At 28.2% G+C, this 66,598-nt stretch overlaps 2 protein-coding genes across 2 annotated transcripts; both read left to right on the top strand.

The window, feature by feature from the left end:
* The first annotated feature begins 11,082 nt into the window (after positions 1-11,082).
* Positions 11,083-13,944, top strand: LOC119613577 (protein peste-like). The gene is made up of 6 exons (XM_037969602.1): positions 11,083-11,277; positions 11,766-12,071; positions 12,142-12,357; positions 12,424-12,727; positions 12,798-13,074; positions 13,133-13,944. The coding sequence occupies exons 1-6, from the start codon at positions 11,134-11,136 to the stop codon at positions 13,554-13,556; spliced, it is 1,671 nt and encodes a 556-aa protein (XP_037825530.1). The 5' UTR covers positions 11,083-11,133; the 3' UTR covers positions 13,557-13,944.
* A 9,280-nt stretch (positions 13,945-23,224) lies between these two features.
* LOC119613578 (sialin-like) lies at positions 23,225-48,118 on the top strand. Its single transcript, XM_037969603.1, has 8 exons — positions 23,225-24,013; positions 28,933-28,988; positions 44,840-45,403; positions 45,483-45,569; positions 46,666-46,949; positions 47,019-47,151; positions 47,470-47,711; positions 47,774-48,118. Exons 2-8 carry the CDS (start codon positions 28,949-28,951, stop codon positions 47,960-47,962), a joined length of 1,539 nt encoding a protein of 512 aa, XP_037825531.1. The 5' UTR covers positions 23,225-24,013; positions 28,933-28,948; the 3' UTR covers positions 47,963-48,118.
* The last annotated feature ends 18,480 nt before the right edge of the window (positions 48,119-66,598 follow it).

Raw genomic sequence — 66,598 nt, 5'->3', positions numbered from 1 at the left:
CACCAACAAATAAATATTAATTTTTTTTTATTTCTCACATTAACTTTTTAAACTTGGAAATATTGAAATAAGAAACGCAATATTTTATATGATTGAAAAATAGAATTAATACTTACTATGTAATTTGAGTTTAAAACAAAGACAAATTTCTAATTGACTTCAATCTGTGGGGAATTAAAAAAAAAATCATAAAATGTAAAGGGACTGATAAATTCGATTATTTTTTTAGATCTGTTCACGACAAAGAGTTATTCTAGCTAATCTAAAATTAACTTTATTTCGAAATAATGTCTACCGTAGCATTTTGTGACGAGTGTAATTAAATAACGTTCGTCTTTCGGGACATATGTATGATCATATAGAAGATTTTTAAAATTTTAATTTTGAAATGGTACTAAATTTTTCAAAAAAATAGTACTTTTTTGAAATTAAAAGTACTGAATTACATTTCAAAATGTTTTGAGTATTTTTGAACTAGCCTACGAGTCTATTGAATAGTCTATTGACTAGTCTATTATCTAGACTATTGACAAGTCTATTTAATCTTTTGTATAGTCTTTAAACTAGCCTACTAGTTTATTGACTAGTCTATTGACTGGTCTACTTACTAGTCTATTGACTGCTTTATTTACTTTACTTCATTGACTAGTTTATTGACTAGATCATTGACTAGTTTATTGACTAGTTCATTCAATCTACTTTATTGGCTAGTCTATTGACTAGTTCATTGACTAGTCTATTGAAGAGTCTATTGACTAATCTATTGACTGGTCTATTGCAGGTCTATTAACTGGTCTATTTACTAGTTAATTGACTAGTCTATTGACAGACTATTAACTAGTCTGTTGGCTAGTCTATTGACTAGTTTATTGACCAAACTTTTAACTACTCCATTGATTAGTTTATTGGTAAATCTATTGACTTGTTTTGGAATTGACCATAAATCCTTCAAATTCAATATCAATTATCGTCAGAATTCATTGTATTAACCTGGTATTACACTATATCATTTTACATTAAATTTATGGCTAAAATTATTTCCTTTCAATAGTTTATTCAACTGTAATTTAATTTTTAAAATGTGTATTTTTTAAAATTCTTTGAGGTTAATATATCGATTGTATTATTTCCTTTCTTTTATTACAACCACAAAAGCGTTTAAAAAGAATTTTTAGATTTACAAAGGAAAGGAACGAAAACAAAACTAGTATCTTGATCTTTTAATGTTAGAATCGGATTTCTATTTAATAAAAAACGAATTCAAATTTTGATATGATTTATTGATTTTGAAAATTGATATCTCAAAAATGTACATAATAGAAATCTGCTCCTCAAAACTTCCATAACAAACCACGTAAAGCAATATTTTCCGACTAGTCATAAACGGTCAAGTGTACAAATGTATTGTATTTGTGAAAAATGATTTGTTCAGCAAAATATTTGTTTATTGCAAACTAATTGATAGCAATATTACTTTTTTCTAAATATGTATGTATATATGTATGTTTTTTCTTATCAGTAATTTGTAAAAAATATTTCTACATATGTACTTATAAACAAGTGTACCCACATTTGTTTATAATTATAATGAAGTTTACAGTAATTATTAAAAAAATATATATCAAATTTGCAATATAAAAATAAATTATTTTAGTCAAACTTTGTCTATAATTAAATAAATATAGGAACAATATAAAAACAGATAAACAAATTAAATAGAAAATGTGACATGAGTGGTGCTTGAATTTAATTTTTAGAAGTATTTGATGACAGTTATTTGCACAAAAAAAAAAAATACAATTGACATAAGCATACTTTTAAAAATTTATGTTGATGCATAAATTGCATAGTTATTTGTTAAATAAAATTAATGATTTTGTTCTTAAGGTGGCACCAAATAGTCCGTGGAACTTAAGTACATTAATAAGTATTTCATACAAACACAACTAACTGTATAACTGTTGTATTGTCATACATTTTACAAATAGTTGTCTTGATTACATTACAGAAATTCTAAAATACAATAATTAAGAAATATAATCGGATATTTGAAAGTATTTGGTTGACACCAACTAAAACAATTTGTGAAGAATATGCTCAATTAAAAAATTTAAATGTTAAATAACTGTATACGTTTTAATAAAATTTATTAGAATTTATTATATTTTAAGTAATCCAGTAGTTTTAATGACGTCTTTACATCTATACTAAATTTATTAAAAAATATAAAATTTTGCAGTTAAAAACTTTAATTGATGCCAACGAATCATTTAATTGCTATAGCAACAATATAAGAATTATCTTTGTTTTTTTAAATATTGTAAATAGTTAATTTTAATTAAGTGTAGCATACTGCATCTAAAAGTGATAAATAACTTATTACTTATATCTTTTAAGTATTTAAAAATACAACATTCCTAGCTTGAGAAAGTTTTGTATTGAATAAGATGTTTTAATATAATTAATAACCAGTTATATGAATATTTTAGGGTAAACCAAAATCTATTCAATAGCAGTAGTAACAACTAATAATTAACGGAACTTTGAACACTTGAACTTTGTTATACATAGTTTTCTGAAGGGAAGGGCTAATACAGGATTTGTGTCTGTATTATAGCTTTAGAGGTAAGGGGGGGGAAGTGTATATTTTCAAAATTAATGCAGTAATATATAATTTAAAATAGTTTTTTTCTTTGAACACCCTAAGTAATGTAGACAATGTTTAGTGTTTCATTTAATTGATGTATAATCCAAAATGTTTTTATATATAAATGCTTAATAATTACGTACTATTCTCATTATTACACCTAAATACTAAAAGCTTGATTACAATTGTGACCACAGCCACTCCAACTGGCTACTAGTTTTAATAGTGTAGTAGTCTAAAGCAACGGTTCCCAAATGGGGGTCCGCGAAGGCGATCGAAAAAATACAAAGAATAAACAATATTCAGCTTTTACTTTTATGAAGTAAAGTATTATGTGATTTGTAATTTTTATTTCCTTGATATGAACTAAAAGTTTATATTTCAGACACTTAATTAAGGGATACTTGTATCCCGACCACATTTGCAATCCCAGATTAAAGTTTTGTCTAACTCCGCAAAAACATCAATAAAGTCCAATGTTCTTATATTATTTTCCCGAAAACTTTGGAGACACATTAGCTTACATACTCAAACCCACACCTCTGCAATCGCAGCGTATTGTAGAAACGATCTTTTCGCTACCTTGACCGGAAATGAACGAAGAAAATTAAAGTTCTCACGATCATCAAATTATTATTATTTAGAACAATACGATATCAAAAAATTCCTCAAGGGGTCCGAGAAGTTAAAAACGTTGGGAACCCTTGGGTCTAAAGGAAAGTTAAAAAAGATTTACTCATTTAAATGTCAAAATATGTGCCCGGCCACTGTCGTTTGTCGACTGTGGTTTTAATTGTAATCAAACTACTAATGTATGTATTTTTGTAGTGGGAAAATATGAGTAACAACGTTGTCACCAACTTTAAATTGAATATAATTTGATGTTTCTATAATTATAAATCACCATTACTTAGCAAAATTATCAACATAGTATTAAACATTAGAATAGCGCATAAAAATGCAGGTAAATTGTAATTACCTTTATTTATAAAAAAAAAGTTTTGCAATTGTCTTAGAATTTTTACTTCTTTGATATAACTTAACCTAAAGTTTAAATCACTATTCTTATGTTCCGGGATATTCGATTTTCTGCTACATTAATGAAAAAAAAAAAATCAGAATTCGCGATCGTATTATATGGAGAGAAAACTTTCAAACTTTGTTTTAAGATATTTCACAAATTATTTCCATTACATCAGGAATGGAAAGTTCAGAGATCAGATTAGAATTCAACTCAAACTCAAACCATTAATAAGAAGATTCAGCAACAAGCTTCTGATATTTTTTTAAATTTTTGTCGGCCAGTGTTATTTGCTTAATTAATTTAAAATATTTGGGCGCATTAATTGTTTTAAAATCTCGCGTTGTTTTTTAACCGGTAGATATTCTGTAATTTAAATTAAGCTACTCAAAACCTTTTAATTATTATGCAAATTTTAATATTAAATAATGTTACACTTACATATTATATGTATATCTAAATGCAATCGTTTCGAAGTGGTATATTCTATATTAAATACATTTTAGAAGTTTAAACCAGATTGCGTGTTATCTTCAATTACTCTCTAATTTAGATGATTTTATAAATTATATTTGAAAGTGTGAACTAGAACAAATGATTAAATAGAATAGTTAATAAAGTGTTTTTTAAATAACTATTTTTACATAGAGAAAATTATTGAATATCACTGAATTTTTTTAAAAATTTTGCAACATACAACTGAACACGTTTAAAATTTTCTATTTTTATATTATAATATAAAAATACATTTTAGAAATTCTTTTGAAAACAAATAATGCTTTCAAAACAAATTTAAAAACAATTTCATATTGCATTTTATAAAACCCAAGCAGTTAATAAAATTTTTATGTTTAAGAATAAAACAAATTCGCGCATGCCAAAATTTACATATGAAGTGTGGCAATTGCGGCCACCTCAAACGAATTTTACAATAAAATAAACCATATCTTTAATTAATTAAAAATTGTGTACATAATTTTAGATAAAATTAAATTTTAGAGAAATTTTAATTTTTAGTGAAAATTTTAAATTTTTAGCAAAAACTTGAAACTTTAGTGAAAAGTCAAAATTTTTAGAAAAATTTTAATTATTAGGGAAAATTAAATTTTAATTAAATTATAAATTTGGTAAAAAATCGAGAAAATGTGAAAAAGTGATTGAATACCAACTGAATTTCACAATAATTGTAGCCGACAAAAAATAAAACAAGTTTAAAATTTAATGCTTTTATAAAAGTAAATACGCTTTAAAAATTGTTATAAAAAAACAAAATTTATTTAATGTTTTCAAAACAAATTTAAAAACAATTTTTTAATACATTTTATTAAAACCCCAGAGTTAATAAAATCATGGTGTATAAAAAATAATAAACATTTAAAAACAAAAATTTGCGCATGACAAATTTCACCTATCAAGTGTGACAATTGCGATTTTCAAAACCTATTAGGCAATAAATTAATATTCTTAATGATCGGTTGTAAACACAAAAAATGTGTGAAAATTTTGATATTAAAGCTTTTAGTGAATATTGGAATTGAAAAAATTAAAATTTTAGGACAAAATTTTATTTGAAGTGAAATTTGGAATTGTTAGTGAAAATTTTCTTTAGGCGGTTTTCGGTGTTGGGTTCTAAAAGGTCCATTAAAGATACTCGGATGATAATTTAGAGTGTAAATGTAGTATTCCGTCATTTATAGACTTATTTATAATAACTTTGAAAATTAAATTTACTATTTTGAAAACTTGATCATTTTTTTCTAATCATATTTATGTGAACCGAAATTATTATATAATTATTATGAGCCTTTAAAAGTTGATTTCAACATTAAAGAAAAACTTGTAAAAGCTTTTTTCTTTCCATATGTTGTGATAAATTAATTTCAATTAAAACAACATCTCTAAAATAAAGTTAAATTAATTATTGCTTCAATTTAGAAACATCCACCGTAAATCATAAAAAATAATTTAATAACAAAATTAAGCGTGTAAAATCCAATATTTCTACTTCTGCATTAAATATAACAAATTTCAAGTAAAGAATATTGCGTGTGTCCATTTGTTAAACATTTCTCACACTATACTTACTCACGTTAAATTGTATTTAAATATGATAATTATTACTCTCAGTTAGACAGACTATTACATATATGAATGTTCACTTGATTCGATTAAAAAAAATAAAACTAAAAATGTCTATTAAAAATCAGCATTTTTTTGTTTGTACTTTAAACGATCTGTAAAGAAGAAAGAAATATATAAAACTATATTATAATTGAATAAATCAATTGACCCTATGAGCCTGTGCGGGTCTTTGACTTTTTCTCACTCGCTCTCTCGATCTTTCCGTTTGTTTCAACGTATCAGGGATGGCAAATGATATAGATATATAGAATTATACTTTTCCCTTATTGAAGATTCATAAACATTTGACTGAAATCAGAATGTCTAGGGTTTATCCCAAGCCACCCGACTAAGCAGACGATAGCTAGTTTAACATGTATTTGTCCTAGGAGGAAGTCAATCCAAAGACACAGTTATAAAACTAGTGCAAAGTTGTCAATATATGGCAATGAACATTTTTGCTTAAGTTTTTTTTAAGATTACTTTGGGACTGTCTCCGTGTAACAAAGGAACATTCGTGACAAAAGAAAAATTAAATTCAACCAGGTAGTTAGACGTTAGTGGAAATAACTGTTTCCGAATGCATTAACTCTTTGTTGGACTGCTGGATATACTTTAATAGATCGAATTGTATCAATAAAAGTACAATTATATCAACTTTGCCAACCCTGGAATTTACATACATCGTTGTTTATTGTACAAAGTACCAAATGTGAGTAAGTAGAAGAATCATTATTATGACAAAGTGATGTTGGTTGGTGATGATTGGGTGGGTAAAATTTTTTTTTAAGATCTTTGAGTTGTTTGTGTTTATGCATAAAATATGATCAAAGAACAAACATTTAATTGTATGTATTTATAAATAAATAAAATTTGCTTAAGAATTGTATTGAATTTGTTTAAATTGCTACAGATTTCTAAGACAATTTATAAAGAGGAAATTGATGGCTGTTGAAATGTGTTAGAAATAGACACATTAGTTGTGAAATAAAAATATTTGTTGCATATTTTAATTATTTCATGTTTTTCATATTTTCTAATAATAGCTTTTCATGTAATGAATAATGGAAATTTCTTACAATTTCCTATTACTTAACAAACATTCCACGTTTTCATATCTATTTAATTTCGCTTTAAGAAGTATTCTTTATATTTAAGATATGACAGGCCGGCCGCCTTTATTAAAATATAATTGATTAATTGGGTCAATTTTATAAAAATTTCTTCATACGTGAGTATTTATATTGTCGGGCATGAGTTTTTAAAGGTTTTGAGTACACTCGGCAACAGGGCTTGAAGAATTAACTTTTGATTATTTAAATAAAAATGTAATAATATACTGTGTGGGTTGGATTTTATGCAGAATTCACATGCTTAGAATGTGTTTTTTGTATAGTATAGTCTATAGTCTAGTCTATAGTCTAGTCTATAGTCTAGTCTATAGTCTAGTCTATAGTCTAGTCTATAGTCTAGTCTATAGTCTAGTCTATAGTCTAGTCTATAGTCTAGTCTATAGTCTAGTCTATAGTCTAGTCTATAGTCTAGTCTATAGTCTAGTCTATAGTCTAGTCTATAGTCTAGTCTAAAGTCTAGACTAGTCTAAGTCTATAGTCTAGTCTATAGTCTAGTCTATAGGCTAGTCTATAGTCTAGTCTATAGTCTAGTCTATAGTCTAGTCTATAGTCTAGTCTATAGTCTAGTCTATAGTCTAGTCTATAGTCTAGTCTATAGTCTAGTCTATAGTCTAGTTCTATAGTCTAGTCTATAGTCTAGTCTATAGTCTAGTCTATAGTCTAGTCTATAGTCTAGTCTATAGTCTAGTCTATAGTCTAGTCTATAGTCTAGTCTATAGTCTAGTCTATAGTCTAGTCTATAGTCTAGTCTATAGTCTAGTCTATAGTCTAGTCTATAGTCTAGTCTATAGTCTAGTCATAGCTAGTCTATAGTCTAGTCTTAGTCTAGTCTATAGTCTAGTCTATAGTTCTAGTCTATAGTCTAGTCTATAGTCTAGTCTATAGTCTAGTCTATAGTCTAGTCTATAGTCTAGTCTATAGTCTAGTCTATAGTCTAGTCATAGTCTAGTCTATAGTCTAGTCTATAGTCTAGTCTATAGTCTAGTCTATAGTCTAGTCTATAGTCTAGTCTATAGTCTAGTCTATAGTCTAGTCTATAGTCTAGTCTATAGTCTAGTCTAGTCTATAGTCTAGTCTATAGTCTAGTCTATAGTCTAGTCTATAGTCTAGTCTATAGTCTAGTCTATAGTCTAGTCTATAGTCTAGTCTATAGTCTAGTCTAAGTCTAGTCTATAGTCTAGTCTATAGTCTAGTCTATAGTCTAGTCTATAGTCTAGTCTATAGTCTAGTCTATAGTCTAGTCTAAAGTCTAGACTATAGTCTAGTCTATAGTCTAGTCTATAGTCTAGTCTATAGTCTAGTCTATAGTCTAGTCTATAGTCTAGTCTATAGTCTAGTCTATAGTCTAGTCTATAGTCTAGTCTATAGTCTAGTCTATAGTCTAGTCTATAGTCTAGTCTATAGTCTAGTCTATAGTCTAGTCTATAGTCTAGTCTATAGTCTAGTCTATAGTCTAGTCTATAGTCTAGTCTATAGTCTAGTCTATTAGTCTATAGTCTACAGTCTAGTCTATAGTCTAGTCTAGTCTATAGTTTAGTCTATAGTCTAGTCTTTAGTCTAGTCTGTAGTCTAGTCTATAGTCTAGTCTATAGTCTAGTCTATAGTCTAGTCTATAGTCTAGTCTACGGTCTAGTCTATAGTCTAGTCTATAGTCTAGTCTATGGTCTAGTCTATAGTCTAGTCTATAGTCTAGTCTATAGTCTAGTATATAGTCTTAAAACCTAAAAAGTCTAAAATGAATTTAATATTTTTAAAAGTTTTTTTGTTAAAATTTAAAATCCCAAAATAAATTTTCTGTTGAAATTTATCTTAAAAATAATTTTAAAATTTTACAATTAGTTTTGAGAATTGATGTAAAGATAAATAAAATAACATTTGCGGTGTTTTGTTAAAAACCCTCTTTTTGTCGAAATAAAGAAATTCTGGGAATATATTAAATTAAATAAAAGGGATTTGAAATAAACATTAATATTGTTGTAAATGCAAACAAATTATAGAATTGCAAATAATTTAATAATTAGATTGTTGTCATTAAAAAATGATTAAAATTTATTGTAAAACAAACAACAATGAAGCAAGTTACGTGACAGTCAAATTTAATATTGTCTGCTCTTGTTCCATGATATTTGAAATTATTGTAATTATTAGATGATGTAGCATTTAAATGCGTCAGAACTAGGGATGCCAATCCCGAAATCCCGATCCCGAAAATCCCGGGATTTTTCGGGATTGGCAAATCCCGAATCCCGGGATTTGGAAAATAAATCCCGGGATTTTTTCGGGATTAGGATTTGTTTCAAAAAACTGTTTTTATTTTCTTTTTTGAGCCATAATTTTCATTAATTTGAAAATTACGATCTTATTTTATTTTTGACTCATGCAAAACAAAATTCCGCAGAGCTAATTTTATACATATTTGAACCTTTTATTTTTTAAAGTGGTATGAGTCCATACCACATAGCACATATAAATTTATTTATTCACTTCGTTTTATACCTTACACCACTTTAGTGGGGAGGGTATATTGGGTTTGTGCTGATGTTTGTTACACACAATAATATTGGTCCTATACCTTAAAGTATACCAATCGGCTCAGAATCATTTTCTGAGTCGATTTAGCTATGTCCGTCCGTCTGTCCGTCCGTCCGTGTAAACCTTGTAATCAAACTACAGCAATTTTGAAGATAATTCAATGAAATTTTGCATGATCTTCTATTGTACTAGAGACGGATCCTATTGAAAATGGATAACATCGGTCCAATATTTGACCTAGCCCCCATACAACTGAACCCCCCAAATAGGGTTTTTAAGTTCATAATTATGTTCAATATACTCGTAACTCGACAAAAAGCTGCAAAACCAAGTTCTATACTAGCCTTCATGACCCTGATGTATTTTTTGATGATGCGGCCTCATTTGACCCTAGCCCCTATGCAAAGCCCCCTTCGAAATATGACTTAAATGTACACAATTTTATTCAACAAAAAATAGCTAAATTATATCTGAGGCAACTATAACTTTTTACTTGTTAGCACATTGCAATGTTGGTCGTAGACCGACCCAAAAAGTATACACATTCTGTGTCTGTAAGCTGAAAACACGAGTTAGAAGACTCATTCTATTTGGGCTGCAAATTTGGACCAAAATTGACACAAGAAAACCTAATTGGACCTCCTCTGAAAATCACATTGATGCTGATATTAATATCAATACATTACAATATTTTGATGGTGGGTATTTAATTTCGGCACAGTCGAATACAAACTTTATTTTTCAATACTAGAGGATTTTACATTTCTAACTTTCTACAAATCTGAATGATACCGGTAAAGGTAAATTACCTTGTTCTGAATGCACCTAAAATTTTACATTAATACTACGAATATAATAATATGTTCCAAAACTAATATGTATTTTGAGTAAAATTCCAAATATTTTTCAAAGAATAGGTTCTAAATTGATGTTCGAATAATTGAATTGGTATCTGTTATAATTATTAGTTCACATGGAACAGTATGAGGTTTTAAAAAGTGCTTATGTCTAATTTCGGAACTTGATATTTATTTTTATTTAGGAAGTAAGTATGTATTTAAAAAGTTTCAGAAATTATGCAATTCTGAAAGTTTTTATTTAAAAATTGGAATTAATTGGATTGTTTTAATTTAAATATATCTTCTGTCTGTTAAATTTCCACAAAATTAAACAATTTTCTTTACAAATATGATGATTTAAAGATTTTCATATATAAAATAATTAAATTCATGTAATCCCGAAATCCCGTAAAATCCCGAAATACCGAAAAATCCCGGGATCCCGAAAAATCCCGGGATCCCGAAATATCCCGGGATCCCGGGATTGCAATTTTCAAAATCCCGAATCCCGGGATTTGTAAAAGCCAGTCCCGTTTGGCATCCCTAGTCAGAACACTTCATCAATATGACACTTAATATGTTCATTATTTTATTTCATTTTATTTAAATATTATTTGTTTTTTTTTTTTGTAAATATGAGTTCAAATTAAAAAAGAACGCAGTACAAACATGTCGGAAAGCACATTTATTTAAATATAAATTGTCATTAGTTACAATGAATATTAAATTTTAAAAATATGTATTTAAATATGTCTGAGGATAATTAATAATGATGATTGTTTTTTTTTTTTTAATTTTACAGACACTTTTGTATCAGCGGTTTACAAATCATTTATTACAATGCCACAGAAATCAAAAGGTATAAAACTCTGGACTCCCAATAGTCGTAGAATTTTAATAAGTATTTTGGGTTTTATATTGGGCATTGGCGGCATATTATGTGGCATGTTTTGGGAGCAAATATTCAATAGTATTTTAGCTAAGGTAAGTTCTTATTTACATATTTTATTTATTTTTAATAATATTTTTGTTTTGAAAAAAGTTTAATATATTTTGTTTTGCATTTAATATATTTGTTTATTTATTATAACAATTTGAACATTTGCTAAATTATTTCTAATGATAATAATTTATTTATACAAAAAGTTTTATATTTATGACTAATAACCATTCATGCATTCATTCATTTCAATTATTCTTTGATTAACTCCTTGTTTCTATAAAACTTTAAAACATTTTCGTTCGTAAATGGATATGGAAAACAACAAATGAGGTTTTGTTTTTTTTCTATAGCATAGTTTTAGGAGGAATGATTATATGGTTTTAAAAGTTGCCAAGTTATTGTTATATCATTTCAAAGTAGGGGTAAAGTGTACCCTAATATATTTTATCACTTGAAATCCGGAAATAAAATTTTAAAATTTAAATAATTTGAAATCAAATTATAAACTAAATTTTTTATTCAATTACAGCAAATGGTTTTAAGACCCGATTCAGAAGTATATGACAAATGGAAGACTCCACCAATACCTTTAAGTTTAGATATTTATCTTTATAATTGGACAAATCCAGAGGATTTTAAAAATTTCTCCACAAAACCCATATTAGAACAATGTGGACCGTACCGTTTTACAGAGAAACCCGACAAAGTTGACATCAACTGGCATCCAGAGAATGCCTCTGTGACGTATCGCAAGAAAAGTTTATTTTATTTTGATGCTGCTGGCAGCAAAGGAAGTTTAGATGATGAAATTACCACCTTAAATGCAGTGGCTTTGGTAAGTCTACTACTTGAACAATTTAAAATTAATAAATATTTAATAAAACAATTTTTATTTATTTATTTAGTCTGCTGCTAGTAAAGCCAAACAATGGAATACTGTACGCCGGCGTATGGTGGATATGGGTTTAAAATTGTATGGCCAAGAAATGTCAGTGACGAAGACAGTCGATGAATTGTTATTTACCGGTTACAGTGACGATATGATTGATATGGCCCGTTCCGTTCCTATATTTGGTAATGATGTTGAGGTGCCGTTTGATAAATTTGGCTGGTTTTATACGGTAATATTGTAGAATATAATAATAGTTTAAATAAATTTTAATTATTGTTTATCTCCTGATTTGTAGCGCAATGGTAGTGCTGATCTAACAGGTGTTTTTAATGTTTTTACGGGTGCCAATGATTGGTCTCAATTAGGACAACTGCATAATTGGAATTATCAAAAGCATACCGGTTTTTTTGATTCATATTGTGGTCTGGTTAATGGTTCTGCAGGAGAATTTCAACCACCTAATTTAACGCCCCACAATATAGTACAATTATTTACTCCCGATATGTGTCGCACAATTCCATTGGATTATACAGATACTCAAGAAATTGAAGGTATAAAAGGTTATAAATATTCGGGTGGCTTAAGATCTTTAGATAATGGTAAGTTACTGGAAATGTTTGGATTTTAAATGTTATTAAACAACATTTGTTTTATGAACACTTTGAACAGGCACCTTATATCCTGAGAATTCCTGCTTTTGCGGCGGTCAATGTGTACCTTCCGGTGTTATGAATGTTTCATCCTGCCGTTTTGGTTCACCAGTTTTTATGTCTTATCCACACTTTTATAAAGCTGATCCATTTTATTTAGATCAAGTAGAGGGTTTAGATCCTAAACATAAAGATCACGAATTTTACATGATTTTAGAGCCAAAAACTGGCATTGCTTTAGAAGTAGCAGCTCGTTTCCAAGTTAATATGCTGGTGGAGCCCATACCTTCATTAAGGTAAGTTATATTGAAATAGTTTAAAAGAAATTTTAATTCACTTTTTATTTTCTTATAGTTTGTACGAAAATATACCCCGCATTTTCTTTCCGCTGATATGGTTCGAGCAGAAAGTACGCATTACTCCCGAACTAGCTAAAGACTTGAAAATGATACCGTGTGCTTTGTTGGGAGGTCAAATATTTGCTGGCATTATATTTGCCATTGGACTTATACTCTTGGGCTGGTATCCTCTTAAACAGCTTTGCTGTCTGGGCAAGAATAAGAAAATGAAAATAAATCACTTAGAAAATGATAGTTGTAAATCGAACGAATTGAGACCACTACAGACGAAAAAATTTCCGGCCAAACCACATACACCAACACTCGATGGATCTCCCTTATTAGAAAAACCTGCCAAAATACCCACCATTGTTTCAAATTCAAATACTGATGATAGCCTAAATACGACTTCAACAGCGTTAAGTGATAAAACCAATTAATACTAAGATTTTAGGTAAAAAAAAAACGAAAAGAAATTGAAATTATTATTCAAAATAAGGACAATAACAAACATTCTAAAAAGAAAATAATTAGAATATTTTTTTTTCTAACCTAAAAATTACTTTCTAAAATTTGTACCACAAATTAGGTTGCTATACCTTAACAATATTTTTTACTACTTATACACAACTTTACATCCATAATAATTGTTGTTTCTAGGATCTCATTTGAAAGTTAAATACTTTCATTTGTTCCTTTCCATTATATTCTTGTGATATAAAAACCAAATACATGAGATCGCTAAAACTGTAAATTGCCTAGAAATATACACATACATATGTATACAACAAATATGAATAATTTTAACATTCCTTAAATAAAAAAAAACATATTTTCTAAGCAAAATTTCCAGTTAGTGCCAAACTCCAAAATATTATCAAAGGGTGTGACCGACTCTAGAGTCCTTTTGTTTTATCATTACTTTTTTAAATTAAATACTCTATAAATAAGAATATTTATATATCTAGTAATATACATTATGAAGAATTGTATATCATTATTTTTTACCATTGTTGATTTTATTATTAAAATATATATATATAGATTTTATATATTGTAGTTATTATGTAAGGACAACAGAAAAATTAATTCATTCATGCATCATTTTTTTAAACGTTTGTATTCAGTATTTTTTTAATCAAAACCAAAACAACATGAAATTATCTTTAGAATTTTATCATAGAATAGAAAAAATCAGAACAAATTTGAAAAATTTTTATAATGAAATATTTTTATACGTACACATTTTTGGATTACGATAAAATAAAAATTTTGAAAAGAATTTTAAATAAAGTTATGTGTTGCATTATTTCTTAAATTTATTAAAAAAAACATATCTCAAAAACTAATTTGCATTTCATCTTTTTGGGTTTACTTAACATGAACAAATTTTAAAATGTTCAATTTATAATCGAATGTTTGGCAAGAATCAATAGACTTTTAAATTAATTTTTAAAACTTTTATCCCCATTTTCTCATTGTCTGGTTATAGACAGATAGATTGACAGTTTTCATACAAAAATTAGTGTAACCGGCAGAATATCTACTGGTTAAATGATAACCGGAGATTGAGATAATGGGCCTTAAGCTTTTAACTCAAAGCTTTTTCTTTAATTCAATGCAACACTGTTAATGCTAAATACAACATTGTAGTTTTTTCGTTACATTTTGTTAAAAATATTTTACATCTTGTGTTTGAAAATACAAAAACAAATTATATAAAAAATTTATTAAAGCTACTGGAAGAGATTTACCAAATAACGCTTGTACTCAACTAAAACTGAACTAGAAATTTACAAACTTACAACCCTTATACTGAACTAAGAATGAACTAGAATTTAAACTAGAACTGAACTAGAACTGAACTGAACTAGAACTGAACTAGAACTGAACTAGAACTGAACTAGAACTGAACTAGAACTGAACTAGAACTGAACTAGAACTGAACTAGAACTGAACTAGAACTGAACTAGAACTGAACTAGAACTGAACTAGAACTGAACTAGAACTGAACTAGAACTGAACTAGAACTGAACTAGAACTGAACTAGAACTGAACTAGAACTGAACTAGAACTGAACTAGAACTGAACTAGAACTGAACTAGAACTGAACTAGAACTGAACTAGAACTGAACTAGAACTGAACTAGAACTGAACTAGTACTGAACTAGAACTGAACTAGTACTGAACTAGAACTGAACTAGAACTGAACTAGAACTGAACTAGAACTGAACTAGAACTGAACTAGAACTGAACTAGAACTGAACTAGAACTGAACTAGAACTGAACTAAACTGAACTAGAACTGAACTAGAACTGAACTAGAACTGAACTAGAACTGAACTAGAACTGAACTAGAACTGAACTAGAACTGAACTAGAACTAGACTAAACTAAGAGACTAGAACTGAACTACTAGAACTGAACTAGACTGACTAGAACTGACTAGAACTGAACAGAACTGAACTAGAACTGAACTAGAAACTGACTAGAACTGAACTAGGAACTAGACTGAAACTAGAACTGAACTAGAACTGACTAGAACTGAACTAGAACTGACTAGAACTGAACTAGAAACTGAACTAGAACTGAACTAGAACTGAACTAAACTGAAACTAGAACTGAACTAGAACTGAACTAGAACTGAACTAGAACGAACTAGAACTGAACTAGACACTGAACTAGAACTGAACTAGAACTGAACTAGAACTGAACTAGAACTGAACTAAACTGAACTAGAACTGAACTAGCAACCTGAACTAGAATAACTAGAACGAACTAGAACTGAACTAGACTGAACTAGAACTGAACTAGAACTGAACTAGAACTGAACTAGAACTGAACTAGAACTGAACTAGAATTGAAACTAGAAGTGAACTAGAACTGATCTTGAACTGTACCTATTAACTAAACGATTTGATCCATCTGAAGGGTACGTCTAAGTTCAATAATATTTATATATATTCGTACAAATAACAAATTGTTATACATACATATGTACGTATGTATGTATCTATGTATGTATGTATTTCGGAACACACATCTCTGAAAAGTAGTTTGTATCTGGAAAGACAAACAACAAAACAAAAGAAAAAAGAGGCTCGCCTTTGAATTTAAACCAAAACAAACCGGCTTCCAAGTTGAAATATGTTTTACTAACCAAAGTACAACACAGCGAAGCACAGTAGTGCTCGACCTTAATGATCATGATTACGATTACACGTCATGATCACTACAAATATAAAATGAAAAAAGAAACAAGTCATTGGAATGTGCGTATGTCTTTAATGTTTTCTCTCCTGTTGCAGAAACAACATTTAAATTTATAATAAATACGACTAATAATCAGGTTCACAATTTTTTTTCAAAGAGATGCCAGAGATTGTGGGTCTTCGTTAGAAAAGTGGGGAAAGTAGATTGTATCTATGAAGAACATTTTAAAGATTTAACATAACTAAAAGATGAACTTTGAAAATGTAAAGAAGTTTGGTGATTGGAAAAACACAAATTCCAATTTGTATAAATCAATACTGTTGGGCATCCCTGGTGTTCAATGTGTATATTGAATGTATGTAAGTATAAAGTTGCAACATTTAAAAATAGTCAATAGTTAGTCGATGTCCATCTCTATATTTAACTATCGTTAGCAAACTTGTAAGCTTGATTAGTATGCCGATGTTGTATCGCCATGGATTGGTATCGTGGCGTTGCAATAGTATTAGTATGATCATAAGTCTGTCCATATCACCATCATATATGGGATGCCTGCTGATGATGATGGCGTGGCAATAGTATTAAATATATGTGTCTTATATCTTGGCTAAACAATTTATGCTATTTTCACTCTTTAGATTACATAGAACTGCAAGAATTACACATGTGTGTAGATATAATTTTAAACAAGCTAACCAATTTAGATTTTAAAAATAGAACTAGAATTTTTCCAACTGATATTACTTCTTTATTTATATCTCTTTAAAATGCAATTCAAACTTAAAGATGCCACTAAATTGTGTATTTGAAATGAGCTAAGTCGTGTTTAGAGGCAATGAAAGTGAAATTAATTTCAGGTTTTAATTTATTGAAATTTTTTTAAAAAGAGATAAATGATAAATGTAATTTTTATTTAAAAATTTCAGGTGGAACAAGTACAGTGTCATATGACATATTATTAAAATGTCCTAATATGCCAAAAATTATAATTGATTAATATTAAATTAAAATGTTGATACAAATTTTATTATTTGAAATGGAGCAAGTTCCTTTAGTTCAATCACAACATGCAGAATGTATAGAAAGTGTCATTATTGACTTCTAGCCCATTACCATCATGTAAAATGTTACAATTAAAACTAATGAACCAGTTACGAGTCTGTTTCTATTTGGTTTAAAAGAATTAAACTAGAACATGTTACAGCAAATGTTCTGTATTAGATACAGATTTTTACTTCCCCTTGAGGATGATAAGGTAGGTGAAGGGCGTTTAAAATTCGTCACAACTTAATATATCTGATAGCGATGAACAAACTACACGAGCCCCCAATGAATATATACATATGTACATTTATATTTTAAAATAATTATACTAAAGTACGCACACACAATCAAAATGGTGACTAAACTTATTTTAGACGTTAATGACTGGTACTTTGACAACCCCTTCAGCCGTTTTAACGCCCACTTGTTCTTTTTTTTTTGGTAAAGTCACCACATTTGAAAAAATTATTTCCAATTTTATCTTTTTTGGAGGTCAGGATTTTACACGAGCCCCCAATAGTGATGCTGAAAATATTTAGTCAGTTATTACGTTTATAAACCAAAAAATGTTTTTATTCTTTTTTCATACTTTTGATTGTATCTCCAAGTAAATATGTAAATCCAATAATAGAACGATTGTGCTTACGTCTCAAACTGATTTTTTTAGTGTGATATTTTTATTTATCCTTAAATGGAAAAAAATCGTGCAGATCGAGTTGTTGAAAGATTAATATAATAATTGCAATATATTTTCTTGCTGAACCATTAGGAATATTCCATTAATACTGAACTGAACTAGAACTGAACTAGAACTGAACTAGAACTGAACTAGAACTGAACTAGAACTGAACTAGAACTGAACTAGAACTGAACTAGAACTGAACTAGAACTGAACTAGAACTGAACTAGAACTGAACTAGAACTGAACTAAAACTGAACTAGAACTGAACTAGAACTGAACTAGAACTGAACTAGAACTGAACTAGAACTGAACTAGAACTGAACTAGAACTGAACTAGAACTGAACTAGAACTGAACTAGAACTGAACCAGAACTGAACTAGAACTGAACTAGAACTGAACTAGAACTGAACTAGAACTGAACTAGAACTGAACTAGAACTGAACTAGAACTGAACTAGAACTGAACTAGAACTGAACTAGAACAGAACTAGAACAGAACTAGAACTAGAACTGAACTAGAACTGAACTAGAACTGAACTAGAACTGAACTAGAACTGAACTGAACTAGAACTGAACTAGAACTGAACTAGAACTGAACTAGAACTGAACTAGAACTGAACTAGAACTGAACTAGAACTGAACTAGAACTGAACTAGAACTGAACTAGAACTGAACTAGAACTGAACTAGAACTGAACTAGAACTGAACTAGAACTGAACTAGAACTGAACTAGAACTGAACTAGAACTGAACTAGAACTGAACTAGAACTGAACTAGAACTGAACTAGAACTGAACTAGAACTGAACTAGAACTGAACTAGAACTGAACTAGAACTGAACTAGAACTGAACTAGAACTGAACTAGAACTGAACTAGAACTGAACTAGAACTGAACTAGAACTGAACTAGAACTGAACTAGAACTGAACTAGAACTGAACTAGAACTGAACTAGAACTGAACTAGAACTGAACTAGAACTGAACTAGAACTGAACTAGAACTGAACTAGAACTGAACTAGAACTGAACTAGAACTGAACTAGAACTGAACTAGAACTGAACTAGAACTGACTAGAACTGAACTAGAACTACTGAACTAGAACTGAACTAGAACTGAACTAGAACTGAACTAGAACTGAACTAGAACAGAACTAGAACTGAACTAGAGCTGAACTAGAACTGAACTAGAACTGAACTAGAGCTGAACTAGAGCTGAACTAGAACTGAACTAGAACTGAACTAGAACTGAACTAGAACTGAACTAGAACTGAACTAGAACTGAACTAGAACTGAACTAGAACTGAACTAGAACTGAACTAGAACTGAACTAGAACTGAACTAGAACTGAACTAGAACTGAACTAGAACTGAACTAGAACTGAACTAGAACTGAACTAGAGCTGAACTAGAACTGAACTAGAAATTTTCAATTTCAATACGAAATGGTGTAATTTCACAAAGCTCTATCACTCTGGCTGTTAATAATTCGGTACAAAGATTAGTTTATAAATATATTTTTTGTTTTTTTATTAATTTTAAATATTTTATATAGTTAAAAATAAGTGAACAAATAAAAATATTTTTGAAACCTTTTTAATAGTCTACGCAAATGCATTATATGACGAAAATCTTGTTTTTGTTTTTAGCATACAAATGACGACACATGATTGAATAAATTATTTAATATGTTTGAAAATCTGAAATTCTAAATAAAAAACATTATGGCAAGACCTTTATAAATGTCTGACAGTTTCAGACTTATTTTCGGGACAGATTTGCTATGAATGACCTCCTACTAGATCATTCATTTTTCGAAGTTTCAATATTATATTTTTCTATCAACGACTGCTTTAAAACAGAACTTCGTATCGTTTACGCATCTGAGAAAACTAAGCCATTGCAAATTGTTGACCCCCATATTTTTTGATAAATATTCTATTTGAAATGGCTGGCAGATGTTAAATAAATTTTGAGTTTCTTTGCTTTTGTATCCATAAAAACATACTATTTTCGACAAACATAACAATTGTGTGCAATTTACAATTCAGGTAACTTAATTTGATATTTTTGATCACATCTATTTACATTGTAGTAACTGCAATTTAGAATTGTTTTCTAAATTTTTCCTTAACGTTAATTAAAGTAGGAAAACATAATCTATTTGTACAGTTTTCGTAATAAATACGTATGTATATCGCAAAATAAATCAAAATCATCTTCAATAGTACAATAAATTACGCGCTTATCAAAGTCTGATTTAATAAAAATATATTTTTCTCTATTTTGTTTTCTACATATTTTCTTTTTATTATCGCTTGACGCAACTAATCAATCAAAATTTTCAATATTCGTTGTGAGATTTCTCTTAGAACAAAAAAAATGCATGAAACGATTTCAATTTTGCAAAAACGATTTGAACTTTGTAATTTCAAAAGGGAGAAAAATTAAATAATATTTTTATTATTTATTAATTAATTTGTTTAAAATTAATGATGAAATAATAAAGGAAAAACCAATTTAAAAGACTGTAAAGTTAAATCCTTGCAAAATTCTCAAAACATTTATAAAATTTAAAATATGAATAAAAATTATAAAATTAAAGCATTTAAGGGAAAACATCAAACCACTTTTTCAAAATCTAACCCAATTCTGTATGGGAATTTTTTAAAACATTTGCCAAAACATTTTTATAAAAAGCGCGACAAATCCTCAAAAAGTTATCTAAGGTTAAATTAATAAAAAAAAACAAAACATAAATTTAAATTTATAAATATAATTTGTTTAATATTTTGTACTTTTGCTGCATTTTGATAAGATTTTTATTTCATGGGAGACATACTTAGAAAAATACATAATATATTATATATTGAATAAATATTTTATTTTATTAATATTTGATTTGAGTCTTGTTTTTTATTTTTATTTAATCATACACAGGTCTAGAAAAGAAATATATCGATCGTTAACTTTACAAAAATTATTTACACGTTTTATAATTTATGCGATTTGTAGCTTTGATTTTGAAAAGACTCAATGGAAAGGCAATCACATACGTAATTAAAAAAATACTTTCTTCAAATTTCAAATTTAATCAAACAGTATTTCCGTTTTTTTTAGTCAAAATGTGGTTTATAGTAAAAAAAATTGAATTTTTTTTCGAAAATTTGATATTTTAGTGAATAATTGAATTTTTAGAGAAAAATTGAGTTTTTAACGAAAATTTAAATATTTAGTGAAAATTTGAATTTTTAACGAAAAATTAAATTTTTAGTGAAAATTTTAATTTTAAGTGACAATTTTAATTTTTACTAAGATCAGCTCTATTTCAGTTCTAGTTCAGTTCTAGTTCAGCTCTATTTCAGTTCTAGTTCAGTTTCCAGTTCAGTTCTAGTTCAGTTCTAGTTCAGTTCTAGTTCAGTTCTAGTTCAGTTCTAGTTCAGTTCTAGTTCAGTTCTAGTTCAGTTCTAGTTCAGTTCTAGTTCAGTTCTAGTTCAGTTCTAGTTCAGTTCTAGTCAGTTCTAGTTCTAGTTCAGTTCTAGTTCAGTTTCTAGTTCAGTTCTAGTTCAGTTCTAGTTCAGTTCTAGTTCTAGTTCAGTCATTTCTAGTTAGTTCAGTTCTAGTTCAGTTCTAGTTCAGTTCTAGTTCAGTTCTAGTTCAGTTCTAGTTCAGTTCTAGTTCAGTTCTAGTTCAGTTCTAGTTCAGTTCTAGTTCAGTTCTAGTTCAGTTCTAGTTCAGTTCTAGTTCAGTTCTAGTTCAGTTCTAGTTCAGTTCTAGTTCAGTTCTAGTTCAGTTCTAGTCAGTTAGTTCAGTTTCTAGTTCAGTTCTAGTTCAGTTCTAGTTCAGTTCTAGTTCAGTTCTAGTTCAGGTTCTAGTTCAGTTCTAGTTCAGTTCTAGTTCAGTTCTAGTTCAGTTCTAGTTCAGTTCTAGTTCAGTTCTAGTGAAAAATAGAAAATTTGAATTTTAAAATAATTTTTGTAATTAAAAAAATGGATTTATTTTAAAAATTTAAATTTTAGTAAAATATCGGATTTTTTAAAAAAAATTGAATTTTTAGTAAGAATTCTATGGTTTAAGTGAAAATTAGAATTTGGTATAAAAACCGGATTTTTAATGAAAATTTGAATTTTTAGTAATGAAATAGATTTTTAGTAATTTTTTTAATTTTTAGTGAAAAATTGAGTTTTTAGAGTATATTTAAATTTTTAGTGAAAATTAGTTTTTACAGTATCAATTTGAATTTTAAGTCAAAATTTGATTTATTTGTTAGTTATCGTGAAAGATCCTACTTTTCCTGAATTAGTTTCTGTGCTAAAATATCGGTTTTCAATGAAAATAAAATCGGTCTTATTAAGAATAAAATCATAACAATCGGCATATCTCTAGTTTTTCAAATTCATAGTACCCGGCCTATTCTACTAACAACCGAAACAGTCTACGATTAGTAGTTTAAACCGCATAGCTGACGCATAATTTAGCGGCGTTTACATGTATGTATGTTTTAACGTGCGTTCCACATTGTTATAGGAGTCATTTTTAATTTATTTATTACACATGGAACAAGAATCAAAAAAAATTGAAAAAGTATGTGCAGACAGTGTTGCCGATTATTGTAGAATTAAAAAGAAATGGGACATTTTTCAAATATCTTAGATAAATTATGGATTTCAAAGTTCAGTAATAATTCTGTTTGTTATGTTTCTGAGATACAAGAATAGGTGAAATCTCAGGGTATTGTAGTTTTTCATCATGTGTTAATTATATACATATAGAGCTATTTTACTGATTTTCAATAGCAAAATTTTGTATCTGAATATAACTTACTTCATAAGATATAAAGTGATTATAAGGATCCAAGATTCATTATTATACTTTATGGGATCGTGAGTATTACAGATTTATTAACTTCCTGAATTGTTTTGAGTTTTCAAATGTGTAATTTTATCAGTCGTTGTTGCCGGCAACACTACAAACTGTGAAAATACAACATGCTAAATGTATATACTTTGAGTGTGGCTGACTGTTGGGTTGGTTGACTGGCTGCTAGTCGTCAGCAAGAAGATGGCAAAACGACAAAACAGAATAACAATATTAAAAAAAAAAAAATCACACAACGTTGTTTTAAGTCTACAGAGAGCGGGAGAGGATTCTATGAAAAAGGCCCGTCAAGTGAAGCAAAAATTTCAGTTGAATAGATACTGTGGTCGTGGTTGCATCGATCTCGGATAAGAAAAAAAAATAAATTTTATAAATAAAATATATAAATTTTATATAAAATAACTAAATAAAACAAATTGTATTTAATTTAAAAATCCCAAAAAGAACAATGTCTATGTAATAATAAATAAATAAATATTATTTGTAAAACAAAAAGTATATAACAGCAATAAAATCTTAGATAAAAATAACAACATTTCATTATTATAAATAAATTCAACAAAACCATATGTTAACAAAATTACAAAACAAAAACCATTCCTGGCGGTTTTAAATAATTTACAATTTAACGCTAAAAAAACTGTTGCAAAAACTTACAAATAAAATACGTTAAAAATTTTACAGAACACAAATAATAAAAGAAAGAAAAAAAAAAAACATTTTCATGTGCCTGGTTTTGGCAAATTGTTGTTGACGTTAAATAAAACAAACTACCGCCAACACTTTAACGAAAATTTTATTATTTATTTTCCTGTGCATTTTTTTGTGTTTAATGTTTTTCTTCTATTCGGGTTCAAATTTGTGTTTTTTATACATTTTGCAGTGACAGTGACATTCAAACTTAAAAGAACAAACCGTTAGTTTATTTTTTTTTTTTGAAATTTGTTTTTGTTTATTAACATTTATAAAAAGTCGAAAAATATCGGTTTTTGTTGTAACATTTTTTAAAGTGTTTTTCTTTACGCTAAATTGCATTAAATTGTAATATTGTAAATAATTTATTTTTGTTAGTGTAAATAATACTTAAGGTGAGTAATGTGTAAAAGAATATTTATTTGTTTTTAATTTAAAAATTAATTTGTAGTTTTATTTGAAAATTGTTAAATTTTATTTTAATTTCCTTTTGTTTTCAGAATTTGTGAAAATTTTCTCAAAAGAACGAAATTACTGATTTAACAAAATTTTATTTTTTTTTTTACTTTAATTTGTATGATTTACCATTTATAACCAAATTTAATAGCTCTTTTTAAATGTCCTAATGTCAGTTCATATTGTTCAAATATTTCATTCAAAATGTATTTTCTGTAACTATTAACTATATTTTAAAACGATTTCAATTCATTAAAGTAAGTGGGAATCTGAATTCTAAATTAATCAGTCAAATGCTGATAAATCGATAAATTATCTTTTCTAAATAATCATTATTTAATATAATCAATATATCTCGAATTGAGATGATCGAAGGACCTGAAATAAGTCAATGGTTTGGCTTTGGCTGGATCTTAAAGGTTAGGAAACGGTTCTATTCCTAAGATTTTATATATATGTTACTTTTAGATAGCGAGTTCTAAAAATGGTTTTAGGGATTGAATGTTCGCTGATGTGAATAAAATGGTTCGGTAGAGAACTTTGATCAGAAACCTGTAAAAGTATACATAAATTCATATACATACATTGAGGGTCCTTATTAGATCCCCAGACGTTCGAGCAATATCAAAATAAGATAGAGCCCAAACTGGAAATGACATAAGTTTTCTAAAATTCTCTATTAATAAGATTTGTTGGGTACAGAAAATGGGTCAGTCAACCAATACAATACAATACAAAACCAACTTGTGAAAAATGGCAAACACTGGGTCATAAAATGATCTTTACGTTAATAACTGTCTTAAAAATACGAGTATTGCGATGAAAGTCTTCATAAACAAGTTTTTTAATCTCTCTGTTATATGTCATAGGAATCCTTCCATTGTTGACCCTTAACCCCACTTAGATAAAATCGGTTTATCACCAATATATCGTGTAAAAATTGTAGTAATTAGACAAAATGGAAATAGTCTAAGAAATTAATCACTCTCTCGAATTCTGTATACGAGAGAGAAATATACTTTTAAACATTGTACACGCCTGTTACCAAATTGACATCAAAGTGTTTATAATTTGTCAATAACATGCGTTGTCAAAATATATACGGATAGTTGTCAAACCAACAACAAAAATATAAAATATGCACGACGTTATCAAATCAACAAAAAAAAATAGTAATGTGTTACCAAAGTGACAACGATATGTTGTCAAACAGAACGTTGCGTCGAAATGGCAACGATTCGTTGTCGAAATCACAACGGTGCATTGCCGAAACGACACAATGAGTAATCGAAGAGTTGTTGAAAAGCATTGTTGACAAAATAATAACAGAGTGTTATCTAAATTTTATACACATCCGTTGTCTAAATGTCATCAAACGTTGTAAGCAAACTTTTGACAACGGATTGTATCAATTTCGTTACTTTCCTGTGTAGAATGTTGACCACTATAAAGTCCTTTCACCCAAAATAAGTTTATCAAAAATATAATAAATGTGTTAATCGTGGCCAATCCATGTAGACCTTAAAATTTTGGTCCTTATAATATTGTTAAACCTTTTTTTAATAGAATATTTTTCAAATATAAATATTTATAGCACTATTATTTAAACCCCAGCTGTATAGAAGACATTTTTACATAATTTATTAGCCCAAAAAAGTTCTATAAAACTTAACACAAGCATGTCCCATTTTTACTCAATGAATATGCCATGGAATTAAGTATTTAAGGTGTTGACCCTCAAAAAAGAACAATTAAAATAAAAACTGTGGAAAGGAATTAAATACATGACTTTAAATACAAAAAACAGAAACTAACAATTTGTAATTAGTATTAGCATTAGCTGTTGCTAAGTATGTAAATGAAAATTTCAAATCATTCTACGTAATTAAAATAAATTTTTCTTTTAACATACTAGATACTCTCAGATGATTTCAAAATATATATTTTTTTCTGTCTAGAAGACACCACAACAACAACAACAAAAGCAAATGAAAATAGTCTCAACTAAAAGGAAAAACTATGATTTTTTCTTTTGCCGAAATGAAATGTCGTTCTACTCACATGTATGAGAAACTATTAATAGATTTATTTTATTTTTATAAACGACACTGTTTCATGTTGTTTGTGATGAAATTGTTTTCCTACGCGCTAAAAGCAATTTGAACCAACGAAAAAAATCATATTCATGAAAATGTTATAAATTAAATTTAAAACATATTTAATATACACACAAAAAGTTATATGTATGAATAATATGTATTAGACCTGCTCTAAATTAAATTTAACAGGAATTAATGCTAAAATTTAGAATTTTCGTTTAACAGGAACCTATGTCGTTCAATTTTTTTTAATCCTAAATTCTAGGCAAATGTATTTTTAAAGGTCTGGTCTAATATATTTACATAAAAATAAAAACATTTAGTTCCAACCATTAAAAGACATTTATAACAAAATGACATGCAAAAAGTTTTTATAACTAAATATGTATGTAAATATCGACTAAACATAAATATTTACTATATTTTAATTAAATTTCCATATGAAAATATTTTCTAGGAAAATTTATTCAAATAAATTTTGCCTAAGTTGTTTACAAATTGTACGTTTATTTTGTAAAAAGTTTTGTAAATTGAAACAAACAAACCTGTTGCCTTCAAACATGTTTTAAATAAATAGTTACAACGACTCCATCATTCATTACCTGTTGTATAAATATTTATATAGAATGAAAAAAAAACATGAATATTCTCAAAATGACATTGATGAATTTGTATTACAATTGTCATGATTTGCTTAAATTATCTGTTATAAACAAATAAAATAATTGTTTAAATTTTTTTATTGTTGTAAATATTTACATACATTTGCAAATTATTTGTTTTCAATTTCCAGTAGATTAAAAACCCATAAATCGGTTGAATGAAAACAGAAATATGACATGATTTTGGCAATAATGAAAATTTTATTTAGTCATTGTTTTAATAACAATAAAAAAGTTTTTGTATATTAATTAAATAAGTGTTAATATATTAACTACAGTAATTACTATTAACAATACTTTTCTGTTTTGTTTTTATAATTGTATTAAGTATAAAGTAATTATTTATTTATGGGTTTGTTTTGAGGGTTTTTGGAAATTTTAGTGAGTTTAAATAGGGGTCTTCAGTATTACAAGCAAATATTCTTGCTGTTTAGCAAAATGTTTAAGCAAAAGGCCTCGTTTTTATAAGGCCCTAATACTGATCAGATAAAATGTTACTCCGATCAATAACATACCAGTGAACAGTTTCGGGTATTTCAAATGTTTTACATACATACAGGATTTCCATTTCCAGTTGTTCTGCTCAAATTAAATTCTATACTCTACACCACTTTAATGGGATCGGTTTAGAATCATTTTCTGAGTTGATTAAGCTGTGTCCGTCCGTCTGGCTGGCTGATTTGAGCTCATAATTATGTTAAATATACCTGTATCTCGAAAAAAGTAGCACAAATAAGTTTTATACAAGCCTTGATGACCTTGCCAAATTTCATAAAGATCGGGCCTCATTTGACCCTAGCTCCCATACAAAGTTCCCTTTAGAAAAGAGTTGAATGTCCAAAATTCACATATAAACACTAATATCGTGATGAAATCCAGCACAAATAAGTGTTATGTAAATATATTCACAAAATTTTATCAGGATCGGTCCATATTTTCCCCATACGTCCATATAAACCCACTTTCAGAAAAATTGTTTTTCGTCCATAAATTATTTAAATGTTTTGGAAACAAGGTTATATTGACGATAAATACTTTATTATGAAAAATAAATAACATTTAATATTCATAACTGGTGTAGGGGGTATCATATGGTTGGCCACGCCCGATTATACTTTATTACTTGTTATTTATAAGATTTTGAGCGAATTAATGAAAAATTACCGTGAAATTCAGAATGAACTGAATAAATTTTAAACCTAATTCTCGAACAAAGTGTACAATGTTTTAGGGGCTTATTTTAAAAGTTTCGGAATTATCCAAATATCATATGGTTTTACACTCATTCGTGGTTGAGGAAAATTTATCGTTATTTCCCTTTTTTAGATGATTTCATTCGATATAGAGCAATAAATTTAAAACATTTTTGCTTGACTTCGATATCGTATTGGGTTTTTTATACGAAAGTCTTTTCTTTCATTTATGTAGGTAAGCAGTAATTCGGCTCCAGGCCTTTAATGGGGTCTTGTCTCAATTATGAAACGATCTCTACAGAATTTGAAATTTCTTAAAATAAAAAAATTTTGTCGTATTTTGTCAAAGCGATTTTGCCAATAGAGAATATTTGTGAAAATGTTCAGCACTTTAGCTCCTCTCGTGTAGACCCTATCATGATTTCAATCGTCTAGGACATGGCTAGATCGTCTTAGAGTTTAATAAGGAACCGCATATACGTATGTACATATGCCCCTAAAGGTAGAATTATAACCTTGTTGGTTATAATTCTACCCAATAGGTGAGGATTAAAAAGGCAAATTTTTGTAGTACCTAACCTATAATTTTGGAAATAATTGTAGCATATAACGGACTAGACTTGGAGTGACAAAATGTTACATATGTTTAAAAAAGAATGATCTGGCGGATCATTTGATAATTTTCAATACCAAGTATTCATTTATCACTCCTATAGAGCATCCAGAACAGTGACCGATCGATCCTTCTTAAGAGACTATATTTCAAACGAAAAATAGGGAAAATCATTTATTTCATCAAACTGACTGCTAATTACCTTTTGCTATTGAAATATTTAATTAAATTAAACAAAAAAATTAAAATAAAATATTATTTTAAAGCATGATTATTTTTTCTTTCTTACAGTGTATATTAAAAAGTTATGTCTAATACGGAAAAATCAGGTGTTAGCAGATTAAGAAGTAAGTATTAAATACTATTAAAAATTTTAATTAAGATTTAGGAAGTTAATATCAAAATATTTTGTAAAAATATTACAATTTTAGGATTCATTTTTATTAAAAGATATAAAAAATATGCACGAAGGGGTTCAAGTATAGAACAATAAACTTTAAAAGTTAAGATTTCATATAATTAAGGTCATATAAATGTGCATACATATAAATAATTTACTGATATGAAAACTATGTACATATGTTCATAATATGTATGAATGTATATTTATCTCATGTATACATACATGTGTATACATATTGTTCAAAAAGACGAGCCTCTTTTTTCTTGTGCTAAATGTTTTTTTTTTTATAAACTACAATGTTTATTTAATTGTATACATATTTACAATTTTGTAGTAAATATGTATTAGTAGCAATTCTAATAAAATCACAAACAAATAAACATTTTGTAAATTGTAATTCAATTGCAAATATGCATGCCATTGTTTACTGATATCAAAACTGTTATTTAACGGTACCCTGATACTACTGCTGTTATAACTCAGTCAGTCAGAAGTTATTGTTAAATAAATGACACAATAGCACGACAATAATGTCTGGTATTTTTTGGTCTGTCTGTCGTCTGTTGAGTGAATGAAATGAAGATCATTCACTTAAAAGTTGACTTCTTATTAAGTTCAATTGAAATTTGGTTTGAAAAGTGAAATTTAATAAAAAACAATTGTTAAGAAAACATATAGAAATGTTGTGGTTTTGATTGTTATTAATTAATTTATAAAAAGAGTAAATAAAACATAACCTAAAAATGGAGAGAGAGATACAGTAAACTGCTAAAAGGAAAAATCGAGAAAATTCGTTCGCGATTTGATTTTTAGCAAGAAGATTATTTAAAGTATTGAAATTTTCTAAAAGCTTTTTAACAATACAGATCCTAGTTTAGAAGATTTTTCTAATAAATTGAGATTAACCTTTATATACACTAGCCTAAAACTGTGACACTTATACCCCTGTGGGACTGTAGGACTATATAAACTATTTATTTAAGAAACTTATATAGTTTTATATATAAATAGTGGTATTTTATTACAAAACTTTTAAATACTATGACTGTTATTGTTAGTAATTGGTCTTAGGGAAAGTGCGCGGCAATGTGATTGTGTGCTTAATCTATTTCCAAAATGGCGTATAATTCTAAGACTAGCCCAACATTATTTATATTCGAATTGTTTACTTAGATTCAAATTACATTTTCACAAACTTTCCCATGGTCCTTCCCTAAAAATTTTAGCATAAATTAAAATAGTAAATATTAACAAATATTTAGCAATAATTTATTATCGATTGTGTTAAAATAGCTATAATCCCTAATTGTTCTTTCGTACTTCTAACATTTGTTTATTTCCATTCTATTCTTATCCTTATCTATTACAACATTATGTCATATTTGTTTATATTGTTTATTCTATTTAAAAAAATATTTTGCATATAACCTTCATATCCACACCTATTGCGTGTTGATTAGTCATGAAGTAAGTCAGTGGTTCCCAATAAAAGGTACACTTCAACAATGTTTATAAAGGAAAGAAACGGAACATGTTATGAAAAGTTTGGGAAACGAGGTGGTGCACAGTGGTATAGGAAAAAAAAAAGAGGGAAATAATTCGGTAACTTCTAAACGGTTAATCCGATTTTAATGAAATTTGGTATGCACAAAGAGGAGGTGTTGTCGAGTTTAGGTTTTGAATTTGGACCTTATAGGCCAACCAGGGGCCCGGCGGGGGGTCCTCAAATTAGGACACCTCGGCTATGTTAAATTTTTAAAACGATCCTATTTCTTCATTTGAGTTCCGATTTAAAAAAAATTTCGTATATAGAATCTCCTCATCGAGCACTATAAAAAATGTCGTCGTAGCAGTAAATTATCTCTTATAGTTTAGGAGATATTCGCATTTGAATATTAAAATTTTAAAATTTTTACCGTCCTTACTTTAGTTTTTTTGATAATAGCAGGTCCAAATATTTCCGATTTTCGCCATTTTTTTTTATTTGAGTCCAAAGTTATAGGCATTTAAATTTAAAAAATTAAAAAAAGGCGATTTTTTGTCATTTTTTTGGGAAAAAAGTATCTTTTTCTTTTTAAGTTATCTAAAAAGTTTCTAAGAAGATGTATATAGAATTTATACTTTTTGGAAAGCTGACTTTACATAAAATACGATAAATGAAACAAAACCTAAAAATTTTTGATACCGAGGGGACCAGGTCCATCCAAAAAAACCCTATTTTTTATGGAAAATTAAATTTTGAGCAAAAATTCTCAAATCGCATAGTCGATATCAAATTATAGTGACCTGTTTTATATGACCCAATAAGTTCTTAATCATTTTGTAACGGGTTTCGATAACCCCGCCCCTGGTATGGATATAATAGGCAAAAAACCAAAAAATCCCATTTTTGGGATTTTTTAAAACTTTTTTGGGAATTCCGGGATTTCTAATAAGAAAATTCGAAATTTTTATTTAATTTTGGATTTTGAGTAAAAAAATCTACCTAACTGTAAAATTTCATCAAAAAATATTCATAAATAAAATTTTTATTGCAATTTGAAAATTTTGTATCTTCGCAAAAACTGAATAAAAAACATTTTTTAATTTTTTTTAAAAAAAGTATTCCGCGAATTTTTTAATTTTCAAAAATTATATACAGTTTTGAAAAATAGACAAAATTACCTTTCCATTGATATATAACATGCCTACCTAATGTTTTTTAAGTGACAAATTAATTAGGGAAAACTCAACATCTTTTAGAAAATTTACCTAGCACTATTATTTTCATCCATATATGTAACAAATTTAAGAGTTAACCTTATGGATGAAAATAATAGTGCTAGGCAAATTTTCTAAAAGATGTTGAGTTTTCCCTAATTAATTTGTCACTTAAAAAACATTAGGTAGGCATGTTATATATCAATGGAAAGGTAATTTTGTCTATTTTTCAAAACTGTATATAATTTTTGAAAATTAAAAAATTCGCGGAATACTTTTTTTAAAAAAAATTAAAAAATGTTTTTTATTCAGTTTTTGCGAAGATACAAAATTTTCAAATTGCAATAAAAATTTTATTTATGAATATTTTTTGATGAAATTTTACAGTTAGGTAGATTTTTTTACTCAAAATCCAAAATTAAATAAAAATTTCGAATTTTCTTATTAGAAATCCCGGAATTCCCAAAAAAGTTTTAAAAAATCCCAAAAATGGGATTTTTTGGTTTTTTGCCTATTATATCCATACCAGGGGCGGGGTTATCGAAACCCGTTACAAAATGATTAAGAACTTATTGGGTCATATAAAACAGGTCACTATAATTTGATATCGACTATGCGATTTGAGAATTTTTGCTCAAAATTTAATTTTCCATAAAAAATAGGGTTTTTTTGGATGGACCTGGTCCCCTCGTTATCAAAAATTTTTAGGTTTTGTTTCATTTATCGTATTTTATGTAAAGTCAGCTTTCCAAAAAGTATAAATTCTATATACATCTTCTTAGAAACTTTTTAGATAACTTAAAAAGAAAAAGATACTTTTTTCCCAAAAAAATGACAAAAAATCGCCTTTTTTTAATTTTTTAATTTTAAATGCCTATAACTTTGGACTCAGTCATGATTTTTACATAATTCTTTCACTGCTTGGTATATAAACTTGTTGTTAAGCAAATAAAAAAAAATGGCGAAAATCGGAAATATTTGGACCTGCTATTATCAAAAAAACTAAAGTAAGGACGGTAAAAATTTTAAAATTTTAATATTCAAATGCGAATATCTCCTAAACTATAAGAGATAATTTACTGCTACGACGACATTTTTTATAGTGCTCGATGAGGAGATTCTATATACGAAATTTTTTTTAAATCGGAACTCAAATGAAGAAATAGGATCGTTTTAAAAATTTAACATAGCCGAGGTGTCCTAATTTGAGGACCCCCCGCCGGGCCCCTGGTTGGCCTATAAGGTCCAAATTCAAAACCTAAACTCGACAACACCTCCTCTTTGTGCACACCAAATTTCATTAAAATCGGATTAACCGTTTAGAAGTTACCGAATTATTTCCCTCTTTTTTTTTTCCTATACCACTGTGTGGTGTTTTGTTTAAAAATAAACTGAAGAGTTTGCAAATGTAGCGAATTATTTAGACCAGGTCTAATGTAAATAAAGTATATTAAGAATATTTTAGTTATAAAATTTTCACCTTGTTCGAAAATGTATGCATTCTTTTAATAATCCTTATAAGAATCTTTACTATCCTATATACTGGTACATACTTATTTTGTTAGAAAAAATTTTAATTTAATTACGATTTAAATAACTTTGATTTGAAACTGGTAATTATTTTGCAATGACGTTGTATGGTTTAATATTTTATACATGTGATATGCACTTGACAACCAACGTGCCGTAATTAATATTACTTATAATATTATTAAAAAAAAGAGATTAATTCAAATAAGCAAAAAATACTGAAATCGCAATAATTGTTGTAAACAAAATTCTAGGGATTTATAATAAAAAAACAAAACGTTTGCCCGTAAGATACAAATCAGTTTATATATACCCTACTTCTTGACTCTTCAACTTTTTGCAATTTATGAAAAGTGGACTTTTCGACTTTCGGTTTTTTAGCATTTCATGAAAAGTTAATTTTTCGAATTTTTAAATTTCCTACTTTTCGAACTGTTTTCAATATCTACTTTTCGACTTTTTACTTTGAAAACAAAATAGTCGACATTTTTCGAAAATAGTTAAGGTTTAGAACTCTAACCTACGCCACCGTAATGGAGAGAACATAATATGTATGTACTGATCTCAAAAATATTGCTCCAAAATTACCTAGGTCATTCTAAACGTATTAGAAACATTTTCAAAATCAAGAGCTTTCAAAAACTAATCGTATATAATAACTATTACAATAACATTAAGCAAATCTATAAGGATCGACCCATTAATGGATCTAGCTTCCAGAGAGAAATAATACTCCTCCCGAAATTCAATTTAAGGCTACAACATCTCTTATTAATATAGAAATTTTTAATTCAACTTAAATCTAGAAAATAATTTTCTGAATTTTTGAACCATTTCCTGAAATAACTTAAAAATGAATCATAGCAGCTGTAGGGTCTCACATATTCGGGACTGGTTTTATTTTACGAAGTTAGGAACTGGTTTTATTTTACGAAGTTAGGTTTTTTATATAACTAACGTTTCCCAAATCCTTGAAAAAATAAACTCGTGTTTTTTATTTAAAAAATTATTTCAATGCAAAAAAACGTTTATTAAAATTTTTTGTTTTTTTTTGTTTTTTTGTTTAATTTATTAAAATAGCCACGATTCTTGATTGTGGGTGTGAATATCTCGTCAGTAAACAATTCAGTTTAATTGAGTCAATTTGTATCGGAAGCAAAAATTCTACTCTGTTCATTTATTTGTTACAAAATATTATGAGCAAATATTTATCTCTATAATTTACGTTTCTTTAGATTACTTACTATCAATGTAAATACATTTTTATTAGAAATATTTTTAATTAAAGATTTTTTTTCATAAAAACAAAGAATTTACGTTTTCTGTTATAAAATATTGTACAATTTGAATAAACATTTTTTATTAATATTTTTTTAATTAAAGACTTTTTAATTAAGAGAATGGGAAATGTTTATTAAACAAATTTATACAAATTAAAAATATTCAAAACGCTTTTCAATAAAAATACTTCAAAAGAAATGTATAAACGATTTGGTATTTTACAGCTGATTTATAATTTATAACCAAATCAGCTGATTTGTTTTAATTAAGGGTGGTGTGTTATGTTGGACTCAATTCATTAGAACCAGTTTATAATCTAACTAAACAAGTTTTTTTTTGGTCTCCAACTTCATTATGATGTTATTATTTCCACAATGAAGTTAGTTTTTCATATAAATTTAACATGATTTTTTTTTAAATGAATAATTCATCTTAATAATGTCAAAAACAACCGCTTGGAAAACAAAATATCATTTTAACATGATATTTTTTTGTAAAGTCATTTTAAGTGTTGTTTTAACTGGAAACAACTTGTTTAAACTGCAGTTTATTTTGTTTAAATAAACAACATTTAAAAAAAAAACCCATAACGAAAAACAACAATAAAATTACTAACATAAATAAACAAACTAAATAATAGACAGCCAGACAGACATACACACATGAACTGGGGGGCTCGTCTTTTTTAAACAATTTGAATTGGAGATCGATCGAGAAGACTCGCGCTCTTGCTCATATATCAGTGAGTACAACACATTTAATTAATTTATGCCATACATTTGCTTGATTAATAATAAAACATTTTTGTAAAAAAAATAACTAACAAAATTTTTTTGTCTTAATAATAATTTATGGTTGTTTTTTTATTAATCAAGATAAAAAAATTAGTATGTATTTTGTTTGGCAATTGATCTAAAGTATCTGTTTAATTCTTTATATAAAATTGACTCTGACCTTATTGTTATCAGTAATGGAAACTTATAGATTTCTTTTTTTATATGCAAAAACATATTATGGGTCAAAGCCATATTATGATGACTGTAGTCATTTTTAAAATAATAAAAATTTAAAAATAAATAATAAATAGCGCGGCAATTAAACCTGAGCAGATGATGATAATAATAGAAATCGTATGACTCCCTCGATCTTTTTATGAATGCTAGACGTGTGTTGCAATAAATACCCCCTATTAACTAAGTAAACAGAAAATATTTTATATTAATGACTTTAATATATATTGTTAATTCTTATGTGTGTTCGTTTTAAGAAAAGAAAAGTCAACTAGTTACTTTGCCCTCCACAGGTAATATACAAATGTAGTAAAGCGCCAATTTCCATTATTATGTTCTTAAGTAATCTAGACTAAACTTCTAAACTTCTTTAAAGCATCACTAACACTTCAAACTAGTAGTAGTATTACCACCATGTATACATACACAAATTTATGTACTCCAAATTTAAATCAAATTTCTATTGCAATATATTGATAGGGTCTGAATGATAGGGTCTGAACGAACAAAGAACTATTCGGTTATGCTAAATCTTGCGCAACCAGCAAACATGCATCGAAAATTTAAAGAGAATTTCGGATGGTATATACATATGTATATGGACCTATTACTTTATGGGTCAATTTTTTCGGCATGTGTTGCCACGATTTACTCTTAAGTTAAACTCCTTCTGAATTGTGTACATGATATTAATATTAATAACTGAGTGATTTTCAGAAGAAGTCCTTTTATGCGGGATTTGGTCTATCTATCGAACTATACAGAATTTAAAACAGTACTTAATTTTTTTTAGAGGGATTCTTTTTTGAGGGATTTTGGTCAATAATAGGCCGAACTATGTTAATATTAATATGAATAACTGAAAAAGTTATGTTTTTTTTTAAGTAATGGAGGGACTTGAATGGGGGCTATGTGAAATCATGGGTCGTTCAATTCAATACCAAGCAAACTCCATCAATTGAAAATATTTGTGGAGTCCTCTAGCTTTTCCTGTTAGGGCCCTAACGTGCATTCAACTAACAGACATGGAAAACAGATGGACGATATATCGGATTGGACCAATATTTTACTTTCAAAATAGTTTTTTTGGTCGAAAACCTAAAATCGCTTATAACATCTTTAAAACACGTTTAAATTGTAAAATAAGCTTATTTTGCGATCACCCATATTTACCTTAAAAAATCTATTTTTTGGTCGAAATCTTCAATCGCTTATAACTTCGTTAAACATGTTTAAATTGAAAAAATAAGCTTATTTAGTGATCATCCATAATTTCCTTCAAAAATCGATTTATTGGTCGAAAACCTAAAATCGCTTAAAAAAAATAAGTTTATTTAGTGATCACCCATATTTTCCTTGAAAAATCGCTTTTTGGTCGGAAACCTAAAATCACTTATAACTTCGTTGAAACATGTTTAAATTGATTTTGTGTCAGTGATCACCCAGATTCGGATCTCGCAGATATCTGGGGTCTTTTAAAAACTGATTTTAACAGACACACAGACGGACGGACAGACAAACAGACGGTCATGGCTAAATCGACTCCTCATACATATATTTTTAACGTGTCATAATCGTTACGATAATAAACTTTTTAATTGAATGAACATTGCACTTCATTGATAGAAGGAGGATAAGAGGAGGAGTAAAATTGCTTTAATTTCTCTTATATAAAACGGCTTTATATAATTAAGCAAATTTTGTTTTAAAATTATATATTGTCATCTAATTTAACAAATTATTTAAAACATTTCCTTATTCAAAAAATCCGCATAAATACCACTACTAATTTGTCAAGCAATTATTTTCAAAATTTTGTTCACTATCTAATCAAAAATACTTATCAATCTGGGAAGTATAAAACAAAATCGGTTAATTTTCCAATATATTTTCAAACTTTCAATTAATTGACTATATGGAAATAATTCTCTTTACATAGAGTGCAAAATTACTATGTAGTGGAAATAAAAAAAATTTAACTATAAATTATTTTCAATTTCCTGCTGCTGCTGCTACAGCAAACGCCAATTGTTTTGGGGCATTGTTTGGAATTTTGTTTTGAATTTTTGTCTCTATTTTAATTATAAACAAATAAATAATAAACAATGTCATCAGGTTTGATTTAGTAACGACAAGTATTACTAACTAACCACTATTATCAAGATATTTTCAATTCAATTAATGATTTCGTGGAAATTGTGTAAAGTGATCACTTGTTGCATTAAATACTTTATATATGTATGTACGTTGTTCGATTTATTATTTATTAAGAAATACTTCTTTTTTTAAAGCGTAATAGTGTAATTTTACAACGTCTTAAATATTTTTATAATTTTTTTTCCTCCATCTATTGTTCATTAAGTTGTAAAGTCAATTGATGTTAAGTGGGTGTAAATATTTGCATTCAAGGTATTTGTTTATGTTATTCAGGCATTTCTCAAGGTTGACTACTAATAATGCTAAACTGTCATCGTCCCTTAAATAATATTAATGAAGTACTTATGTAAGACATTATGTCATGACCCCCACCCAGTGACTTACTTATGTCGAACTTAAATTAATTTAAAATTTTTTACTTTCGTTACAATTTTACGAAATAATTAATTTCATACAAAATTTGTTTCAATTAATTAATTAAGCCTTTGTGTAATTTAAAATAAAAATTTATTGTTCAAATTAATAAAAGTCTTTCGAATTTAAAATAAACCCCTATAGAAAACCCCCACCAACATTTCCGTTTTAATTTTCCATAACCAGTTGAATTTGTAACTGAAAAAAAGTTTTAATTGTTATATACGGAACTAAACTTGTATTTATTAATTAATTAAAGTTAATTTTAATTATTTAAGAAACAAACCTTTTTCTCAATTACACAAAAATTAACCTTTGATTTTATAATTTTTTTCCGAATGGTGTTTTATGTTTTAATTATTCCATACAAAGCCAAACGTCGTCTTACTCATTCATTGATAATCTTAAAGTTGGTGGTTGTTGTTTTTTCATTTAATTTATTATTATTATTGTCTGCGTAATTGATTATAAAATATAAAAAAAACATCGTAGTAGTAAAAATGAAATAAAAATTCTGGGAAGGAATGGAACCCAATAAACATTTTATCATGATTTGTCGGTTATAAGAAATATTTTGACATTTGAAGAACAATGAATCTCCGGCTTGTTAAAATTTAGTAAAAGGAAACAACTAGAACTAGTTCCGTAATAGGTCCTTTGGGGTAGGTATAATGCTAGTACTTTTTTGAGGGCTTTTGAAAATAAATAAAAATTTGATTAAGAGAAATGATTCCCAAATAGTTATCCGCGGACCTTAAGATAGATCCATGATATTTAAAAAAATTTTCAAAGGGTCCTTGAAGCCAAATACGATGGGAATCCCTGATTCAGAGAATCAACATTCAAGACTATTTAAAATCAACTTAATGCTACTCCAGAAAAAATTAACTAAAACTCAGAAAATTTTTTGTAAAAAGTTCAGTCGTTTCAAATTTCTAATAAATTTTGTCAAAATATGTTCACTAGGTAAACACACCACTATGTCTGCATCCATATGTATGTTGGTGTATATTTCAGTGGACTTGTGCCCCAATTTTCTGTGTACTTCACATACATATACTATTATTTATATGTTTATATATAGAATGCATATGCCGTCATATAAAAATATATGTGGATGGAAGGATTGTTGAAGAAAATAAACCTCTAATAAAGTGCATTAAGTTTGATAATAATTACAAGTCACTTCACTTGATTCTTGTCTTTATTAAATCTGTCTTTTATTTTTGCCATTCCTTTCCGTTATTTGCTTATTTAAACGATAAACTTCAGTTTCAGCTTTTCTTTGATGTGATTTTGAAAAGTAAATAACAATATAATTTTTCCATCAAAGAGAGAAAGTAAAGAAGAAAATGTAATGGAAAAATTGTAATTTAATTCGTTTACCATCAAGAATTTAAAAAGGGGTTTCACTGATCGTTATATAAGAATATTGAAAAAATCTATTTCAAATTTCAAATACAATTACACCCATAATCATAAACATTTTATTTTATAAAAGGTTTATAAAACAAAAATTTCCATACAAAATTTGATTTATAAACTGTTTATAGTCTAGTCTATAGTCTAGTCTGTAGTCTAGTTTATAGTCTAGCTTATAGTCTAGTCTATAGTTTAGCTTATAGTCTAGTCTATAGTCTCTCTAGTCTATAGTGCAGTCTATAGTGTCTATAGTCTAGTCTATAGTCTAGTCTATAGTCTAGTCTATAGTCTAGTCTATAGTCTAGTCTATAGTCTAGTCTATAGTCTAGTCTATAGTCTAGTCTATAGTCTAGTTATAGTCTAGTCTATAGTCTAGTCTATAGTCTAGTCTATAGTCTAGTCTATAGTCTAGTCTATAGTCTAGTCTATAGTCTAGTCTATAGTCTAGTCTATAGTCTAGTCTATAGTCTAGTCTATAGTCTAGTCTATAGTCTAGTCTATAGTCTAGTCTATAGTCTAGTCTATAGTCTAGTCTATAGTCTAGTCTATAGTCTAGTCTATAGTCTAGTCTATAGTCTAGTCTATAGTCTAGTCTATAGTCTAGTCTATAGTCTAGTCTATAGTCTAGTCTATAGTCTAGTCTATAGTCTAGTCTATAGTCTAGTCTATAGTCTAGTCTATAGTCTAGTCTATAGTCTAGTCTATAGTCTAGTCTATAGTCTAGTCTATAGTCTAGTCTATAGTCTAGTCTATAGTCTAGTCTATAGTCTAGTCTATAGTCTAGTCTATAGTCTAGTCTATAGTCTAGTCTATAGTCTAGTCTATAGTCTAGTCTATAGTCTAGTCTATAGTCTAGTCTATAGTCTAGTCTATAGTCTAGTCTATAGTCTAGTCTATAGTCTAGTCTATAGTCTAGTCTATAGTCTAGTCTATAGTCTAGTCTATAGTCTAGTCTATAGTCTAGTCTATAGTCTAGTCTATAGTCTAGTTTAGTCTAGTCTATAGTCCAGTCTAGTAGTCGAAGTCTTGACATTAAAATTACTTGTAATGAATGTGCAACATTGCTTTGGAATCGGGAGAGAGGGAAGATTACAATGAATTTTTTGGCCTCTAAAGGGTTCATTGATAATTTACACCTATAATTTTCAAATTAACCCTTGTAAGTTAACAACTCTATTGAATTGCATTAAACGTGCGTTAATATAAATAAGCGACGAAAAGTCATTAGCATTTTAATCCACTACTTGATAATGAGTTTGCAAATTGCGATATTAATACACAAAAAAACTCTAAAAATCGATAAAAGCTCGTAGACTGAATGCAATTATTAAATATTCACAAAAATGTTCGATCTTGAAGAAACTGTTGCAAAACATGTTGTTTTCTCAGATCAACTCACATGTGTATTAATTCTTTTTTTGTTAACAATTTTAGGATTTTTTTGTTGACGCATTTTAAAAAACGATGTTTTGAGGTTAAACGTGAGTTTAAAAAAATTAAAAAAAATATATAATTAATGATAATAAATACCTTTAATAATATTAAAATGGAAACATGTGACCATTTAAAATAAGCTGAAAAAACAAACAAGTTGTTGAATGAATCATTTTAATGCAATAAATAAAAAACTTCAAATAAAAACTTTTGTCAAAGGGGTGTGATTTGCAAAAAAAAAATTAAAGAAAAAAAATTACCAGACACAAATCTTGTGACTTCAAACGTAATAAAAATTTGTTTTGTTTTTGTATAAAACTTATTTTTATTAACAATATGTTAATTTTATGGCATAAATTTTATAAAATTTCTTTATCTTGCTGGTATTAAAACAAATCAAACAACAACAAATTTAGCCATTTGAAATTAATTTCCGTTTTTACAAAATTATACTTATTTACATTTTTCTTATGAATAAAAATTTATAAAATTTATTACTTAAAAATGCATTTTATTTATTAAGTTCTTTGTTTATTTATTAATAGTATTTTATAGAAATTTTTGCAATTTAAATTTATATAGGAAATTGGTTTTTTGCTCTTTTTCTAGTGGTTGAAAACACTTGAAATTTTATTTTAATTATAACAATTTGCTTTTGTTGTTGTTGTTGTTTTACTAACTATAAAATGTAACACACCCTCGTGCTTTTTAGAAAACAGTTATTGAAAAGAATCAATTCATTACAATTACAAATAATAAACACATGATGTTTACATTTAAATTGTCAAAATAACCATGACCTTCATTTGTGTTTGCCATAGTTTTGATAGAGCAAACAAACTTTAATTATAATAATTATTTAACTGTTACATTAGTAAAGTTGTTATAATTTTAGATAAATATTTATTTTAGTTTTCGAATATTTCCGCAATATGTTGAGTTAAATAAAGATTTATTTAAAATATTAATGGAAAATTTATTAATCACATTTATGCCAATTAAATTTTTATTTCAAATTTTGTTAGAAATTTTATAACTTTTTTTTATTTCCACCTCTGATCTGTTGACAATGTTAAAATATTGCCTGTTCTTATGTATATTAACCTTGAAAAGAAAAATCATTTCGCATTTCTTTTAAAAGAAAGACATGAAAACATAAACAATACAAAATATGTTGTTGAGAAAGTTATAAAAGAAATTTTTAAAAAATTTCATAAATATTTTCTTTAGTGTTGTTTTTTTCGCACATTTTTCCTCTAAAGACAAAGAAAACTTTCCATGTTTTACGTCAGAAACTAAAGGGTGAATGAAACGTGTGCTAATATGGAAAATCTAATACGTATATAGTCGGGATTTTAACTATGCCCTACATTGAAAAAGAGAAAACCATAGGTTTCAATAGTACATTGCTATATACCACCTCTTGAACACTAACAACCGATAATTCTCACTCCGAAACTTCTTAAATCTCCCTTTAAAGAAGATCAACTGAGCGACTTCTTAATCAATCGGTCATTTATAACCCGAATAGCACATTGGGACCAAGAGAGTTCGAATTTTAAACTAAAAAACTTTGAACGAGACTTTAGTGGCTTAAAGAGTTGTTGTAACTTTTATGTTCAAAATTATTTCGAAAATTTTTAACAACCGATAATTCTCACTCCGAAACTTCTTAAATATCCCTATAAAGAAGATCAACTGAGCGACTTCTTTTTTTTCTTTCGAAAATTTTTACCACAAAATATTTTTTTTTGAAAATATTCTCAGTTTTGATTTGTACAGTATTTTCAAATTCGTTTCAAATATAATTATCTCGTTCTATGATTTGCGTATTTTTTTATTAGTTTCTTACCTAAAAGAAATTTTGTCATTTTGCCAATTTTTTAGCGTGAATTTTGGGCATTTTCTTGTCATGTACCATGTGAGTAGAAATTTATAATAAAATAGAAAATAAAAAATCTAATAATATTTTGATTTAGTAAAGAAATTTCTTAAAAATGTGGGTGTGCGTTTTGTTAGAGGTAAACGATCTTTTTTTTCAAATATTGGCGTTTTACTTTCATGTGTCAACCTTTGAGAAATGAAAGTAAATTAAAGGCTTAAGAGTTAAAAAGGTATTAAGGCGGCCCTTATATAGAGAAGTCGATTAGTGATTTCCCTGTCTTAGTTAAAATTAAATTAGTGAAGGCCCCCAAACATCTTTGGAATACAAATCTTATATGGAAAAATATGTAAAGTATTTTTTAAGTAAATAAGTTTACAAAAATTATCTCAATTTATTGATTAACAAATAACTAAATAAAATAAATTAAATTAATATTTGTAGAGCTAATAAAACTGTTCGTTAAACACAAAAGACCCTAATAATAATTTGACACAAATTACATTGTAAATTAATAAATTAACACATTTTATCAAAACTTGTAAATTAACCAAAAAAAAATTCCATAAATAACAACTTTAAGCTAATTTCAGTGAACATTATTATTAAATTAATTTATCCCCCAAAAAAAGATGACAACATCTTTTACCAGAACTCTTCAAAGTATAAACTAAACTTCCTTAACTCCTTAAAAGGTTGATGACTCTTTTTTCTTTAATAACTCCCCAAACATATATTTTAACAAAAAAAGAAAAAAATTATTGCCATAAAGTCACATTTATTAATTGCTTTGAATGGACTTTAAGAATTTCACTCTGTCTGGACGATAAAGAAATCTTTGAGTCTTTCTATTGTTGGGTTAAAAAAGCCATTAAATTGAAGTTCCTTTTTTTTAATGATTATATTTTGCTGATGGTTTATTATTATATTGTTGTGTTACTTAAAAAATGTCTTTATTTAAATTTATTTAAGAATGAATAAACAAATTTTGTTTGTATAAGTTGTAACAAAGAACGATATTTTCTTTTAATAATGTTAATTAATTAAGAATTGAATGCAATTTGATTGCAATTTAAGAAAGTATCAGCAATGACAGCATTATCTGTAGGAAAATGTGAAATATTGTTTTATGACCTTAAGATTGTGGCAATACTGGCTTTGGTCAGTGGTTATTGTGACAAAAAGTAAAAAAGTTCCAGTTAAACTTAGTTTAATTTAAGATTTAAGTTTAAACTTTCTTTATATTAGTTATAAATCGAGTACTTTTCAGTACTTTTTCAGATCGAAAAGTATTGAAAAATGCCTGGGACATATTAAGTACTTTTTGTATATTATAAGCCTTTCTAAATAGACCATATAAAGACTAGTCAATGTACTAGTATGGACTACAATGGACTTATGTCTGGACTAGTCACTAAACTGGTCCATAGACCAGATACTAGTTCATTGACTTGTGCATAGAATAATACCTAGACTATTCCTTGGACTAGTCAATAGATTAGTCCCTATAATAAAGTATAGATCCTAGTCCATCCACCATCGAATACACAAAATTATTCTAACTATTCCGAAGGTATTTATTTTAAACTTCTTTCTAAATTGTTCCTTAAAGATACGAATAGATTTTCTCCATCATATCTGGGATTCGAGATATTGTGCCCTGAAGTGGAAAAAGAGCCCTTTTTGAGACGTTATAACAGCGCCAAGGCAACTTTATTTATAAAATGCTGTATGAGATCTGAAAGTCCATGCTTAAAAATAAAGGGGTAATATCTGACGATATCTCGAATCTCAGATGTGATGGAATCTGTCTGATTCAGCTCAATCCCTTAGAAAAGAATAAGTTGGTCTTAGAGATTCGACTTTTTTATAATTTTGTCGGTAATTTTTACAATTTCAGAAATATGTTAATTTAGAATTAATATTTAAAGTTTTCTAATACCAAATTTCTTTCCTTACTTTCAGATTGCTTATCATGTCGCCAGATCTTAAACATTTTAACCATGTTCGGCTTTATGCTGAACTATGCCCTGCGTGTAAATCTCACTATTGCCATAGTCGAAATGGTTAGACCTGAAAATCTTACAAATTCCGATAGTACCGTTAGCACAGCAATAACATTATTAGAAAATACCACCTCATCTTCAGCATCGGCAGTAGCATTGACAGCAGCTAACAATTTAAGTACAATAGCAACAGATGATAAATATGATGAAAAATTTCCCTGGGATTCATATCAACAGAACTTTGTACTCGGTTGCTTTTTCTGGGGTTATATATTGACAGAGTTACCGGGTGGTCGTTTGGCTGAATTGATTGGTGGTCGTCGTGTATTTGGCCATTCCATGTTATGGGCTAGTTTATTGACTTTAATAACACCTCTGGCTGCCCATTTGAATTATGTGGTTTTGATAATAGTGCGTGTAGTTTTGGGTTTCATGTTGGGTGCTTCTTGGCCTGCCATTCATCCTTTGGCCGCTGTTTGGATTCCACCCATGGAAAGATCAAGATTTATGTCTAATATGATGGGTAAGTGGTTTTGAGAAAGTATGTGGGATTTTAAATTGATTTTAATGTTTGTTGTTGTTTTTTCTTTGTTCGATTGCAGCTTCCTCTCTGGGTGCAGCTATAACTATGCCTGTGTGTGGTTATCTTATTTCGGTTGCCGGCTGGGCTAGTGTTTTCTATTTGACTGGTAAGTGTGTGTGTGTGTGTAAACGTGTGATCTTTATAATGACATTTGTTTCGAAATGAGCTGTTTAATTAAATTTGTAATTGAATTTCAATTATAATTTGCTTAATTGTATAAACATAGATTTGAATGTTTTTGTGTTTAACATGTGTAATGAATACGGAAGGATTGCATCATTTTCAAATTGGGAACTGAATCGAATCTATGTTATATTAAGGGACTAATCTGATATAATATAGGTTTCTTACTTTTCTTTTATAAGAAATGTTTAAAGAAAGTTTACATTATATATGTCATCTAATTTCTTATCATTGAATTGATTTAATTAAATTCTAGAATATTTTATAATTGTAGATATGTTGTGGGTTTTAAAGTGAAAACAAAGTACATAAGGAATTTTTCAAATAAATTTAAACGCAATGATGTAATAATTTTGTAACAAAGAAATGTGCATAATACGAAGCTAATTAATTAAGAGAGGAGGGCATTAGTCATAGGTTATCTGTTAGAAGAATAATTTTATTATATCAATCTTACTTAGTCATCAAAGCTAAGGGGAAAGTTCAATCCTAGAAGAATCCCAAGTCTAATGCTTTATTAGAAAATCAAATTTCTTTTAAATTTTAAGAAAATTTCAAAACTCATTTCAATATTCTAGACAACACTATTAAAATTATTGATAAGGCTTAAGGTAACGATCAAGTTCATATAATTTTTCGATATTACTGAACATTTTTAAATGTTAATGTTTGTGTTAAAAGTTTTAAATAACTGTCTCTCAAATATATAACAAATCGGCAAAAAATTTCCAAGGAGAGATAAAAATGTTTAGAGTACTAATGAGAAAAAAAATGCATTCCAAAACCTCGTCTAAAACACGTACATAATGACAATTCTATTAATTATTCAGAAACCCATACATCTGAGTCATAAATTATACTACAAAGCACAAAAATTCAACTAATAAATTACAAAAATGATTTACAAGTAATAATAATAATAAAATAATAACAATGAAAATCCCAATAACAATATTTTACTAAATCGTTAATAAACAAAGAAAAAAAGTAAATAAATCTCTGTATTATCTTGTTTCTAGGTGCCATTGGTCTTTTATGGTCAATCTGTTGGTTCACATTTGTCTACGAAACCCCAGCTACCCATCCACGCATCTCGGCGGAGGAAAGACGTGAAATTGAAGAGGCTATTGGTACATCGACCTCTAAGAAACGTCCCAGCTATGTGCCATGGGTAGATCTATTGTGTTCACCCGCTGTCTGGGCTATTATCATAACTCATGGTTTATCAGTATTCGGTTTCTTTACCGTCATTAATCAATTGCCCACATTTATGAAACAAATTTTGCATTTTGATATTAAAAAGGTATGTGTGTGTGTGGTTTTTGAGTTAAAAGTGAGGGTGTGGAATAATTTCTGTTTCTGTTTATTTCAGAATGGTTTATTTTCGTCCCTGCCTTATCTGGGTAAATATGTTATGGCTTTGAGTTCATCAGTATTTGCTGATTATTTGCGCAAGAAGGGTACTTTGAGTACAACGGCAACAAGAAAAATATTCACAGCTTTTGGTAAGTTTTAAAGATAAATATTTGAAGAATTTTTGTAAACTAGGTAAAGACCTAAAGATCCATAATCTAAAAACTTTTTTGTTGAAATTCAGATTTATAGCAAGGACTGAAATATTTGTAAAGAACGGATTTTTTATGAAAATTTAGATTTTTATAGGATTTATAGTGAAAATTTGGATAGTATTTAGCGAAAACCCAATTTTTAGTCAAAATGAGTCTATAAATTGACTTTTCAGTTGATTTGATTAGCAATTAGGAAAAAACAAAATGAACCAAATTAAATTTAAAATGTTTTCTTTTTAATTTCTTAATTTACAGCTCTTACAACTCCCGGACTTTTGATGGTGGCCCAAGTATTTTTAGGCAGTGAAGCAGGCTGGTCTGTAGCAATATTCACTTTGGCGCTATTCGCTCACGGTGCTGTTACGCCCGGTTATTTGGGTAATGGTTTGGATATTGCACCCAATTTCAGTGGCACCATATTTGGTTTAGCTAATACTCTATCCTCATTCGGAGGTTTTCTATCCACCTGGATGGTGGGAGCTTTAACATATGAAGATGTAAGTTTTTTTTGCAAATAATTTTTGAGATTTGAAATTCTAATAAAAATATTTTCTTCTAGAAATCGTATCATCAATGGCAAATAGTATTTTGGATTTTGGCAGCTACTTACATTTCTGGTGCTTTAGTGTACCTCGTCTTAGGTACTGGTGATTTGCAGCCCTGGAATAATCCACCAGAACGTACAAAAGTTTCGGATGTACATGCAGAAGAAGGTGTACCTTTAAAGAATGAAAAGATTACAAATTAATTTTAAGTAAAAAGTCTAATTATTTTCTTGTTTTTTAATGTATTATACTAAACATTAGTTTTTTCGTTTCTTAATTTAAAAACTATTTTCACAACAAGGTGCTCTATCCTAAACAAAAAACCTATAATACTAAATTAGCAACAATTTTTAAAAAAATGTAAAAAATACTTAAAAAAATCTTCTTACTTAAAAAAAACCAAGTCTTTCACACACAAAAAACCCACCTTAGAAAATACTTAAAAAACATTATAAATATTAAAAGAAGAAAAATACTTGCCTTAAATATATAAAGGAAAAATACTTTTCTTATATTAAAGACATTATTTTTTAGTAAAACTTCACTACAAATTAATTTAAATTTAGTTTTAGACATTTTTTAAAAACAAAAAATGCAGAGGGAATCTCTCTTTTTTAAATGCAAAATATTAATTAAACGGTTTTTTGCATAAACATTTTCATTTATTAAAAACATTTTGTTTATTTCTTTTAATTATTATTACAAATTTATTATTATTGTTTAAATTATAAAAGAATAGTAAGTTTTGGTAACTTAAAAAAAAAGCAAAAACATTTCTTAAAGCAACAACAAAATTAATTTCAATATTTTCACACTACAAAGAAAAACAACAAAACTAAATAATTTAATTGAGAAGTTAACAACAATAGATTTTGTAAATATAACAAATATTTTAATTACATCAAGTTGCTCACACAAGTTTGAAATACAACAAATTTGTTTTGATGAGATGATTATCGCAAACAACAGATCCATAATCATAATTTAAATAACAAGCTTAATGCATGAACTTTAAATTGTTTCAAACTTTTATAAGAAAGTTAATAATTCGATCATTTTGTTAAAAAATGAACAAATTATAAAAAAATGTTTTTGTTTCTTTTTTGGTTAACCTTTTAATTTGAAATTTTTAAAATGTTTGTAGCCATTAAATAGCAATTACTTTCTTATTTAAGAAAGTATTTTGTTTAAAATTTAGAATTGCTATTTCTCATCTTTAGTTTATTAAACAAGTTTTACTAATACATATTAAAAAATAATATATAAATATAATTATTTTTATTTTATTTTAATGCAAATTTAGTTAGTTTTATAAATATTATCTGTATGTACGTCATAAAAGTTTGTGTATACGTTTATTTTAAAATTTATACTTTTTAATTAATATTATTTTATATATTTTAAAAAGTTATTTAATAGTAAACAATTTTATTAAATTTAGAGCTAATACAATGCTGTGTCAAAATAAATTTAAATAAACACCAAAAATAGAAGAGTTTGTTTTAGATATTCTGGGGGGTAATCTGTGTAAAAGATTACATTAAAAAGTAATATAAGCTAGAATATAGTCTAGTCTATAGCCTAGTCTATAGCCTAGTCTCTAGTCTAGTCTATAGCCTAGTCTCTAATCTAGTCTATTGTCTAGTCTATAGTCTAGTCTATAGTCTAGTCTATTGTCTAGTCTATAGTCTAGTCTATAGTCTAGTCTATAGTCTAGTCTATAGTCTAGTCTATAGTCTAGTCTATAGTCTAGTCTATAGTCTAGTCTATAGTCTAGTCTATAGTCTAGTCTATAGTCTAGTCTATAGTCTAGTCTATAGTCTAGTCTATAGTCTAGTCTATAGTCTAGTCTATAGTCTAGTCTATAGTCTAGTCTATAGTCTAGTCTATAGTCTAGTCTATAGTCTAGTCTATAGTCTAGTCTATAGTCTAGTCTATAGTCTAGTCTATAGTCTAGTCTATAGTCTAGTCTAGTCTATAGTCTAGTCTAGTAGTCTAGTCTAGTAGTCTATAGTCTAGTCTATAGTCTATAGTCTAGTCTAGTCTAGTCTAGTCTAGTCTATAGTCAAGCGTATAGTCTATAGTCTAGTCTATAGTCTAGCGTATAGTCTAGTCTATAGTCTAGCGTATAGTCTAGTCTATAGTCTAGTCTATAGTCTAGCGTATAGTCTAGTCTATAGTCTAGCGTATAGTCTAGTCTAGTCTAGTCTATAGTCTAGCGTATAGTCTAGTCTATACTCTAGCATATAGTCTAGTCTATAGTCTAGTCTATAGTCTAGTCTATAGTCTAGTCTATAGTCTAGTCTATAGTCTAGTCTATAGTCTAGTCTATAGTCTAGTCTATAGTCTAGTCTATAGTCTAGTCTATAGTCTAGTCTACAGTCTAGCGTATAGTCTAGTCTATAGTCTAGTCTATAGTCTAGCGTATAGTCTAGTCTATAGTCTAGTCTATAGTCTAGCGTATAGTCTAGTCTATAGTCTAGCGTATAGTCTAGTCTATAGTCTAGCGTATAGTCTAGTCTAGTCTAGTCTAGTCTAGTCTATAGTCTAGCGTATAGTCTAGTCTATACTCTAGCATATAGTCTAGTCTATAGTCTAGTCTATAGTCTAGTCTATAGTCTAGTCTATAGTCTAGTCTATAGTCTAGTCTATAGTCTAGTCTATAGTCTAGTCTATAGTCTAGTCTATAGTCTAGTCTATAGTCTAGTCTATAGTCTAGTCTATAGTCTATAGTCTAGTCTATAGTCTAGTCTATAGTCTAGTCTATAGTCTAGTCTATAGTCTAGTCTATAGTCTAGTCTATAGTCTAGTCTATAGTCTAGTCTATAGTCTAGTCTATAGTCTAGTCTATAGTCTAGTCTATAGTCTAGTCTATAGTCTAGTCTATAGTCTAGTCTATAGTCTAGTCTATAGTCTAGTCTATAGTCTAGTCTATAGTCTAGTCTATAGTCTAGTCTATAGTCTAGTCTATAGTCTAGTCTATAGTCTAGTCTATAGTCTAGTCTATAGTCTAGTCTATAGTCTAGTCTATAGTCTAGTCTATAGTCTAGTCTATAGTCTAGTCTATAGTCTAGTCTATAGTCTAGTCTATAGTCTAGTCTATAGTCTAGTCTATAGTCTAGTCTATAGTCTAGTCTATAGTCTAGTCTATAGTCTAGTCTATCTGTTCTAGTCTATTTAGTCTATAGTCTAGTATATGTAGTTTAGAAATTATGCTATATTACACTTCATTCTTCGAAAATATACATACATATGCACATAAATTTTGGACTACGATAAAACGTAACGAATTTGAGTATTTTGGAGAACTTAATGCAAAAAACGTACATATATTCGAAATTGCATTTTTTGTTCAAAATTTTTTAAAAATTATCCATATTGATATACAGTGTTTAAAAACTAGACTACAAGTAGTAGTAGTAATGAAAAATTACTAGCAGCAAATCATTTACTATTAATACTGCTACCTTTCGATTTTGGTAGCAGTAGTTATAGATGTAGCAAAAAAATAAAATTTTTGATAGCAGTAGAGTCATTGGTATTACAATATTTTTATGTAGCATTTCAATACTTCAAATAGTAGCAGTAAATATTTTCTTGAAGTAGCAACAAATTTTATTATATTTTTCAACAATCAAAAATTTAGTAGCATTGCTACTTTATGTAGCAGTTCTAGGTAGAAATGCTATAATGCGAAAAAAATTACGTCATTCAGAAAAAAGGCACAAGCTGCGGGAAAAAATTCTAGGACTTCGATTTGTGGGCCTTCTAAAGCCATATTTACGTATTATAAAGATGAGATATTAATATATCATTGCCTTTTCGCAAGAGATATTCTAGGAGGACTCTATTTCTAATACTAAAAGGATTCATGTACATTTATCAAAGGATTATGTATCAAATTTTGTATGAAAATTTGCTTCATACAATTTTTATAAATTCTAATGAATAAGTCAATATGATTATTAAAATAATTTTTTAAAATCTTCTAAAAAGCATTCGACGGAAAATCGTCTACAGGCCTTTTTATGTAAGCATGGGTGGGAAAAAGGGAAATTTAATAATATAATTCTTGGTAGCAAACGTAGTTTTTCTAACACTGTTGATATAAACATCAGGAAGATATTCGGAATAGGTCTTTAATTAATCATTATTCAAATCTTTTTTGTTAAATGTTATCTTTGCCATGTCCGGTTGTGCGACTGTTGAAATTTTCTGAAGACCCCAGATATCTTCGGTATCCAAATAATTCTGTCAGACATGCTTCTCCTATTTAAAATCAAAAAAAAACCTTTCATAAATAGACATAAATAGAAAAAACAACCTCTAAAAATTTCATCATGTTTACGATTTCTGCTTAAAAAGCCATGCATATGGCTGTTTTAACTTTATTTATGTATTCCGGGGACCTATTTGGAATCAAATTAAAGGGAATTCAATTTAAAAATGACGATTTTTTGGGGACAACAAGCTTAAGATTGGAGACATGAGTCAACATTTTTCTGGCAACACTGATTTTATGTTTAATTCTTTTAAGGTTTGTGTCTTTACTATATTAGTTTGCCCCTTTTGTTTAGCACAGTTTTGTTACAAACAAAACTCACCAGTTTAGAGGTGAAATTTTAATTTTCAACAGATGGGGTCGCCACTGTTATGTGTCATTTAGTCTAGACAAAAACCAATTTTCCAATTAAAAATTACCTATAAAATTGAAAAGTTATTATATTTATATGAACTCAGCAAAGCAACTGAGAGGCGGGGTATCTCAGCAAAATTGTCCGATTAGAAATGTACGTGTTTGTGTGTCAACCCAGCAAATTTTTGCTGAGCTGGATGGCTCAGCAAAATTTCCATTGTGGAAATGGTGTCAATAAATATGGAAATGACGTCAATGAAAATGGAAATTGATGCATTTTCATATTTTTAAAAATGATGTATTAAATTTTTCATAAAAAAAAATTTTTTTCACAATAAATTCAATTTTTTACTAAAAATTCAAATTTGCACTAAAAATTAATATTTTCACTAAAAATTCAATTTTTCACTAAACGTTAAATTTTTCACTAAAATGTTATATTTCACTAGAAATTCTAATTTTCACTAAAAATTTAATTTTTCACTAAAAACTCAATTTTTCACTAAAAATTTAAGAGATAGAGCAAAAACAAAGATAATCTGTGATCACTTCCAAATCGAATCAAAAATCGACAATTTGAATGAAAACATAAAAGTGCGTTTTTCTCGAAAACCATAAGAGATAAACATAAAAATCACTTCTAAATCCCATCAAAAATCGATATCATCAAATTGATCATCACTAGTATATAGTTCCGGCAGACAGGTAGTGGCAGTACATCTTTTTACCGGGATTGCAATACCACCAATGTGGGGGGCCCTTCATTTAGGTAACATGACCAGAGGGATGGATTCTTGAACAGATCGATACTTGTAATCCTTGAACCAACTAAGCATATCAATGCTGGGTGCTATGTACCAGATTTATATGCTCGATATGAGATCTCAGTGCAACTACTTCTGACACACTGGCTTTATAAAAACGTAATAAAACCAATTCTAACTTACGCTTCTATAATCCCAAGGTGCATTGGCCATGTTAGTACTCACATTTACGGTTATACACAATAGGAATCGGTTATACAATTAGAGAAAAACCACGACGGGATCTTTTGTTACACGGATGGCCCTGTATTGGTAAACAATTGAGGCGATATCATATGATAGAGTTAAAAATTATGTATGTAATTTTTGAGACCCATAAATGTTTCATATTCAGTACTTTTCGATAATTATTTTAACCAAAAATATTGAGTTACACATGATTAAAACTCAAAACCTCAAGAAAAGAAAACTCCGCACGTTTACATTTTACACATCAGTAAACAGAGATGCACAATTACAGGACAATTTCCTGCAAAAAAAGCAACAAAACTGAGTCTGTCATACACACGAATAAACCAGAAAAAATTGCACTAATGATTAGAATGACCAGAATAACGAAAGCGGCATAATTAAGATGTAAAATTACTTGGTGCAGATTGAGAAAATATGTATTTATTTAGAGTTCAAAGGTTAACAACAACAAAAACAACAGCAGTGTTGGCAGTAATAACAACAACAAAAGAGGGGTTAAAAACAAAAACACATACTACAACAAATTAAACATCAAAGTGTAAGAGAAATTACTACAAAAAAACTACATGCATTTTCATTTTGAAGGGAAAAACCAGAAAAAAATTGCAAATAAAAATTATTCAGCATTAAACATGAAACGTGTACAGGATTAATAATGAAACACACTCACTCACATACACACACACTGGATAGAATCATAATATTTAGGCAGATCAAGACTAAAATCCAGCAAAAGTAAATTTTAATTTTCGTAATTCAAAACCAATAGTTCGAAATCAAAATCTATTTGTTTTTACTGTTTTTTGTATATTTCACTTGCAAAATTAAAAGGATACTGCTTAAAAATCCAACTAATGAGCAGCAGACATTGGAACTTTTTTCGGTAATTATAACTGGTCATTTTTTTCGGACTCACTTTGAAACAACACCTCACACGCACGCACATGCTAAATAGTTTTAATGCAAGTGTGTGGATTGTTATCCTCCCCCTTGTTCGTTCGTTCGTGTGGCATCATCAGGAGAACAAAGAACATTTTTTTGGAAAACTAACGAAAGAAATATTCAAAACGTGCTTTTTCTTTGACTGTCCGAATTTCAGTTTCCATATCATTGAATTTATTTAACAATTTGTTAAGGTTTCTGTCATTTGCTATTTTATATTTATTTACGACAAATTCACATTCGTACGTATGTATATGTATTTATTACTATATCCAAGCCTTAAGGGAAAGAATATAAAGGGCCTTCCGAAAGGCCTTATTTTATTGACATTAAGATTCAAAGTTCTACTGCATTCCTGCCATATTCTCTATAAACGTGTACAAACAATTACCAATATTATAGTACCGACTATAGACTAGACTATTGTCCAGGCTTTAGTCCAGACTCTAGACCTTAGTCCAGATTATAAACTAACCTGTTCTCTAGACTATAGACTAAACTATTCTCCTAACTATAGTCCAGACGATAACTAAGACTAATGGCTTTACTATTGTATAAGACACTAGACAATAGTTCAGACTGTATAGTCTTTATAACTTAAGTCCAGTCCAGACTATAGACTAGACTTTTTCCAGACTTCTGCCAAAACTATAGACTATTGTCCAGACTATTGACCAGATATTAGTACAGACACTTGACTATGATAGCTTATTGTCTACACTTTTGTCGGGACTGTAGTCCAGAATATAGACTAAAATATCGTCTAGAATATACGCCAGATATTATACTATAGTTCACCCTATAGGCAAAAATATAGTTCAGACAATAGATAATGCTTTATTTAGTCCAGAAACTAGAGTATAGTTCAGACCTGCAAAATATGTTCTTTTAAAGGACTTTGGAGAAGTATTTTTAATGTTCTAAGAAATATTAGGTATAACGATTTAGAAAGATCGAAATAAAACAATTTTAGTTTAAAAGAAATGAAGTCAAAAGGAGTATCGTCATTAAAAAAAAAGAGAGCAATTATTTTCATAAGGCCTATAAAATAAAGCCCCGTTAAGCGTTACCGCTGGTATGTATGTGAGTAATGGGTGTTTGAATTTATGCGTTTGTGCACGATTTCCACCCTCATTTATGCAAAACTGTTTCCTCTCAAAATTCATACTTATTTATGTGTTCCATGCATACGAGTAGTACAAAATAATGGTGATTTTAATACCGGACCTAATGACGATGTAGACGATGGTGCTGCTGATGGTCATACCAACTTTAAACGTACTAAACACATCATTCTTTGTTATAAGCTCGTAATTATTAAGATGAATGAGTTTCTCACAATGTTGCTAGAAATTTTATTTGGTCATATGCTAAATTTATAGGAATATGCTAATGATGTGCGTATGAATAGATTTTTTATATATTTATTTAATGTATATGTTAGTTTTCTGTTAATGATTTTGTTTATTTAGAAGGATCCATATGTGTGTTGAATTCGTGTGATAGCACTGATCTGAGATACATGTTTAATAGGATGTCTCGTGGACCATTATTTTTGCAGGAATACCTCTCAAACTATGCGCATTAATACATTAAATACGGGAAAAATAAAAAATATGTATTTTAAAAAGATCCTCAGTTCCCTACCAGCTATTCAAAATCTGATTACATTTATGTACATGGTCATAGATCTTTATGGATCAATCTTTTTAGTCTTAATCTTAAAATTCGAATATCTTGGAATATGGTACAACTAGAGTCCTCAAAATTTGTATGGACAATTAGAAATAGGGGCGTGGCACCTCACATATGAATAAAATAAAAAAAATCGTATATCTGGGAAAGTATAAGAGCTAGAATCCTAAAAGTTTGTAGGGCAACATTGAAATCCGTATAAACAATTTGAAGGAAAAATGGGAGGACTAGAAATAGGGAGCGTGACACCTCCCATATGAATTAAATTAAAAAATGTGAATATCTGGAAAACGCTTAGTTCTAAAATTTTTAAATTTTGCACGAACAACTATGTCATCCATGTCAACATTTAGGTAATAAATTGGCGAATTAGCAACAGGAGGCGTAGCACCTCTCATATGAATTAAATAAAAAAAATTCTAATATATTTATGTGGGATATCATTGGAGCAGGAATTCTCAAATTTTGCACGAACAACTTTGTCATTCATGTTAACATTTGGCGAATAAAATAGTGGACTAGCAATAATTTTATACAAAGTTAAAAATGTGTATAATGATAGTGGTTTCTCCCATGAAAAGTAAATATGAAAGTTAAAGAGATTATTATTTATATTGCTTTTCGGGTAGCAAAGCACACTGGGTATAGCTAGTTTATTATAATTGTATAATTATAATTGTAATATAAACATCGGAGTGATTTTCGGAAGAGACCTTTTATGGGGCTTTCAATTGGACCAAAATCTACCAAATATGAGGAAGTTACTTTCAAAGGAGGTTGTATGTTGCATCAGATCCGCAGAAATACACTTATGCCTGTTACGAGCTTCTTCACTAAAAATTTCTGGCGATGATCGAACTCACGACCTCTAGACTGAAAGGCTAGAATACGAATAACCAAATACCAAATGCATCCTGAATTTTGTCTTAATATGTAGTATAAATTAAAAAACTATTTATGGTTGATAAATAAACGATTATGTTATCAAGTAAACATATTGGGGTTATATGGGTCGTAGGACATTTTATAGGGGCTAGGTACAGATATTGTCTATTTTAGTACTAAATCCATATTCATAGAGATTATTTGTGGAAATTTTCAAGCTCTCGTTGAAGGAAGTTTTTATTAACTTTTTTCTTAAATGTTTAAAATAGGAAAACATTTTGGTATTTTTCCGAAGTTTTCGGTAATGTTAAAAAAATCTGGAACCGTGTTGTGAAAGCTAATACTACAGATGTTGTCCTCTGAGTTTCAAATTGATTTGTTTCTTTTGTTCAAATATAAAGTTTTTCTATATTTAAAATCTTTTATTTATCAACTTGCAATAAAGTTCATTTTTAATTCCAAACACATACACTTATATACCTTGCAATCAAGAATTGAAACAAATAATTTCAAATTTAAAAAATGTCCTTTTTTTTCCAACAAACAAGAGAAAAAAAAACATTTAAACAAGGAAAAGAAATGGAAACATGTCCATTAAAAAAAACTAACTGGACACAAAGGAAAATTACTCCATGTAGTATTTGCGATACAAAACAAATATTGCAAATAAAATTTCCAACATGTTCATCAAATTGTACAAGTTTTATGTATTTTTGTTTTTTATTTTTCTATGTATTTCGAGTAAATATTTGTTGTGGCCGTAAAACAAATATGTAGTTCGAATGGTAAAAAATACATTTAAAAACATAAGAAAATTGGTATTGAATATTTATCATATGTTATTGAAAAGGAAAGGAAATGAAACAGTAGAGCTGTATTAAAAATTACATATAAAGAGATTATTATGAAAGTGTATTAAGTCAATTCTAAGACTTATTTTATAATTTTTATTGATGCACAAATCATTTCTTTATTACAATTTTGTTTAATTTTTAAGGGGTTTTATTTTAATTAAGCCTATGAAATATATTTTTTTTAATTATTTTAAAAAAGTTTAAACAAATCCAGATTTAGAACACTTTTAAAGTAAACATTTGATAGTTTTCTATTGAAATTGTATGCCATAGATGAAGGACAACCATTACCAACTATCACAATATACTGACAACAATTGTGATGAGATTCAAAAACGTTTAACTGAAAACTTGAATGTTTCTTATTTGCTGCAGTGTAAACAACTCATTGAAATAAAAAATTGCAGAATAAATAAAAAATAATAAAAAAATAAAATAGTTTTTTTTTTTTGTATAAAAAATACACTAAGAAAAACTATAAAAAATGTTCATTATGCAAGTTTTCAAAATATTTACTTAACAAGGGTGTGCTGTGAGTGTTGATAGTAAGTCCTAGTTGCAAGTGTATTTAGAAAACAATAGTGTTTATAAAGGAGTGTGAGTGTGTGGCAAGTAAAGCCGTTACGTGTGTATTTATGTTGATATTTGAGTTTAATGTTTCCGGAAAAAACTATGAAAAAAATAACTTTGTCATTAGATTGATTGTCAAATGAATAAGTATTTGCTGCCAGTGGAGGAGGAGGCAGTTTGTAGGTGGTGGTTGCTTTATGATTAAAATATTCGCAGTATCGCAAATATATTAATTTCATTTATTCATTTTGTAATCAATATTAATTTAACCCTTTCTTTGCATTTGCTAAAGTCATTCATCATTTTCATTTGCACGGTTTGTTTTATTTTTCTTTGACATTTTTTTCTAATTCATAATTTCATTTTGACTTTTGTTCGCAAAAGTAAGCGTATATAGACATTTAATCAATTAACTGAACATTATTATCCTTTTTGAACATTATATTTATGTAGTCATTGTAATATCAACATCCTATACTTTATTAAAATCTATTAAATGACTTAATGAAAAAGTTTTTTTTTTTGAATACATAGTCGTATACATATTGGTAATTTCAAATATATCGTGGGGTATATACTTATTAAACTGACTCTATTTACGAATTTTGAATATTTTGATTCATGTTTAAATGGATTCAAACCTGTTTTAAATCCAGTATTATTGGAATACAGAAAGGGAATTACATATAGCTTAAGCTAGACTAGGATATATAGTTTCTTAACTACATACATTATTTAAGTCTCAAGAACCCTATTTTGATCTTATCAAATGTTTCGAATCTATTTGATAACGAATGAGCTAAATAAAGATCTTTTATAAATTTTATAATTAGGATTCTGAGAAAATTTATAAATGAAAGTGGGCTTTGACATGATCGTTTTAAATATTTCAGCACGTTTTTCTTTAAAATCGAACAGAATTTATGTAATTTGATAATAATGCGTTTTGTTTTTAATTTCGCATATTCATTGTGTTAATCATATTTTTGTGTAGTTAAGTTTTCTAGGATAATGTCTTGTAATAATAATCAAGCCAACAACAACCCTTTTTATTAAGAAATATTTTGTGGTGAAAAATACTTTTGAAATACGATCCGTTTAGCACCATTTTTACCAATGAAAAAAGTGAGAGTATTATATTTGTCTGCAGCGAATTGCGAACACCCTTCAATTTAAAATCTTTAAAATGGAGAATATTGGTTCATGCTTCCATCTAGTCCCCCTAAAAATCTCTCCGATACTTTATTATTAAATAATATGTCAATTAAACATAAAAAGTATTATGAAAATCGGACTACGTTCGACTCTATTCCCTATATAAGGTCATCTAAAGAAAATGCCAATATATAGAAACTTCGATATATATAAGTTTTCTAAAAACCAAAATCTCCTTAATAAATTTTATGAGAATCGGTCCACAATAAGCTATAGTTCCTCTACAAACTATTTTAAAGAAACCCGCTTTTTGTCAATAAATCGCATAAAAATTAAGGTAAAATTCAACAAAAATTACTTAAAAAATTACTTTCTTATCATCTCTCACATTCTGAAGAATTCGATCTATAATTGACTCAAGTCCCATTACAGTTATCTTTTGAATCATCCTGAATTACCCTGATGTTATATTACGATATATAATTATACAATTCAGCATAAAACTAATAAGTAAAATGTGAAACGAATTCCGAAAGTATAGATTCATAATTTCCGAAAATTACATTAAATTAACTACCTACCCAGCAAAAACTTTCATTAGCAAGTATAATTTTAAGTAATTACAGTGCACTTGCGGTAACGTGAACTAATTAAAACCAAGGGAGTTCATGTTAGCGAAATTGTTCACGTTAGCGATTGTCAAATTTCATGAAAAAAATATGAAATTTTAATTTATAAATCTGTATTTTACACACTTGAGCGTGATATTCTTTTATTATTATTTATATTATTATAATATAAAACTAAAATTTTATTAAAATCCATTTCCTTTAACATTAAACCACTTACAGGCCAATTCCTATCACGCATTCGGAGGAACCAACGGTAAAGAGTTTTTTCATTAACTGGAAGTTCTGATGATTTTAAAGTTTGTCTTTTTCCCGGTCCTTGGTATGTGCGGTTTAGCTATGTCCGTCTGTCCGTCCGTCCATGTAAACCTTGTAATCAAACTACAGGCCGCAATTTTGAAGATAATTGAATGAAATTTGGTACATGATCTTCTATTGTCCCAGGGACAAACCTTATTGAAAATGGTTAAGATCGGTCCATTATTTCACCTAGCCCCCATACAACTGTACCCCCCAAAAAGGGTTGTAAACATTGTAATCAAACTACAGGTCGAAATTTTGGAGATAATTCAATGAAATTTGGCACATGATCTTTTATGGTACTGTTGACAAAGCCTATTGAAAATGGTTAACATCGGTCCATTATTTCACCTAGGCCCCATAGAATTGAACCCGCCAAATAGGGCTTTTAAGTTCATAATTATGCTTAATATACTCGTATCTCGACAAAAAGCTGCAAAACCAAGTTCTATACTAGTCTTGATGACCCTGATAAAATTTTTAATTATAGGGCCTCATTTGACCCTTAGCCCCTCTAAAAAGCCCCATCAAAATTTTACTTAAATATCCACAGTTTTATTAAACTGTAAATGGCTTTAGTATATCTGAGGCAAGGTACAATTCAACTTAAATGCTTTATTATGAAAACCACATCACATTTTATTCGTATACAGGTGTAGGGTAATATATGGTCGGCGTCGCCCGACTATAACGTCTTTCTTGTTTCTTTTTAATACTGCATATTGTTGACTTAGCGACATTATACTTTTTTGATAAACTAGTCACACTTGTTCCTCTTTGCAAACTATCTAAAATGTCTGCCTTTTCTTTTAACTGCAAACATTTAGATTTTTTTACACTCATAACTTCAAATTTCTTTGCCATATAAACAAAATAATTTAGGGGATATACATTCATTTATATAAGGAGATTCCCAAAATTTTAAAATTCGAATTTAATGAATGTATTTCAATGTTGTCTACATGCTTAGAAAACATATATTGTGAAAAAAAATTGTTCACGTTATAGAGCTTTCTGTGTTTGTTCACGTTACAGAGTAGTCAATGTAAAAAACATCTTGTTCACGTTAGGCGGTGTTCACGTTAGACGGTGTTCACGTTACCGCGAGTGCACTGTATAAAAATAAGTCTATTTAAATTGTATAAAAAACAGCTTTTTACTAATTAATTAGAAAGTATTTATATTACACATTCTTAAAAGGCATTATTAGACTACTTCATTGTAATCAGGACGATATGTAGTAGTTATTGAAAAGTATGTTCATAGATAAGTGATTACAATTAAAAGTGATTACCAAGTTTTTCCTGGATGATCGTCGTCATAGTAAATTTGTTAATTTTCTATGATTATTTGATTTTCACTGACTTATAGAAATGGAAATTATCAACATTTCAAATGAAAGGACAATCTTAACATACTTAACTATGATGTAGAGTACAACAAGGGGGTTGCAATGGCGCTAAAAAGGGGTAGCAAGCTAATATTTTAACCCTTAGTATAAGTTATTCTAGGCGTTAATTTCATAAATTAAACAAAAGGCTTAAACTAGTGTAAATTATTAAATATGTATTGTATGTACTATGTATTAACTGACTCGACATCAATCATAATTATATTTAGCCGCGTCATTTCTGTGCTTAACATTTTGATTAACGTCGCAATATTTTTCTTTTTGAGGTTGTTTAATGAAATGTTTTTCTTTTTTTCTGCGACATGAATATTCCATTTGGAAAAACTAAAGTTTAAGGGCATTATTAACAAATAATTTATAAATTTAATTATTGTATAGACATTTTAATTAAGGACTTACATATTTTTAATTATAAAGTGTGAAGGTAAAAAAAAATTATTTTATTTTTTAAAAGAAAGAGATAAATTCTTTGCTTTTTTTGATATGCATACATTTCGCTTAAATTCTAGTTTGTGGCATGAATAACTATTATTCATAATTAATGTTTTTTGTTACCATAACAGTGCAACATGTAAAGTAGATTTTGATGTTAAAAAAAAAAGAATAATGTATTGTATCTATGTAAGAGAAAAACACAAAGGAAAACTGAATGATAATAAGGATACAAATTATATATTTTTCTACCCTGTTGTGTTCCTTTCGTTTTTTGTTTAGGTTTGCTTTGTAAAATATAATTCTGTTGAGATATAATTGCAAACTACTCACGTTTTGAGATTTACGCCTTTATTATAATGGGGTGCAAACTATACACAACTACAACGATTTATACAACCCACACATCCTAAACCAAAACACTTTCTAGGACTACGTGTTGATTTGGATGTTTGTATTTTACTTTAGATAAAAATTAATATTAAGCACAGTGGGTCTTGAAGCAAATTGAATTATGAAACCTTAATAACTTGTGAAATTTCAAGTTAATATCTCAAGACACTGATGTTATAAGTCTCGAATAGGGTTTTTACTTTCAAGGCTTTTAATTTTCTTAAACTTTTTTTTAGTAATATTTAAAATTACATTTCTCAAGCCACATAAATAATTTCCCGCACTCACCACTGTGCAACGTTTCAATTTAGCTTATGTGTGTGTTTAGAAATATGAATATGAGTATATATGTGTGCGTAAGTGTAAACAAAAAATGTAATACTCATATGAAAAAACATTAAGTAAAGACATTATTCATTTTCTATGATGAATATCCTGGCTACCGGAACACATGCATGTCCACCACCACAACCATCACAACCATCACAAACACCTTCAGTCCCCCTCGAAATACATACATACGTACATGCAGCCTCAACAATAAGTATACAAAGTTTAACTTTTTTTCATCACAAATGTACATTTGTTTATGGTGAGTGAAATAAATGTATAAAATCTCTTTTTGCAAAAAAGGATAATTTGCAAAAAGAAAAAAGAAAGTGTTCGTTTTTCGTATTTTTATTTAAAAGGGAATATGAAAATGAGTATAAAAACTTAAGTCTACAACGTATGAAGGTATGTCAAGAATATTAATGATGCAGGACTATAGTTGAAAGTATAGGAACGGGTATTTGTTTGTGAGTACAACTACTTTACTTAAGAATTAATATGTAAAAATAATGCAAAAAAGAAAGTAATAACATTTTTGCCACTACTACACACTTCCACTATTATAATCTTATGATAAATCATGGTAAAACGAGGATATTTTCAGCAGGACTTTACTATTTTGCGGAATATATAACTATGCGGCAATACTTCTGGAAGTCCTTGTTCGAAAGGAGACAAATAAAATATTCCTAAAGGATTTTTATAGATGAATTAAATTATTTGAATTAAAAATCCATATTTTTTTAGTTTTAATTGAAAATTCTAATTTTTACTTAATAACGTATATCCCAGCAAAAACTTTAATTAAACAGTAGCATTTTAAGTCATTGTGTTAAAGGCTTAAAAAATAGATATTATTTTATTTAAAATTTTAAAATAGCTTGATAAACATTTTATTAAATACCAAGTTTTTTCTTCCAAAATTCCCTTTTTTGAGGATTTGCAACAAATTGAGAGTTAAAAATCCGATTGTGTGTTTTTTTTCCTATTTATTTTCAATTCATAAATTGAATTTGAAAATCTTGTATATATATATATTTACAATGATACAAAATTATTGTTAAATTGTTGTTAAAACTGATTAGATTTTTGTTTGTGTATTTTTCTTTTCTGTAGCCTGTGGCCTTTGAAATTTAATGAAGTAAAGTGTATCAAATTGAAAAATGAAAAGCGAGCGTAATTTTTGTTGTTCTATGTATTTTTTTACATCATTAGTAAAGTATTATGCTTACAATAAAATAAATAGGGGAGGATATTAAATCAAATACTTGTTTAGATTAAAAAAAAAAAAAAAAACTGGGAATAAAAATTGGAATAACTTTAAACCTTATTAACTTGTGTTTATATATAAAATAAGGTTGTGGTGTTGTATTTTCATTGTTATAAAATGTACCCCCAAATAAATAATAAAAAAAAAACTTTAGAATAAAAAATTTATGTGTTATTGTAGTTATATGACATTTGTTTAGTTGACCCTCCCCCTTTTTAATTTGCCTTAATGTCAAAAGCCTAAACAAATTCTACTTACTGGAAATGAAATGCTTAAAGAAATAAAGTAGTATAGACGTAAGTAGATGTAAAAAAACTAAATACTTGTAAGTGCTTAAAGTTTAAAATTTCATGCTTATGTGCTAAACGTGGTAACTAGGATTTGAATTCACTTTATTTTATCCTGGAAAAAAGTCTAAAGTCTGTTTATTGTAAACTGATGAATTTTTTTTAAGTGACATTAATCGTGTTTCTAAAATAATGAAGAAGATTAGACTGTGTTATTTTAATTTAAATGCCAAGTATTTATCCAAACGTAATACAATAGGTAGGAGTCGGTACTAGACTTTTAACATTTAACCATGTCACAAAAACCGCTAGAAAATGTTAAAGACTAGATTACAAACTAGACTACAGATTAGACTTTATACTAGACTAGTCTATAGACTAGTCTATAGACTAAACTATATACTAGACTATAGACTAGACTATAGACTATACTATAGACTATACCATAGACTATAGTATAAACTAGACTATAGACTAGACTATAAACTAGACTATAGACTAGACTATAACTAGACTATAAACTAGACTATAGACTAGACTATAGACTAGACTATAGACTATAACTAATAGACTAGACTATAGACTAGACTATAGACTAGACTATAGACTAGACTATAGACTAGACTATAGACTAGACTATAGACTAGACTATAGACTAGACTATAGACTAGACTATAGACTAGACTATAGACTAGACTATAGACTAGACTATAGACTAGACTATAGACTAGACTATAGACTAGACTATAGACTAGACTATAGACTAGACTATAGACTAGACTATAGACTAGACTATAGACTAGACTATAGACTAGACTATAGACTAGACTAGATAGACTATAGACTAGACTATAGACTAGACTATAGACTAGACTATAGACTAGACTATAGACTAGACTATAGACTAGACTATAGACTAGACTATAGACTAGACTATAGACTAGACTATAGACTAGACTATAGACTAGACTATAGACTAGACTATAGACTAGACTATAGACTAGACTATAGACTAGACTATAGACTAGACTATAGACTAGACTATAGACTAGACTATAGACTAGACTATAGACTAGACTATAGACTAGACTATAGACTAGACTATAGACTAGACTATAGACTAGACTATAGACTAGACTATAGACTAGACTATAGACTAGACTATAGACTAGACTATAGACTAGACTATAGACTAGACTATAGACTAGACTATAGACTAGACTATAGACTAGACTATAGACTAGACTATAGACTAGACTATAGACTAGACTATAGACTAGACTATAGACTAGACTATAGACTAGACTAGACTAGACTATAGACTAGACTATATACTAGACTATATACTAGACTATAGACTAGACTATAGACTAGACTATAGACTAGACTATAGACTAGACTATAGACTAGACTATAGACTAGACTATATACTAGACTATAGACTAGACTAGACTATATACTAGACTATAGACTAGACTATAGACTAGACTATAGACTAGACTATAGACTAGACTATAGACTAGACTATAGACTAGACTATAGACTAGACTATAGATAGACTATAGACTAGACTATAGAAAGACATAGACTAGACTCTAGACTAGATTATAGACTAGACTATAGAACTAGACTATAGACTAGACTATGGACTAGACTATAGAATAGGACTTATAGGATCTAGACTATAGACTAGACTATAGACTAGGACTAAGGGACTAGACTATAGACTAGACTATTAAGACTAGACTATAGACTAGGACATAGACTAGACTATAGAACTATAGACTAGACTATAGACTAGACTATAGACTAGACTATAGACTAGACTATAGACTAGACTATAGACTAGACTATATACTAGACTATATACTAGACTATAGACTAGACTATAGACTAGACTATAGACTAGACTATAGACTAGACTATAGACTAGACTATAGACTAGACTATATACTAGACTATAGACTAGACTATATACTAGACTATAGACTAGACTATAGACTAGACTATAGACTAGACTATGGACTAGACTAT

Source organism: Lucilia sericata, unplaced genomic scaffold (assembly GCF_015586225.1).
Source record: "Lucilia sericata isolate MDLA Ls3-8-SP2 unplaced genomic scaffold, ASM1558622v1 Contig002201F_arrow, whole genome shotgun sequence".
Classification (NCBI taxonomy): domain Eukaryota; kingdom Metazoa; phylum Arthropoda; class Insecta; order Diptera; family Calliphoridae; genus Lucilia; species Lucilia sericata.
The sequence above is the reverse complement of the archived record's forward strand: the minus strand, read 5'-3'. Positions and strand labels throughout refer to the sequence as shown.

Coding starts and splice junctions, on each gene's coding strand:
- LOC119613577 (XM_037969602.1), top strand. CDS start 11,134: ATGCCACAGAAATCAAAAGGTATAAAACTCTGGACTCCCAATAGTCGT. Junction 12,728..12,797: donor CTTAAGATCTTTAGATAATG/GTAAGTTACTGG, acceptor CACTTTGAACAG/GCACCTTATATCCTGAGAAT. Junction 13,075..13,132: donor GAGCCCATACCTTCATTAAG/GTAAGTTATATT, acceptor ATTTTCTTATAG/TTTGTACGAAAATATACCCC.
- LOC119613578 (XM_037969603.1), top strand. CDS start 28,949: ATGTCTAATACGGAAAAATCAGGTGTTAGCAGATTAAGAA. Junction 28,989..44,839: donor AGGTGTTAGCAGATTAAGAA/GTAAGTATTAAA, acceptor CCTTACTTTCAG/ATTGCTTATCATGTCGCCAG. Junction 47,712..47,773: donor GAGCTTTAACATATGAAGAT/GTAAGTTTTTTT, acceptor ATTTTCTTCTAG/AAATCGTATCATCAATGGCA.